We start from the raw sequence: 72,089 nt of genomic DNA on the forward strand, positions 1-72,089 counted from the left end.
TAACCCTCTACTACTAATTAATTTTGAAAAATGAAAACTTTAGTTGCAGCAGAAATTAAAGAAGCTTTCAAGCCACATACATTTGTGTGTAATAAAGCTGATTCTTTAAACAATATTTTCGGAAATTAATAAATACACAATGTGCTGTCAGTATTAGCATAATTAATTAAAATATGAAAATATTATTAATCTAACTGAAGTGCTAAGAACGATTAGGGCCTAAAGCAAAGAGTCATCGGGTTTGAGATTTTAGCATGTATGGTTTCTCCTAACATCTGCTCGGCTTACAGTGAACCAGCTTAATCTTTTCCTGTAGCCCCATACAGTATATATGAACATTCACTGAAAGCTGTCTCACCGATTTCTCGGATTTTCATTTCCATATGGGCCCAAAGCACAAAGTGAATTTTGTTGCCAGAATGAGATTTTCACTCTGCAGTGCAGTGTGCGCTGATATGAAACTTCCTGGCAGATTAAAACTGTGTACCAGACCGAGACTCGAACTCGGGACCTTTGCCTTTAGCGGGCAAGTGCTCTACCATCTGAGCTACTGAAGCACGTTTGTGTGTTTGAATTTTGTTGCTTTGCATTGTTCAATTGTTATGAAGAGTACACAACTAATTTAGTGTCTGCATCATGCATGTGGTAGTAATACTATATAATCAGAGGTGTATTGGCAGTTTTATCTGAGACCCAACCCACAGCATGTGCTTAATGAAAATGACGATAATGAGGACCATGAAGTGTTGCAATAAGTCTTAATTGTGTGTTTGTGTGTGATGTATTTAGTATTTGTCATTTATGTTCTGATTTAATTTTACATTAATTACAAACTTTACAGTTGTGAAAAGACACTATTGTCACTAGCCTGCACGTGGAACATTTTGTGAACTAAAAATAATAATACATATAATCTTAAATATTAATTAGTATTTCATAACATAATGAGGGAAAATAATTTTTAGTTGGAAGTATAGGATATTGAGACTTTATTAGAAAACAGTTCAGACCTATGAGACTTTTAGTATGTCTACAAATTTTATTTTCACAAGCAACTATTTTTCTCAAAACTTTATTTCTGTACTTCGGGCCCTTATGGTTCTTAATGCATCAGTTACTTATTTTACTTATATTTGTCTCGTGTTTTAAATAGTTATTTTGTGTTTGCATTCTTTTTCTGTTTTTTCGTTTACCATTTCACATACATCTATTGTGTTACCTGAAAATAATAAGCAACTCATTATTATGATACAAAATCAATACACTAATTTTAATCTGTAAATAAATGCTTAAGACATAAAAGTTTTTTACATCATGTGTATAAAATGAACGAAATTTCTTCACATTATACGTACAAAGGAGAACACAATATAAAACAAAATTGTGCAGGATTTCAAACTGTTACAGATGATCCTCTAAGTAGGCTGATTCATATCAGGCATTTTCAGTAGATTAGCAAGTCTTGGCGAAGAGAATTTATTATGTGCTAGTGATTGTATCTCGATTATATCACTTCTCAACTGGAGATTGACGTCATTATCATTTAGCAGAACTAAATGTGGAAATATTCTCAAAAAGTTCTTCCAGTGTCAAAAGCCATATACATCCCTGTCAAGCCCTTAGGGTTCATGAGATGAACAAGTTCCTTGTCCTCAAGTGTGATGTTCTAAACATTACTTTCTCGTTGACTACCCTAAGAATCTAATAATAATACGGATTTTTGTCCCACAGTAGGGAAGAAATTATCTCTCAAAAAATTTTTGGTCTGGTTAGACATTTCTTTAACAGATTTCGGTGCTATCACAAGGACGTTTGTTAAAACTATGAAAAGGCAGGTGGTCAGTGTGAAAGAAGACAGTTTGAGCATTGTACCCAAGGACAATCAACTTCTTCATCTGGTGAACCCAAAGGGCTTGACAGCACAGGTATAGCCATGGGAGGTATGTCGCTTTCAATGTTAGAAGCTTGTCAGGAGATTGGCAGATCTAGTTCTGTTGGATGATTATTATATCAATCTCCATTTGAGAAACAATATAACTTATCCACAGTCACTAGTACATAATCAATTCTTTTGATCAAGGTTTACCAATGTTCTGAAGTATGCCTCATACATATCAGAATATTTAGAGTATCACCCACAACATTCTCAAATCCTTCTGAATTTTGTTTGATGTTGTGTTCTCCACTGATGATGTTATGTGAAGAAATTTCGTTTATATTGTGTGTACAGATTATCATTGTTTTAATGATTTTGTATCATAATAATGAGTTATTCTGTATTTTAAATTAAAAATACACTTACATGAAACAGTAAAGAAAGACAAAAAGCACAAATTAACAATATAAGTATAAGACGAATGTAAGTAAAATAAATAATTATGGTAAGCATGAAAGTTTAGAAATATTATTAGTTACGTTGAAAATACTCTGACAGCGCACTATGTATAGCTTATTTTCCAAAAATGGTATTTCAGAAACCAGCTCCATTACACACTTGAAAGATTATTTAATGTTTCAAAATGAATTAACGGTGGTGGTGTATTTCGAAAAATTCCAATTCATTGCAGAAGATGATTATATAGATTTCAAGAATGTTATGTATATATAAACTTCTGAAAGAAAAACATTTTTATATATCATTGCTCCAAATATATTTCCTCTAAACCCAAGACGCCAAATTAACTTTTGGGGTGTGTTTTACCCTGTCAAAGTGAAACTGCGCACAAAGACAAAATATGTATTTCATTAGTCTGCACCCTTCACACACCTGCCAAGTTTCATTAAGATCGTTTATTTACACTAGGGAATGTTCTATTGTCAGTACCATATGAATACTTATTATCGAATTAACAATAATATAGGATATCAAACTAAAATTGTAATTGAATTTAGAAATTTTTAATAGGTAGGCCTGAGCAACCTGTCTTGGATGGAGAGTAGTCATCAGCCCTAGTAGTAACTTGGGTATGCCCTCGAGATGTGTGTTCGATCCCTTATTGTTTATGTATATTAATAATTAGGTGGAGTATATCAATATTATTTTCAGAGCTTTTTGTTCAAATGAAGCAGTTATCTAAAGTAAAAAAAACACTGTTCTTTGCCTTCTTTCACAAATTTTATTATTTTTACCACACAACCTAGGTTTTGGTTTATAAGCCCATTTTCAAGTACATTACAGATTCCACAGATGGTAATGGAAAGATAAACATGATGGTAAGGGAAAGATAATCATCTCAACTTCTTAATCTATCGATCGTTGGCTTAATGCAAAATTACTTTACTGATCATTTTCGTCAAATTACATGTGGAATTAAACAATTCAGCAATTACACTAACATGTCGAAACATACCTAGGAATAAAGCTATACATCAGTCAAGAACCTTTTATCTACTGATAGATTGAGGTCCAAAGTTTTATTTCTATCCTGGAGTTGTTGGCTGATGTATAACATTATTCGTAGGTATGTTTAGTCATGTTAGTGTAATTGCTGAACTATGTAACTCCATGGGTAATTTGTGAAAAATGGGCACTGAAGTAATTTTACATTAAACCAAGAATCGATACATTAAGAAGCTGAGATGACAATCTTTGCCATATCATCATGTTTGTCTTTGCATTACCATCTTTGGAATCAGTATTGTACTTGGAAATGGGCTGATAACTGGAAACCTAGGTTGTGCAGTAACAATAATAAAAATTGTGAAACAAGGCAAAAAGCAGTGTCTATTTAGTTAATTTACAATATTTCACCGAGAACCCACAGCTGATTCAATTAAAATAGATGCAGTTCTCTATAATGATGGAAAAAATTGCACAAATTTTGTCTCAGGTTCTAGATAACTTTCCAATAAGATGCTTAGATTAGCAATCTGTTTTACATGTTTCTAAATGTAAAGTAATACATTTCACAAAATGTAGAAACGTGACATCATGTGACAGTAATATGAATGAATCGTAACTGAAGTCAATCAGCCTATGCATATACTTGAGTGTGACAACTTCTGAGGATATGGAATGCAATGATTATACAGAATTGGTAGTAAGTAAAAGAAGGGGCAGCCTTCTTTGGTTCATTGGTGGGATACTTCGAAAATGCATTCAATCTGCAAGGAGACTGACTGCAAAATTTTTATGTGACCCATTGTAGAATATTACTCAAGTGCGAGGGATCCATACCAAACAGATCTAACAGATCTTGCATGTATACAAAGGAAGGCAGTACAGATAGTAAAAAGTGTGTTAGACCCGAAGCAGAGGATCAAGGACGTGCTGAACAATCTTGACAGAAGTACTCTTGAAGATAGTCTCCCATTACCTCCAATAGCTAAATTTTGAGCTTCAGTATTCAATATTAAGTGTGGAATCTTCGAATATTCTGCAGACCACCATGTGTCACTCATGTATAGATTGCAGAGACAAGTAGTCTAATCACAGCAAGTACAGAGGCATTTAAGCAATCATCCATTCTATGTTCCACATGGAAATGGAATGAGATGAAACCCTAATACATGGTACAGTGAGAGGTATGCCTCTGTCATACATTTCACAGTGATGTCTAGAATATGTATTTATTTTTCATCCAAAAGCTCTTTCCACCTCGTGGGATATAGTACACACACATACTTACATGAAGTTCGGAGACAGTAATACTTCAGCAAATAAATGATTTTTTCTTATCCGTTGTCTTGTTTCAAGTCTCTTTTGTTTTACACATTCTAAAAATTCTGTTACTGAACAGAAGTAGTGATCTAATAAGAATACCCTCACGTTTTTCCAAAAGAAAAATGTGAACAGTGAAACAATTTTTATCTTAATGGAAGACTATTGTAATACCCTCACGTTTTTACAAAAAAAATGTGAACAGTGAAACAATTTTTATCTTATATGGAAGACTATTGTAAATCTATACAGTTTTAGAAGTTTGTGTCCTTACTGAGTGAACATGAAGCTTCTCATTTTGCCTTGTATCATGATAGTAATTTTTTATTCGTGTTTTTTAAATTCCTTGCAACTAATTTTCAAGTTTCTAGCTGATATGAACAGGAAAGTGGGAAGATTCACAACTTTTATAAAAGGCAATTGAACGGATCTGTTTTGTCCAGGAAGTTCCATTTCTCTTACAGATCTTTTCAGAGTTAAGAAAATGACTCAACCAAGGTGTGTATTACCAGTACCCCAAAATAAAATTCTATACAAGCTGGGTAATTGGATAAAGTAGTCGATTCAGACAGTATGAACACTTGTTTTAGCTGAAAGTAGATGTACACTGTCATCTTATTTTCCTTCAGCTTTTGTCCCGTGTGGCTGCGGGGTCCGCTATACGCGTCCATTTCGTTGTATCATGGGCTGTGTCAGGATGGATGTTCACGCATTTGAGGTCTTTATGAATCGTATCAACGCAACGTGGCGTAGGTTGTCCTATGTGTCTTCTGCTGACTTCAAGCGTGTAACCCATCTTGGCAATAGAGTCATTAGTGGACCGTAAAACATGACCAAATCATCGAAGACGACTCTCACGCATTTTGTCTTGGATCGGTGCAACACCAAACTGTTTCCTAATGCTGTCATTGGAAACGTGATCTAACTTAGTGAGGCCTGCTGTCCACCTTAGCATCTTCGTTTCCAGTACACTTAAACGGTGTTCTGTCTCAACTGCAGTCGGCCAGCAGTCACAACCATATAACTCACAACCCTCGTATAGTAGATGTAGACTATAACATATTTTATTTAGTGTCTCATTTTTTGTTTATATGTGTATTCCATTTGAAGTCATTTGAAGTTACATGCCTGAAAGCTTTGTGTTCAAAGAAGATGTAATCTTGTTGGAGTCTGTTGTTACAATGATGTTGCATAGAATATCTTATAATCAGCCACACAGGATTTTTTGGTGTTATCATCACTGTAATAACCACAAACCATCTATTTAGTTAGGCTATGGTTTTATTTACAGCTGATAGTGACTGAGTTGGGTGTTTCCTATAATAAGGATGCTTGTGTCATCTGCAAAAAAGTTATTTGTGTCTTAACTGCTAGGTCTAGATCATTTGTATACAGTTAAAAGAGGCTTGGCGCAAGAATGGATATTTCAGGAAGTCCTTTTTTCGCATTTGAACGTCTGAGAATCGTGACTTAGTATTCTCCTTCAGATCACGTTTTATTTGCTTTTTCTGTGTCCTGTGTGTCAAGTATGATATGAAACTTTTCAGTAAAGTGCCTCAAATACCATACTTGGAGCTTCTCCAACAGTATGTTGTGGTCCACAGAGTAGAAGGCTTTACTTAAGTGTAAATAAGCGACAGTGGAATTTTGTTGTTTGTCTTCTGTTTCTAGAACAATTTGTGATAGATCATAGATGGCTTCTGTTATCAATTTATTTTTCATGGTTCCATGCTGAGTATCAATAAGATTTTTGTCTAAACATTTCTTTAACCTACTACCCATTACTTCCAACTTTTTCTATGATTTCTATGAAATAAGGCGACTGATCTATAGTTTTCTGCAATTTATTTGACTTCTTTCTTTTGAACAGGAATCACTTTAGCCATTTTTATTCAGACTGAACGTCCAACTGTTAGAAAAGATGAATTGACATCCGCTTCAGGCAAGAAAATGTTTGTAACACATTGATTTGTGATGTAATCTGGAATATGATCGATTCCAAGTGACATTTTATTAAAAGTTGATGTAAAACAGATGATTCCATGACGATTTGTTTCGAAAATGTAGATTGATGAGGAACAAAAGTGTACTTTGTTTTTCTATTTGTTTCTTCTTCCTCTTTTGTCAATGACTATTAAATTGATTGTGATATTTGTATAGGCTGGGGACCAGAAACACTATTTTTTATGATTCAGCTTGATATTTTCTATTTTAGGGAATGCTTCATTTGCTTCCGTTTTTAATACTTTCGACACTATACGGCTTTTATTTCATGACTCTGAATGTAAATTTATAAATTCCATGTGATCCTTGAAGGCTATGGTGAATGGTCTGAATCTGCAAGTTTTGATCACCTGTAGAAGGCGGCTCATTTCAATGAAATCGATATCAAAGAAGTTAATTTGCAAAGATGTGGCTGATACTAATTTGTGGATTAGCTGGGGGTGTAAAAATATCTCGATCAGGGGTTTTGGTATACGGCATGTGTATGTTGTTCTAGTGGCGTGCAGAAAGAAATAACGAGTAGCACAAAACTTTTTTTGTGTTGAATACAGTGAATTGAAGTGTGGTATAGTTAAGCTTTGACAACTGTCTCGCTATGGCTTCAAAAGGTGGACCAATTGCTCTTGGCACGGATGGAGCTGATTTTGTGCATCGACAGCGTGTAGCAGCACAGTATCAGATTAGGTTTGTGTTATTTTTTTTTTTAAGTAGATTATTTGAACTTTGCTTGTCATTACTTTAGGTGTCACCTGTTTCTTAAACCAAAACATGCTGTACGTAGTTTAAAAACACAAATGAAGTTACTTACAACTAAGTTCCATATAGAACCTGTTATGCTTGTAACAATCGGAGTTTTTACCAGCTGTAAATTATGACGCAAGGAAACATGTGATTGGAGTAGATGGGAGTTTCAGCGAAACTTTTTAGATTTCAGGTTCATGTATTTGCATGTGAAAGTTTTGGAATAAATAACTTTCAGGTTTAAGCGCTTTCTTATCGCGCAAATTTTCTAGAAATTATGATTTTGTGATTCAGTGTCATTCTACGTTATTAAAAACTAACATACCAGTCTGCATTAATCAAGACTATAAAGAAGAATGATTGATTCTATCAATATTTGGAAATGCATTGAACATCGTCATTGTAATGGAACAGTGCGGATATTGTTTAACCAATTTAGTAACGAGTAGTCGGACCAAACTTGCAGTGTAAAGTTTACATCATGTGTGTTTCGTGTTTACCGTGAGATCTTCCAACAGAAGCCTTGTCATAGTCATCACGCATATTTTCGTAGTTACTCTCCAGTACTCCCTCCTAAAATATTGCTGCTTTAACATCTTTCCTGGGAGACAGTAATAGGCATAGTCTGGTTGTGCCTCAGATTTCTTTTCTCCCCAATTCTATTCAGCACCTCTTCGTTAGTTACATTATCGGGCCACCAAATCTTCAGCATTCTTTTGTGGCACCCTATTTCAAAAGCTTCTATTCTCTTCTTGTCTAAACGTGTATTGTCTGTCTTTCATTTCCATACATGGCTATATTCCGTACAAATACAATCAGAAAAGACGTCACAACAAATAAACCTATGTCCGATGTTTAGAAATTTCTCTTCTTCAGAAATGTTTTTCTTGCCCTTACCAGTCTACATTTTGTATTATACTCTTTACTTCGGCCATCATCACTTATTTTACAGCCCAAATGATAAAACTCATCAACTACTTTCTAAGTGTCTCATTTCCTAATCTAATTCCATCAGCATCTATTTTGAATACATTCCATTATCTGTGTTTTGCTTTTGTTGTTATTCATCTTACATCATCCTTTCAAGAATGTCCATTCGGTTTAGTTAATCTTTCTGTGTCTGACAGAATTACAATGTCAACGGCAAACCTGAAGGTACTCCACATTTTTCTTTTGTTTCATTTACTGTTTGCTTAATGTACAGATTGAATGTCTGATTCCCTTCTTAACCACTGCTTCCCTTTCATGCCCCTCAACGATTAGTATTGCCACTGTTTTCTGTACAAGTTGCAAATAGTCTTTCGCTCCCTGCTACCTTCAGAATTTACAAGAAAATATTCCATTTGACATTGTCAAAATGTTTCCGAGTCTACAAATACTATTAACATAGGTTTGCCTTTCCTTAACCTTCCTCGCAAGGTAAGGTGGAGCATCAGCGTTGCCTTGTTCCTACATTCCTCTGGAATCCAAACTGATCTCCGTCAAGGTCAGCTCCTACCAGTTTTTGTATTTTTCTGAAAAATAGTAGTGTTAGCATCTTGCGGCTGTGATGTATTAAACTGACAGTTCAGTAATGTTCATACCTGGCAACAACTGCTATATTTGCAATTGGAGTTATTACATTCTTCTTCAAGTTTGAGGGTATTTCGCCTATCTCATAGATCTTCCACACAGGATGGAAGAGTTTTGCTGTGGCTGGCTCCACCAAGGCAATCAATAGTTCTGATGGAATTTCATTTACTTCCGGGGCATTGTTTCGACTTAGGTGTTTCAGTCCTCTGCCAAATTCTTCTCACAGTGTCATACCCCCATTGTATGTTCATCTACGTCTTCTTCCATTTCTATAACCTTCCGTGTATGAACTTTCGATATACTCCTTGCACCTTTTCCTTATTTGTGTAGGGGTGGTTTTCCGTCTGAGCTGTTGAGATTCATACAGCTGCTTTTCTTTTCCATAAAGTCTCTTGATTTTCCTGTAGGCAGTATCGATATTTCTCCTTGTGAAATATGCTCCTAAATCCTTAGGTTTGCCCTCTACCAATTCCAGGTTAGCCATTTGCACTTCCTGCTTCATCTTTGTATATTTCCTTTCATCAGTTAAATTCAATATTTACTTGTGTTATCGCAGGATTTATACTAGGCCTTGCCTTTTTACCTATTTGGTCCTCTGCTGCCTCCACTATTTCATCTCTCAAGGTTACCTGTTCATCTTCTACTGTTTTCTTATCCCCTGTTGTAGCCTGTTGTTGCCTAATGCTCACGTCTAACACTCTCGACAGCCTCTGTTCTTACCAACTTTCCAGGCCCATCTCTGTAATTTCATACCTATTTTCAGTTTCTTTCATTTTAATTAGTATTGTATATTAAATCAATTAATGGGTTATCTGTCCAGTAGACAGTGTTTGAAAAGTGATAGTGTTTACAGTGATACTTGTATACACAGGTGTAATGATTTATCGTATGTTAAAAATTTAAATGCTTAAAATTGCAGTAGTCATTTGTAGAAAACAGAATTGTGTAAGAATACACTACTTTGTGTTGGCAAGAAGAGGGCATTATTATAGATTACACTGACTTGAAATAAAAGAGAATCTTGTTTGATAGCTGGAAGTAGAAATCCTCTATCAGACTTTGATTTACCAAGCAAGTTGGTACAATAGTTGACTCACATTGCGATGACACTGGTTCAAATCCCCCTCTGGTCATCAGATTTAGCTTGTTCTAGATTTCTCTAAAATCGCTTAAGGCAAATGTCAGGATGATTCCTCTCAATGGGCTTGGTCAGTTCCTTCCCCAACTTCCCCTTATCCAAGCTTGTGCTCTATCTCTACCTACCTTATTGTCAAAAGGATTTTACATTAATCTTCCGTCCTTCCTATGTTTGATTTCACTTATAAACTTCTTTTGAGTACTAGAATGTTCCTTTTCTTTGCACTGGTATTTTAAAGCCTATTATTTGTAACAAATTATGTAGTATTTAATCTCTGATAACCTTACTGTGGGAAATGAAAATAGTTCTAAACAAATATTTAATACTGTAAGATTTCTCTAAAGTTGAATGAGCTGTAATGATACAGTATGCATGACTTGTAGCAAAAATTAAACTTGAAGTCATTACCATTATAATAGCCATTTGGGGATTACAGAAGTGGCCGATTCCACCCGTCTGCATTGACCCATGACGTTATCAATATGGCAGAAATTACCATTCTCAACGTCTTGAATTTGGCGCCCGTGACATCCCTACATAAACACGACAACAAACATGAAAATACATATAAATACAACAGTAACATTTCCCTCCAAAATTATAATCAAACTAATGCGACAAACACCTTTTTTTTTTTTTTTTTTTTTTTTTGTGCCAAACTAAATATGAACATATAAAACCACACACCACAACCCAAAACCTCACAAGACAATGACAAAAAGTGGATGAAAGACAACACAAGATTCCCACATTCCGCTACACCCAGAAAATCCACAGGAATTGGTCACTTCCCTTCACCTACATAACTCAACTGCAAGTGTCGATACCCAAAATAAAAATATACAACTACAAAAACTGGAGTCAAGCCGCAACTGTCGATACCACAAAACCAACAACAAAAATTGAAATTGAACACTTCCCTTGACCTATATAGGTCAACTACAACTGACGATACCAAAGCAAATACATCTACGACGACAGAAATTGGAATTAAAAATTTCCCTTTACCTATATAGACCAACAGCTGACGATACCAAAACACATACATCTGCAATGACAAAAATTGGCATTGGACACTTCCTTCAACCTACATAGATCAACCACAGCTGACGATACCAAAAAACAAACACCTAAACGTGCAATAAATAAAACCAAACTCACGACACATCAAAAACCCTACAAAACATCACAACTTACAAACAATAGACCCAAAAAAATGACTACTTACCGTGAAAGAATTCCGGCGCTACACACTAGGTTAGCGACCCCAATGACACACACACACACACAAAACCAAAAGAACTCCGAAACCACTCACAACCCCCTCCCCCTCCAAACTACCCCCACCCCTCCCGAAAAACAAAAATCTCCCTACAGATCTTTTGCAACATAATCATAACACCCCCCCCCCCCCCCAATACTGAACCCCTTCTACTAACATCTTATTAACTGGCCTCAGAAAAATGTGAAAAATACAATACTCCACACAGATGCTCTTTCGTTAGCAATACTCAGGTTAGAAGAGTGCCTCTTTCCCCTACCTATGACTGATTTAACCCCTCCCTCCTCCAAAAACACCTCTATTTTATTGGTACATGCTCCAGTTTCAGAATTTTTTAACTCTAAACTCTGATTTACAACTAAATGATCATAATCCCCCTTCCCCAACCCTCTATATATTCCTCAATTACTCCCACCGATTCCCGCTTAGTAACACCCTCCAAAACCCCGAAAAAGCAATCCCCCCCCCCCCACACTCACCAACCAGAGACTTACCTCTCCCATACTTTCTCTTCCCAAACTGAGATTCATGTATCTCGACCACCATTCCAGGTCCATCCAGCTTACCCCTATACTTCACATATTCCAAACACACTTCCCTACAAAAAGAATACCAATCAAAAACTTGTTTTTTGTCCACCTTCTAAGATTTCGGATCTGCTGGGATCGGTGAAGGATGATTTGTTACTGCGGAAGGTGGGAATTTATAAAAATACAGGGTCATTGTGTTATGACCTATATAGGACAGACAATGCTTACAGTGAAAGAGTGTTGTACAGAACATCGGCGTTGCACTCAACTACTTCAACCCAGTAAGTCTGCAGTTGCAGGACAATGTATTTCCTACAGACATTCAATGGAGTTTGACAAAACTTCGATTTTGGCCACAGCAGCAACGTTTTGGGACTCCATTATCAAAGAATCTGTGGAAATACGCATTGCGGAAAATATAATGAACCGTGACAGTGGTTACCAGCTGAATAACGCTTGGAATCCCGTCATCTAAATTTGCTTGAGATGAAGACGCCAGAAGACTTCAATAGTTGCGGCCAGCAACAGTATCGACAGCAGCTGAGTCTTGCAGTTCCACCAGCGAGGGTGCTGCCGCTGGGTGGTGTGGTCCTTCTGTCTCCGCGACGTCAACGCATGCGCACTATGTAAGACGGAGCAGAAAGCGTCTTCGTCAGTCCTCGTTCGGTTCACCTGAAGATGGCTGGCAGTTGTCCAGCGCAAATATCGTGGTATGAAGTTTACGATGACCGGATGCAATCCCGAAACCACCTAAAGTCATTTTATAGTCATACCCATATCTAACTAAAGAACCCACACAATAAATTGAACACCTTACCACAAGACAAACAGCAAACCAATGACACCTATCACCTATCGACAATGCAATCACATAAACAAAAAACAATTAGCCTAATTAATAACTCACTGAAATCAACTTCAATTCTTCAGTACAGGCACACTGAAAAACTGCACACTGCCACCACCAAAGCTCAAATGAACCTAATACGCCACATAACATTCGGACCACACACCACCACCACCATCACCATCATAACAAGACGACATCTACAAACACAACCAACTCATAAACTACACTCCACACCATAATGACGTCGCACAGCACGACACCCTTACACCATAATGACGTCACACACCATGACACTCTTATGTCGTGGGTCAAAGCAGACGGGTGGGATCGGATGCCTCTCTTGACCCACCATTTGGAGTGGCAGTATGCAAACAACCTACACTTTGAAAATTGATATGATTTGGATTAATATTTTGTTGTGTTTATCTACATATTTTATAATTAAATTACATGAAACAGTTTACAATTATGACTGCCCACGAAAGGCAAATGTCCCAAGTTCGAGTCTCGGTCCAGCGCACATTTTTAATCTGCCAGGAAGTTTCATGACTGTACTTAATGTGAGAGTAGCTTGGTTGGTAAATGCCACATTAAAAACCAAAAGCTGTAGTGTTCAGTTCTCTGTCGGTGCTATGGTGTGTTCTATAATATACTACTTCAGTCGCCTTTGGGCAGTTCCACATCAGTTGAACGCAGCACTCAACACAGATCACTCATAAATTTAATTTATGTGTGTTCAATGATCTAGATGACAGATAAAAAACTACCGGAGAGCAGAGGTAGACGACAATTGTGAAAAAAGTTACAGGTCTGCAAAGTTCAGAAATTGTATGAAATTTATGTGCATCTTTCTCAACTTAAATGGTTAAAATTCTGGTACCTAATACAGATACATTAATGAAACTGATGTCATTGAATAGCTAATGAGTAGAACTTTACATTGACGTGCAACATGGTGGATTTCTAAGAATTTTCACATTAAGGGTCAGTGATTGTGATGTATGAATGCAGAATCTCGTGGCAATAACATTGAATAAAATGTTCTTGGGTTTCCAACCGTGTCAATCGGTTAAAACTACATGAGCTTTCAGCCAAGCACTCCTTGGCCATTGCCAATCCAGCGACGAAGAGCAGGAACAGAAACTTGCTTTGCTGCCATTCTGTGGCTCTGTGTTGGGCAAGATAAGCTGCCTGTTGAAAAGACACGAGATCAAATCGATCTTCAGGCCTCCATCGAAAATCCGTCAATTACTGAGACCAGTTAAAGACGCTGTAGGTCTCAGAACACCTGGTGTTTATGAAATACCTTGTGAGTGTGGCGAGAAGTACATCGGACAAACATTTCGCACTGTGGAACAACGCAGGAAAGAACATGTGAGGTATTATTGCCTACGCTATCCAGAGAAATCTGCGTTAGCTGAACATGCTATAGAAAACGGTCACCACATAAAATTTGGCAATGCCTCTGTCGTGGCTCGCACAAATGGCTTCTGGGACAGTTTAATACAGGAAGCCATTAAAGTAAAAATTACCACAAACACCCTGAATCGAGACGGTGTCTTACAGCTCAGCGCTGCATAGGATCCAGTGATCGCGCGGTTGAAGAGGGCACATCGAACGCCGACTCAAAACATGCCCATATATGGCAATGTCACGGGCACCAGTGACGTCACAGCCATCAGCTAGCGTATATAAGGGCACACCAACAGCCCACTGGCAGTCATAACACTTGACAATGGCCAAGGAGTGCTTGGCTGAAAGCTCGTGTAGTTTTAACCAATTGACGCGGTTGGAAACCCGAGAACATTTTATTCAGTGATTGTGATGCTTGACCTTGAATATGTCAAAACACCTCATCTTCATTTTTTTTGAAAAGGTTTGTTGTATTGGTCCAATATGTTACTACAAGCATGGTAAATATCAAGATAGCACATGCATCATGCCCAAAAATTTATTTCATCTCGACCCCTACACTAACAAAGTGGAGTGCGCAGCTGTGCATCCATTTTTTTTTATTTTAAGAACAACGTTCACTAGTATTTTGTCCAATTGGTTAACATTTCTTGCTGTAAACAGCCATTCAGAGAGACTTTTATTTCAGCCAGTCATCATTACCTTGCTTCATGAGTAGTTAAGTCAAAATGCAGTTACATCTGCTGTGAAGTAGTATTTAGTAATAGTTTGTAAAAATAATTGGTTTTAAGTACAATTGTATTGTATCAATCCATTTAAAGCAACTGGTCATGCAAGAATACAGAAGAATTTGAGGAATGTTCAGGAGAAGATGGTAAACAATTGCCACGCTATATTGCTGGGTGGAAAATTTGCAGCAAATGTAGAAAGCAAATATCACAAAACTCATAAACCCCTGAGGATGTTGGCTCAGCTGTGCTAAGGTGTTCCAGAGAAGATATAAGTGAAGATTAAATAGAATTGGCTCTGGCACTGGATTCTTTAAATAATGTACTTTTGTATTTATGTGACACTCTTGTGAAGAAAGAAGCTACAGTGCGAGATATGGTACATAATGCAAAAATTGTTGTCTCACTGTTGGAACATACTTATATGGCATAACTGGAAAAAGAAGAGCATGAAGAAAATGGAGACAGAGAAATCATAGCCCATCTGAAAGATAAGTTTCACAATTCAGGGTCTATGTGTGACAAAATATAAATTTTTACTGTACTTTGAAAGAGCTGAAGTATCTGGAAAATTATGAAAAAATGTTCCACTTCAGATTGCATGGTACAAAAGCAAAATAGTTAGTAGCAGGAGATGCGATATTCGTGTCATCAAATCCAAAGCGGCGTAAGACATTGTGTGAGGAAATTGACCTGTATATGATTTTTACTGTGAGCTATGTGATGCCAGAAAGAAAAGATTATGTGTCTGTGGAAGAAAGTGGAATTGGAGTGCATAACCAGCAGCAGCTATTGTTGCACCAGATGTAAATATTGAATTCTCAAAACTTTGTGAATTGTGACCAGAGCACTACATTACAATCATATGTGCAGTCCTGCACTTAACAGCATGTTGCTTAGGTGCAATCCCCTATTATCCCAGTGCAACAAAACTGACTTATCTGTATGAACTGTTTGGTACAAATTGGATTGACAAACTTACTTATAAGTGTTGGTTAACTACAGGCAGGGTAGTGCTATAAACTATCACAAATCCAAGAATTACACTCACCTTGAAGTGACAGAGTTTCACTGGAAAAATTCACAGGTTACAGTTCACCCATTCATAGCTTACTACAGAGTTGCAAATACTAGTACCATGTGTCATATGTGGAAATAGCTGACTGCCTTCTGTACAATACAGTGTGTGTGTGTATTCTTTCTCCCACAATTTCACCAATTTCATAAAATGTCACTTTCCAGCTCCAAAGCACGTTTATTACTTTCTGAATGGATGTGTTGCCCAATACAAAAAAAGTCATCAATATTCTCTACCATGAGGAAAATTTTGATGTTACAGCAGAATGGCAATTTTCCTCCCTCCTACAGCGCATGGTGAACAACCTTGTGATGTGATGCAGGGACTGTCGACAGATTATCGACACTTGCCAACCTCAAGCAGCCTCATGGAAACCATGTTTTGACATCACAGCAGTTGTTTCAATGGCGCAAAGAAAATATTCTTTCATGTTTTGTTCACTATACACCAGTTTTCCATCATGATGAAGACTTTGCCAAGCTGAAGCAATGTTTCAGGAATACAAGGATGGTTCTAGAAACCCATAATTTTTATTGTGTAATATCTACTGTATTAACAAAAGTATAGCGAAAACAAAGGCATACTCTGCTTCTTCAGTGAGCATTAAAATAGCCAGTTCTTGCTATGGTAAATGAAATGCTGTTAACAGACATACATGGATTTCTTGCCTGTATGCATGACATCATTGATGGATTGAATATGCCTTACAAATGAAGAAATGATGTACAGGCTAGCTTAACATCTCCATAATTTGTCTTCCTTGCCAAACAAGACAGTTGTGTTATCAGAGCATGTGACATTCTCACAAGAATGTGACATCAACTGCAAGGACATCCACTAATTCTGCGTTAGATATGATGAACATAAAAAATTTAATTGGAGACTTGCGAGACGAGATGCAACCTCTTTATATTGCCTTTTCATTGAAGTTACACCATAAATTGTTCACGTTACCACTGCAATTATATAAACTATATTTATGTACAATATTACATATGAGTTGCAGTTTTTAATAATAACTGTTTCATATTTTTGCACTACCTACTGCATGTTAATAGTGTACTGATGCTGACAGGATAAAATTTTGGGCATGATGCCTTTGGTGTACCATCTTAATATTTGCCGTGTTTATACTAACACACATTTCTTTTTTCCTAAAAATTGAAGGTCGGGTGTTTTAAGATATTCAAAGTCAGTGACCTTCAATGTGAAATCCACCATGTTGAAAAATCAATGAAGAGCTCTACTCATTAGCTTTTCAATGAAATAATTTCATTGCTGTATCTGGATTAGAACCAGAATTATAATAATGTATGTTGAGACAAATGCATGTAAATTTCACACAAGTTCCAAACTTAGGTGCCCTGTGACTATACCATCTCTAATGGGCCTGTGCTTAGTAGAGCACTGTGGTGGTCAAACCAATCTGTTGGTTGATGACAGTTTTTATTTTTTGTACACAGTATGTCTGAAATAGGCTGACTTTACCTACTGTAATACATATTGAACTCATTCATTTTATTTAACTGTACAATGTGTACTTTCAAGTAAAAAACTATTTGCAAGACAAAGATTCAGACCAGGAACCAGGTGTTTTGCTCTCCGTGCTCTATGAATTAACACCATTTAAGCATATCTCAAATACTAAACGAAAGTTTTAACTTGTCATATGCTCCTTCCCTTTGTTCTTAAACTCTTCAGAAGTTATCTCCTAGTATTACGATATCAAAACCTCCAAGGTAAAGCACATACAGGGGAGTTTGGCCGAACCAGAATTTGAAAGGAATAAGCAGTTGTCTGTGGGAAGTTAGAACTTTCAGTTAGTCCATATGTTATGCTTTAATGGCTTGATTGGTTGTACACTTTCCAAGAAACTCAGGGTGGATCTCTGAATCTTGGCCCAGCACACTGTTTTAAATCATATCTCTGTTAACTTAAACTTGGGCATGAGTTGTCATTTCCTGTGTTTAATGTGTAGTGTTTATGTAACTTCCCCAATTTTGCTTAATATTTAGCTCTTAATCAAACATTCTTAGTTTAATGCTCATCTCTTAATATTAAATTTGTGTGTGTAAACTAAATCTTAATGTTGACTTGTCACCCTTACTCCTCCTCCTGCCCCCACCCCACTCCTACACCCCTACTCTTCTTTATTCAATTTTATTTATATTTTGTAGCTTTTAGTTCAAATCAGTGTATTGGATTTATAAGCCATTGTAAAAATATCTTTATTCAAGACCAGCCATATAATATCTAAGTGTGGGAATGTTGTTATTTCTGGTGAAGTAATTTCAGGTCTAGAAGAATTAGGCTTGCCGCTAAATGCTTGACTTACTCTACTTTTAAACAATGTGTTTTCATAATGAGGCTCCTGTAAGGAGTTCCCCCACACACATATAAAACATAGTAGGATAGGATTAGGTGAGGATAAGTCGGGAACTGAGATCAGTCGGTATTTGGACTGTGAAGCAGACATTAATTTATATCATGATCTAGTAATGACTCAATAGGATAGTCTCTTTTGAAGAATAATCAGCTAAAAAAAAAGTGGTGAAAGTAGTTCTCTAGAGTAAGGGAAAAAAACCTGCTAAAGGAAAAAAATAATACATTGATAGGAGATGCATATATGACAGATGTAGAAGTTTGAAACCATCGGAGAATACACTAATTTTACGAAATTAGATGTTTGTTGTTGTGTGCATACTTAGCATGTTAATTGGCTACATATACATGATTTGTTGTTATGTGCAACTACATGCTGGCCATTTACAAGTAATTAAATGGCAAAAGGATTTAAATTTAATAACATTTTATACATTTGTTGTGACATAATTACATTTAATAACCAAAATAAATGTAAAATGTCAAATCAAAACCCCTTCAGCCATCAAAATTTCTAGTTTTATTTATGCTACGTATTTCAGCATTACATTTCGCTGAAGATGGTGTAATGTAATGCTGAAACTGGTAGCACAAATAAAATAAAACTGGAAATTTAGATGGCTGGACGGGATTTGATTTGACATTTTATATAGAACGGTTGAGACCCCACAACCGTCTTCTATACAGATAGACTTACAGAGAATAGGAAATGGGTTTCTTTTCTGAATTACTCATGCTGCTCCTTCTGTCTAGACACAAATCCTTCTGTGGAATAAGATGGACAGGTTATGTGAAGGAGGATTTACTTTTGCATACTTTTCAGAGTTGTTGTTTGGTTAGGTACCCTTTTTCCTTTTCCTTTTTTCCCCACAAGTTTTATTTTGAGCCCAAAGTTGTATAGTTGTGGCTAGTATCACAATTATTGTCCCACCCCATAGTCTTATGTTAGTGGCTGTTTATCTTCCTTTGAAATTGGGATTATTCTGGTTTTTATAGAAGGCTCTAACTTATAAACTAGTAGGCCCTGTCATTCAATAGTTAAGTAATTTTAAATCTGCAAAACACCTAAAGCATGCCCCATTGTGAGGTTCTTTCTTTTTTCTTCTGGTAGTGCACTTATTCAAACATGAATTCACCCTGTAGTTTCATATGGCATACTAACTGTTTTACAATGTTCCATTACTAACATACATGGACTGCCAGACTTAAGTGTTATTTAATGCTAGAAAAAATCCTTGCACTGACCAGGAATCAGACCTAAAATCTTTTAGTTGTGGTAGGAAATACCATTTTCAAGTTGTCCTACATAACAGGAAGAATACCACAAGAAATTGTGGAAATTCAAAATTATTTCTACATGAATTGTAACAATAATGTGCAGGAAGTTGCATATAGGTACTCACATAAAAATACATTATAATAGAAACATCTTGGTAGGTTAGGTTAACACTTAAAACATCATTTCCAAATTAACTGTTGTCTTTGTCGATAAAATTTACATGAAAACCTGAAAGGAACCACAATTTATAGACTGACTTTTGTATGCACATCACCACATATGTACATAAACATGCATTAAATCCCTCAGCTAGTACTGTACAATCCATAATGATGATAAAATGGGGACTGAAATGCTCATCTAAAACTGTACACAATAGACATGTATAATTATATAAAATCATTGAATACCTTAATGTACTACTATCATATGTTTTCTACATCACATATCAACTAGTATCTGTCACAGTTGTACGACATATATCAATGGATCTGACATTTGCAAATAGGCTTCTGTGTTAAATATGATAATAACAGCATTACAAACATGCAGAGGATGTTGCCTGTCAACTGTAATATGACTGCTGTCAGAGAGCCTTCCAATGTTTTAAGTAACTTGTATATTGAGAGAGAGTGTGTGGTTTTTATCAGATATTAAGGTAAACCTGAATTGTCACACATTCATTCTCTCATTAAATGTAACTTACCGGAAAACGCCATGCATTGGGAAACGTCTTTGAAATCTGCATCTCTGTAATATAACTATCGATTAAGGTTAGACCCATTGCCATTGTTATGTGGTGGAGAACATATGATAACAGTACAGAAACTATTTTATATACTGTATCATGTCTACTGTGCACAGACCAGGTTTTAGAATGTTGTCTCATTTTCATTCTATTAACATTATAAATTGTACTGTGCTGGCTGAGAAATTTAATGTACATTTGTTTTTGATAAATTTGTGGTGCAGTGCATATACATACTGACTTGTGAAGGGTGATTTAATTCACATTTTGATGTTAATTTTCTTGACAAGGAAAACTGTTAACTTGGATATGATATTATACATGTTAGCTTATAGTCTGTATAAACAATTTGGTGCTTCATGCTTGCAGATAACATAATAATATGTATAACAAACAGAAAAATTAAGTGTGGGTTGCATGTTCCATGGGTCATAATTACAAGCTCTTGCTATGCTATGGAATCGGTCAGTGTTAGAATTATAGTACACCTTCTCAGTGGAAAATGTGGCAACATGCTCACAATTTACTTGGTTTCTTAAGTTTATTTTTCATGCATACAGTATTTTATATTTAACTATGCTGTGCAGCACTGGTGAGTCATCTGTCATGTTTGTGTCACTTGGGTTGCCTGCTGTCCAATAGGATGTTTCCTGGTAACTGCAGCGGCACATGTAGTAGAAGCTGTAGATACTTGTGGCTGTTTAGAGTCCCAGCAATAAAACTGTGACCAATGACATGAAAAGCTCACACCATATATTGACAGACCAATGTCATTGATTATCAATTTCTCTCACCTTGGGTGGGCTTTCAGGTGGCCTATAGTACACATTTTGAAGATTGATTTGCCTGTGGTTTGCAAGTGAAAATCTCTATACAAAATCTTACATAGCAATACCATGTCCCTTTGCTGCTTTTGTAGAAGCCAGTCAGAGAACTGTAACTGATTTTGAAAGACTTGCCATGAAGCTGATAATGATGTGCAATGTGATAAAGATAAAATCCACTGGTCTAAGGTATTTGTGGGATACTCCCTGGGCAGATCCCATTCGCACACACAAGCTATCTCATAGTGACATGGATTGTCTGTTACTGCTGTTGAAAAGTTAGTTACATTTTCTCTCAGCAGTTGCTGTTTTCTTTTGCAACATTTCCAGTTTTTTGAAATTCTTTTTATAATATTTGCTAAGACAGATTGTGGGTGCTTGGTGCGATCATAATACCTTTCAGCATCATGCCCCAGTGCTGCGCCAACAATTTGACAGAATCTGCTATAAACGTAAACCATTTCCAGTTTTACAACTGCTTTATACAAAGTGGAAGTTTGAGGAGTTTCACGAGTAAGTAGTCTGATCACCACTAAAGTGACACATGAACCGTTGGCCTTCGATTGGTCAGGTAAACACTCAAACTTCACCTGAGTTAAATGTTTGCTTGCCATTGGTACTGTAGAAGGACATATGTTTGCGGGACCTTTTGTCATGAAGGAAGGGCAGTGGTTTGTGGTACTGTTGTCTCGTTACTGTTTAATCAACTTCCATACTTGTTTGGCTGTTGAAGTCTTCTTCGAAGGTTGTTTGCAGTGCCACAGAAAAAGTGTGTAGTAGACTACCATTGAAAAGCAAAAAATCAAAGTCTGTATCACAGTTTGGCTGTATAAATGTTAAAATTTACTTATGTATGTCAGAAAATTCCCTGTATTGTCCACTATAACTTATTGAAATCTGGATCTTGATATATTTTCACTTTGTGGAAGGCATTAATATCAACAACATATCCGCCCAAAAATCTCATATTCCATAGGGTCTCAATACTTTGATCATTAAAATGTATGTGTTTGTATAGCATTGTAATGACCATGCTGCATAGCATCACTGATCAAAATGTATCATTCTTCACTATTGTGCCTAAAAGGTATACTTTATACTGGATACGTGTAGTCTAAAATTTATGAAAGAAGTCTAAAATCTTCAATGTCAAGTCAGTATGTCTCAACAGTTACAACCCATCCCAAAAAAGACTATGCTGGAGAATTTCCTATAGCATAATGCTAGTAAGAAGTTTATCACATGTGAACACATTATAAATATTACCTCAAAACTGTTTGAAGAATAGCACAAATAGTATTTACAGGACTCTACAATTTTACAAAGATCATAGAGAAATGGCAAAAAGATGGATTTTGGTGTATCAATAATGTATGAATATATCACAGTCAGTTTCCTTTCATTGTACCTGTCTGCAACTCAATGGGTCATTTGTATGGTGAGTAGCAATCTATCCTTTTCCTAATATTGTTGATAATCCAACCTGGAGTTTCCATTTGTTGATTTAAAAGTCAGATTTGTATTCTGTGTCACATATAGCCTTCAAGATATTAGCAAAACTACCTACAATGAATAAAGAACGCCTGTGCACAAGAGAGGGATATCATTCTCCATTTGCAGGTTTTTGTCAGTTGCTTGTACAGTTACCCATTTGCTATATTATGGCAGGAAGAAAAAAAATAGTGCGCTGTATGTCATTGTGTGAATATCTCCTGTGAAGCAAAGTAGTCCTTCAAGGTAATGCATCACTCACTCTTTGGTACACAATTTTCCTGAATTAAGAAAATGCCTGTTGTAAATCTGAGTATCTCAAAATGGATGAATGGTAGTATTACAGTGATTACCTTGTGCTTCTAAGTGTAACAGCTAAGTGGCATTTGTAGGTGCATGTTGTGGGTCAGCTAGACTAATAATCAATAGCTTATAAAGTAATGTTCAGCAAGGTATCTGTGTGTAAGTAAAGCTGTCATCAAACCGAAGTTCGAGTTGAACGCCACAGTTTCTTGTAATAGTCCTATGGGGAGAGATTTTCACTTGTCTTCCTCCAACTATTAGCCTGTTTTATCTAGCCAGTTACAGGATGGCCTACAGTTTAATGCGTTCTCAGAACCACAGTACAGCTTGACATTTTTCACATCAAACAACTATTGCCAGAGGAGAAAGAAGCAATAAGTGGCAAAAAAATCTGAGGACCAACCTGGGATTGAACCCAGGTCATTAGATATGGAACCTGGCACTTACCCACTGAATTATTGCTGATACTTGTTTTATGGGCTTAAGGCCATGCCCCATGGCATAATTATCTGCCTGATGTTTTGTTTTCCAATACTGGAGACGTCATCAGAGGCTTTAACAACTCAGAAAGCATTTCCAGTCGTGAACAAGCTCAACGAGCTGAACTGTTAATATGTATCCATTCAATGGTCAGTTACTGATGTCATCAGACTACTGCCTAAGATCATGAAGTTGTGCAAATGTTAAGTTTTGGAGCTTGTAGTGGAGAAGAGTTAGCACTATCTGTTTCATTTAGCACTAAGGCCCATGACATAGATAATTTCAGTCCTTCTTTTCTTTTAGAGTTTTTTTGTGCTTTTGAATTTCTATGGCTTCTCTGCACTTCTTAGCATAGGAATGATTGGGTCTTGCTAAAACCACAATATCAGATAAATGAATTTGGTGGTTCAATGAATGTTAGGCAGATGTCTGATGACATCACAAATGAACCATTTCTTGTATAAATATAAACAGTTCGACCTGCTGAACTTGTTTGAGACTTTTAACTGCTTTCTGAGTTGTTAAAAACCTCTATTGATGTCTCCAGCATTGGAAGATGAAATGTTAAGCTGAGAACTTTGCCTTAGACTGAGGCCTTATGCCCATAAACCAAATATCAGGCATGAAAGCCTGCATTTTATGACGACTTATCCACTGAGCCTCAAAGCTACACTCCTGGTTGTGCCTGCAACAAATACAGTTTAAAAAGCTAATATATCTTTGGTAAGGGACTACAGTCTCAACAAGAACAACTGACTTGGTATCAATTGGAGTAGAGGTCTGTTTGTCATCACCACATTTCACTGTTCACCAGTACCACTTACAATTGCAAGCAGTTGTTTCACTGAATATGATTGTGTGTCCATTGTTCTTGCCTATACATGCCATTCTAAATTGAAAGTGCTAAATTTAAATATTCAAAATTTAAGAATATTCTACATTACTCCTTAGACAGGTATCAGCCGAGCAAAATTGTGGGCGATGGGAAAGATGTGTGGTGCTTCGTCAGCTGCTTTAGAAAGCTGCTTCAGAAGCAAAGATAGCTTCACTACCAATATAAACATAGTCAAAGACTTGTAGACAAACGAAACTCTGGCTGACCCTAAAGGAATGTAAGGCTTGCTATGTGTGAAGCAGTCTACAGATTCAAAAGTAATATTTTTTCATCTCCCAATTTCACAGAAAATTCTAAGAGTTTTTGATGAACATTGCATTAGTTAAGCAGATGAAGTTAACTACTCAGTTACATAGTGGTACCAAAACAAAAGATGATACAGAGAAGGCCAAAGTGCTAACTTCTGTTTTTCAAAATTGTTGTGCCTAGGAACATTTTATTGTGATTCCTCCTTTCATTTCACACGAGCATGAGAATGTCAGATATTGAGATAAAGTGGTTGAGGTAGAGTGTCACCTAAATTAATCAACAGAGAAAAAGTGACTGGATCCGATGGAGTAGCTGTACGAGTCTGTCTTAAGTTGCTGGAGGAATGAGACATTACAGGTGACTGCACAAAGGCACAGGGCATGCCCATTTCTGAGAAGAGTATGTGAACGGAACTGTAGACCTGTATTGTATATGTGAATCTGTTGTACAATTTTTTAACATGTTCCTGAAACATGAAATAAAAATTGGCATGGATTACACAAAGAACGATCGTGTGAAAGCCATCATGCCTGTTTGTCTACAAAACCCAGAAGGCAATAGACACCAGAACCCAAGTTCATGCCATGTTCCTTGATTTCCGAAAGGTATTTGATACAGTTTGCTCTGTTGCTCAGTGAACAGAGTAAAAGCTTACAAAATATCAGGCCAGTTTTGTGATTGAATTGAAGAGTTCCTAACAAATAAAACACAGCATGTCATTGTCAACAGATGATCAAGATTATTTTCTTAACAGAGATGTAACACTAGGTTGGAGCATGTTCAAAGGGACAGTTACAGGACCGTTACTTTTCACAATGTTTATAAATTGCCTAGTGGGTAACATCTGAAACTCTGTAAGGCTGTTCATGGATGATGCTGTTGTATACAGAGAAGACACATCCATAGAACATTGCAGTAAAATACGGGAAGAGCTGCAGGGGATCCACTCTTGGTGCTGGGATTGCTGACTGATTCTCAACATAAATAGATAGAATGTTTTGTACCTATATAGGTGAAAAGACTTGTTATTTTTTGATTACACAAATTGCCAAATAATCACTAGAAACAGTCACATCAATTAAAGACCTGTAATATGCATACAGATAAATTCAAAGTGAAATAATGATGTAAGATTAATTGCAGAAAAGGCATATGAAAAACTGAGCTACACTGTAAGAATCTGTAGGAAATGTGTTTAACCCCAAAGGAAGATTCAGTGACTATATTTCGTCTTCTACATATATCTCACAAAAATAAAATTAAAGAAATTCAAGTTCACAAGGAAACAGACTAAGTTTTCACCCACTATTCCTGACTGGATACGGAAAAGGGGTGAATTGCAGTGGTACAAGTAGTATCCCGTGCCAGAATCCATAAGTGTGGTTGTGAAGTATATATAAATTGTATATGTTCAATTGTTTCTTCCACTTGTTGAGATTTTGAGCTACATAACATGTGAAGCTTTGCGAGCCCCTGCCTCTGTGAGCAGCTTTGTCCTCACATAAACATTCATCTTATGTGCCATTTAATGAGTGACATTCATCATGAGTCATTGATCTGATCTCCACATCTTTTGTTGTGGACATGATTCATTTTGATGTAGTGCATAGTGTTGTATTTGTTTGAATGCTGTGGTGTAAATGTGGAAGTGGTGAATTATGTTAATAGTGTTTTCCACAGAACTATCGATACCAAAGTCTTAGGACCAGCTTCAAAAGCAGCCTGTTCATAGTGGACAAAGAAATGCCATTCTGCAGGCACGTACAGGCAACTTACAGGGTAAAATCAACAGAGAATGTCATATACTTTCCTGTCAGGAGAACAAAAATCTAGAAAGTTATGAAATAAATATGTAGGTCCAATTAAGAGTTCCACTTTGGATAATCATTCGACGACTACCACATTATTTTTGAGAAAGTTTAAGGCAAAGGCAGATTACCTCAAGGTACTTCTCTACTAAGGAACTGGATAATCGTATGGCATTGCCAGCTGGGAGGCCCCATCTGAGGAAGTTCGGCCGCCGAGTGCAAATCCTATTTCAGTCAATACTACATTGGGCAACTCGCGTGCTGGTGATGAGGATGAAATGATGATGATGACCCCCAGTCCACAAGTGGAGAAAATCTCCAACCCAGCTGGGAATTTTACTAAAGAATTGAGTGTTCTTTGCTTCTTGTGGTAATGTTGCCCAAAAAACCCTTCTTCACATTTGAACACAAGGCCACATTGCATGTGTGGCAATTCCACAATAAAATACCTTTGGTATAGCATTTGTGACATTGACATTTACTCATTGGATCCCCCTAAGCTATTTACAGCTTCAGTCAACTCTAAAGTGAATGAAGGAATACCTGGAAAGGCAAGCTTTTATTTTTTATCAGTAATTTTGGTGGGGAAATTGTAACTTTTTTGACAGTATTTTAATTTATTGTGGTTGTACCTGATGGGCATTATTCTTGATTTTGAAACTTCTGTGAAGTTCCTGGTCTTACTTTATAACAGAACACTTCATTTCCAGATGTGAAGGAACTTCAGGCAAGGAGAGTCATTGTAGTGTCTCAATAGAAATAATTGTGGTTCAAAGATGATTTTGTTATATTAGAGTATATTATCAGCTGACACAGTCCAATCATCTGGAGGTAATACATGCACACACCATGAGGAATAAGGCTGGCAACAAAGCAGGCTTGCTTCACAGCTTCTTCAGATTTGGATCCTCATTTAGCTCACAGTTTTTACCGCTAATGTATAATTACAACAGTTTTATTGCTGCATCTAAACCTAGTCATAGTTCTGTTTGCTTTCCATCCTTTTCTAGTTTCCTTCTATAAATTTCAGTCAAACTGACTTCCTTTCTTCAGGAGGGGCAATTTTCTGGAAAACCTGGAATTCTCAGGAAATTGAGATTTTATGTGGAAATCTCGGGGCATTTCTTAAAAATCTCTTGGAATTCTATGTTTTTAACATAGATTGTAATTTAATTTCATTGATCTTCATAAATCACAAATTTTAAAATACTTAATTCTTCAAAGTTTGTTAATTATATGAATATTATTTCATGTAAATTATCAATATTTAAAAACCCCAAGTTAAACTACTAGATATTGGCTAGTATCTCTCAACCGTGAGAAGAAAGAGGCATTATTGTAATGTGAGATAACCTACCCCTGTCTGTTAATTTATTAGATGCTTCTTATGACATCATCAATCTGGAATTACCCAAATAATTCTTTTATTTTATTTTTTGTCCCGTGTTTGAGCTGCTACCCTGTTCTAGTACAATAACAGAGAATCACTAAAGATGATGAAACTTCATTGAAAAAATAATTTCTTTAGCTGTTTGAATTAACTGATTGCTCCATTATTTATGTAGTGGGTAGTGGGTAAAAGGGCTGAGTTTGTGCAGGACATCCCCTCATTCACAGTGGTAAAGAAAAAAAAAGTCTCTTGTTAGCAGGATATATAGGAAGTAAGAACAACGATGCACAGTGCATAAAACGCTTTTTCCCTGCATAATATTACCTGCTAATTGAGGCGAAAGATCTATGGTAAAATAACTGAATTAGATGCAAAATGGCAAATAAAGCAGCTGCCTGTCCCTGGCAAAGTTCGTACCATTTTTTCAGATCCAGTGAAATCCCTCTTAATGAGGTGTGGCATGAGGAAAAGAACCTTCAATATGAGGTGGGCTTCTGTTGTACGTAAATCGTTCCATATGTGTGTATCGCGATATACCAGTCACAGTGAACCACATTTTAATTGACTGCTTTTCATTTAGTAACAAGGAGCTGTCATTACATCCAAATTATTTTTTTTCCATATCTTATGTGGTAAGACGTGCCTCTTGGATCTTCGTGGCAGAGTAAAACTGTGTGCTGGCCCAGGACTCGAACCTGGGACCTTTGCCATTCATGTGCCAGTGCTCTACCAACAGAATCGAGTCCCAGTGTCCACTTAGTCTTATTGTAATCTGCCAAGGAGTTTCATAACAGCACACACTGTGCTACAGAGTGAAAATTCATTCTGCAAACAATTTGCCGTGGTGTGGTTAACCTATGTCTCCTTTCTTCCGGGAGTGCTAATCCTGCAAGTTATGCAGGAGATGGTAGCAGATGAGGTACTGGCAGATCCTGAGTTGTGCTCAAGTAGCTCAATTGGCAGAGCACTTGCTTGTGAAAGGCAAAGGTCCCAGGTTTGAGTCCCAGTCTGGCACACAATTTGTAATCTGCCAGAAAGTTTCTAAACGGTGCGCATTCCGCTTCATAATGAAAATTTCTTCTGGAAGCCTGATGGAGGTTTTAAAATCCTGTGTGGTGGTCTAAGTTACTACTTTACGATAGATAAGAGGGAGGGAGGTAACACATTAATCTGTTGTATTATTTTAGTGTTTTGTTGAATTTTTCAATATTTTCAATAACTTTCTGGTTTTTTCAACTACATTCGTCACACAGTGAAATGACAAAGTTGCAGCTGTGCTCTATGGAACTTCAATACCTCTCTTAATTCCGGACATGAGTTACTTTTCTAATTTCCTTATACCTTTCTCTTTCTTCTTCTCTCTTTATCTTCTAATGGAAAAGTCCAGAAACATGAAATTTTCTTAAAGTCAGTGGATCTGTTGTCTATTTTATTTACAGTTTTTTCAGTGAGTATAGGTTTTTAATCTCGTAATAATCAATTGATCATGCATTTCCTTACTATTTCCTAGTTCGGAATTAATTATGGGGTAATGTATTTCTACATATTAATAATGTGACTTAGAATACCTAATAATAATTTACTGCTTAAATCAGTAACTTCTTCTACATGAAACTTCATAACTACATTCTTTATAAACTGGTGCAACAAAGTAAAGTACTACTGTATACTTGTAAACTTAATTATACTCATTATTTTAACTATATCGTACATCAATTTGTGTCCTGGGAGGTTTAAGGAAATAATGTTAGAAATAGTACTCTATTTGTAATGCAGTGCCTTATTTTTTTTCAGTGCTCTAAATAAATCACGGCTTAAATACTGCATATTTTTTCACTACTTATTATTCTTTGCGATGCTTGCAAAACTGTCTGCAGATATTCTGGATCGCTTGGATATATTCATTTTAGAAATAGAAGAACTTCAGATCCCAGAGGTATACAATTTTATATTTTGTTTGTGACTTTAAGCAAATATTCTTTGTTTTCGTGTTTCAAAATGTCATCTGTATGAACAGAGTACTCAGCAGACATGCTCCATTTGTTTCTCCACTTCTAGAAGTCTTAAATTTGCTTGGGATAGTGTGGAGTGATATTGTATGTATGATGGTGTAACCATTCCATTGCATTGATTTTTCATGTGTTGAAAGTGCAGTAAAATCTATTCCTGCTGTCTCGAGGAAGGATGTAATAGAGACCAGCTTGTACATGCATGTATACATAATAGGTTTTGTGTAGAATCTGAGCTCCTATTGTACTGTATTCCTAGATCAAATTATTGGTTTGGAAACCATCATTGTTGCATTCTGTGTGTTTCTTTTAGTTTTAAGAAATCATCATACTTATTCAGATGTTGGCTTGTATTTCTGAAAACTTTTGCAATTGAGTTCAGTTTTATTTTCAAATTTCATATCATCAATTTGTCATATACTGTTTTGCTATCAGAAATTGCATGCAAACCATCTCTTTGCCTTGAGGTGTGTGTATTGTGTAGTAACAGTAATAAAGGAATGTTATGTGGGCTGCAGATAAGATTTGCATTATTCTACCATGTTCTGGAGAGAACTGAAAAGCATCTATCATAAAATAATAATAATAATAATAATAAGGCATGTCTAATTGAGCAAATTTTATAACTCCCCCATGGATACTTTCACCTGTTGTACTTGCCTTCAATTTTCTTGTCTTTTATGTGTGAATATTGCATGTCTGTTCATGTATGTGTGTACTGCTGTCTTTAATTCTGAATTGTAATGAAAAATATCAGTTAGTGCTTCATGTGTGTTTCTTTCTTACTTATTAATTCCGAGTAAGATTTTCAGTTTGTATATATAAAAAAAGGTGGTGTTTATTTTAATATATTCTTCATAGTGACTTGTGGAGACAGTATAACAAATCATAATTTCTATATAGAATTTGTTTTAAAAGAAACTCATTGTACAAAATTATTTCCGTTTTATAGATTGTCAATAGTGGTTTCATGCTACTCATGTAGAATGTGTAGACACTGAGGAGACAGTTTCTTGAGAATGGTGTCCATGCATCATATACTGACAGTGTCTGTAACAAACACTGTCAAGAGCCGCACAAGCTCACATCAATTTTATTTCTTGTACTCATGTTGACATTTATGACATTTCAGCATCTAAACCACATTGATAGTAGCTTTAACCTGGAATTACATTTGTGAGATTTACAATAAATGTTTGCAATCGGTGGTGTATATGTTGTCGACTTATTGTTAACAATTCAGTCTACATACCTACATCAAATACAATTGTGTAAAATTACTTTAATTTTCATAAATATCATTCATCATTTTCTCATTCTTTTGGAAGCGACTGTGCAATACTTCCAGCTGTAACTAAAAGGATTGAATCACTATTTGTTGTTTTTGTTTCACTTGTGATGAAAGGTCACACACACCCTACTTCATTGTTTTTGTGCTGTTACCATGCTTTGTTGTTTCAGAATAGCATCGAGAGGGGGGGGGGGGGGTGTCAAACTCTGTCAACATCTGGTGGATAGATCATGATGAAGTGTCACACAGGATAGGTCTAAATACAGGCTATTGATGAACGATACAGGGTGTTTCTAAATGAATAGCGGGCTTTTAATGCTTTATAATATTTATCATATTAAAGTTGCAGTTATAAATTATGTGTCAAATGAAACAGCAACTCAAACAGTTTCACCAAGAACCTTATAAATGTTTAATGTGAGCACCATTTGTCACACAGCACACATCAAGTCTATAGCAGAGTTCTTCCAAGACATTGATAAGTGTGTTTCCAGTGATTGTAGCAACAGCTGCTTCAATCTGGTTTCTTAATTCAGGGAGGTCCGCTGGTAGCAGAGGCATGTACACACGATCCTTGATGAAGCACCAAAGGAAAAAATCGCATGGCGTTAGATTGGGTGAACGTGGAGGCTGTGCAAAGCAAGCCCTGTCATTGGGCCCCTTGCGGCCTATCCAGCACTTTGGTGCATTGCTAAATAGACTTGATGTGTGCCGTGTGACAAATGGTGCTCACATTGAACATTTATAAGGTTCTTGGTAAAACTGTTTGAGTTTCTCTTTCATTTGACATATCATTTATAACTGCAAGTTAAATGTAATAAGTATTATAAAGTGTTAAAACCCCGATATTCAGTTATAAACACCCTGTATAATGGTCATGAACTGTATGCTGTCTCACTTCTGCTGATGATCAATTTCCTCTGAAGAAAATTGCTCTTGCCAGTGACCAAACAAGATGACATAATGGTTAAGACAATGAACCCATATTCAGGAGCACTTGGGTCTGAATCCCAAACTGGCCATCCAGATTTAGATTTTATATGGGTTTTCTAATTCACTTAAAGCAAATCTTACATTGGTTTCCTTGAAAAGGACACAACCCATTTCCATCCCCATCTTTCCACTATCTAATTGTCAGGTCCATCTCTAATGAGATAACAATATGTTGACCATCAGGGGCGAAACAGGCTACCTCAGAGTCATGTTCCACTGCACTAGCACACATTAGTTAACCCCGTAGCAACAATAAATGTACCATTTATATTAAACAAATATTCTTTGAAATATTGAGTAACATTTTCATTTCTGTTTTCACTTCCCATGTAATAAAAGTTTCGTGCTATGACATGTAACACCTTCTCAGAAAAATTACCAAGCAAGGTGGTGCAGTGGTTAGCACACTGGACTCACGTTCAGGAAGATAACGATTCAAACCCACGTCCGGCCACCCCGATTTCGATTTTCCACGATTATCTAAATCATTTCAGGAAATTCCGGGATGATTCCTTTGGAAGGGCACGGCCAACTTCCTTCCCTAATCCACTGGGATTGATAACCTTGCTGTTTGGCCCCTCCCACAAATCAACCACCCAACCAGTCAGAAAAATTATTCTAACATTTGTAGTTGTACTTATGTAACTAATTACAGTAAACTTTCTTTTATGAATCATAATCAGTGAATAAGCTAGAAATTAAATACTTAAGCATATAGCATGTGGCATAGTTTGAGGTTGTGTAACTGGAGCATCCTCTTGAGTGTTAAAATGCATCAATTGTAATTTATCTCAGTAAACACGTAAGACACCTTACATTCTCATGTGTTATATAATTTATTTAACTGTATTGGTAGTAAAGCTTTCTAAATAAGATCATTGATATCAGCTATGCAATAGCCATCTTCAGAATCTACAATAAAAGTAAAAGAAAAAAGTATTGTTGTCGACTACATTAAAAGGCTAACAAACGAAAAAAATTATATTGTAAACATGATGTACCTCTCACTGTGCTCTGCCGAAACAAGTCATAAATATCTAAAATAGCACAATTCAGAGTTTCCATGCATGATTCATCCAGTAGAAAATATGCAAATGCTATCTTCAAGGTCATTGACACATGCATAACATGCAGATAATTGTACAAAGTAATTAAAATAAGATTCATTTAGAGGCACAGTTCTTAAAAATATTCTCGATTCTATACAAGTAAGCAAACAAACTTCTATATTTAATCATGAAAAAATCTATGAGCTTTCTGACAGTTACAGCTGATCAGAATTTAGCAAACTATTCAAAAAATAAAATTTAATTACCAAAATCATGCTAAAATTGAATACTCACAGAGATCAAGTGGGAGCTGTAATTATCATAATGCAATGAAACTTTGTAGATATTCTAATGAGTTAATGTGGACCCAATTTATGCTGGTGCAAATCGTGCTGTACAGCATCTTGTTGATCTCTTCAGTGCTCATCTGAACCAGCTGCACAACAACCAGATTTTACAATATCCAGTTTTATGGCACTATACGATAAGTTCGTTGATTCGAAAAAGCATATGGAGCCTGTAGATGGCAAAATGAATTGCTGAAACTGGTTGCTTTCAGAATAAAATAAAATAAAATAAAATATCTTAAAGTGTATGGCTGTTGGTAAAGTTTATTGAATTGAAAAATTGTGTAAGTGGTTGTTAATAATAAAATAAACTTTATGTCTTTCTCACTTGTTTGCTCTTTTCTGCCCATGTTCTGTTCCTAATCCTATACATATTGTGGTGTCACCCCCAGACACCACACTTGCTAGGTGGTAGCCTGTAAATCGGCCGCGGTCCGTTAGTATACGTCAGATCCGCGTGTCGCCGCTACCAATGATTGCAGACCGAACACCGCCGCGTGGCAGGTCTAGTCTAGAGACTCACTGTGTACGTATGCTCTCATTTGCAGAGACGACAGTTTAGCATAGCCTTCAGCTAAGTCATTTGCTACGATCTAGCAAGGCGCCATATTCAGTTACAATGAATGTATTCTGAACAGATATTGTGAATCATGTACAGTCAAGAGCGATGTTCATCATTAATGGATTAAAGTTAAGTATCAAACTAATTACGTCCACTTTCAAAATTCTAATCCCTTGTCATGTTCCAAACCTCACGTCAGTATAGTCCTTCCCTCCTCACGCCTGCGTGAGCTAAAACATGTGCATTTCGGCCTCCACTAGTAACACAGTGTTGGCTCTTCTGCCAACACAACACATAAAGAAACATTTCTGTACGTCTTTCTTGTGTTCACAATGCCATGTTTGCACATGCCTAAATTTGAACTAATTTTCTCCAGTATAAATCAGTTCCACATTAACACATTAGTATATCTAACAAGTTTCGTTGCCATACAATAATTACAGCCTACACTTGACCTCTGTGAGTAGCTGCACTTTAATTATAACCACCCGGTATTTCTGAAGGAAGAATGTGGAACAAGCTTTGAGCGCACATATATTAGTGTGTTTCACATATTCAAATTTATTTTGTGGTTAGAACAATAAGTAAGAAAAGTGAAAATGGAAAGCAAATCAGGTGTGAAATGGCAGAAAAGAGTAAATTACATCAACATTTCAAAAATAAATGAGAGATAACATAATGTACGTTGGGAAGACAGTGAAGTTTAGCAGCTATTGCTAGATATTGCAGGCTACTTGTAGTTTGATGTTAGTTTATCTTGCCTACAGTTCTTGTTGCGCCATTCAATGTAGCAGACGCTCCTGCAGGGAGCAGCACACAGCCCTATGTGCCATGCTACCCTAGGATGCTGTCTCTTAATGACAAAAATTTAAATATCGTGATAATATATCTACTTTTAGGAGTGGGGTGCAAAATTTTCACATTGTGTGCTATGTCCATTATTTTAATTTTTGAAGTTTTATTGCAGGTGTAGGTGTTCTCTTTAAATCTTGTTTTGAAAGTATGTCTCGTGCCCAGTTTAAGTAGAAAGCAATTGCAATCATCATAGTGGTTTAAAATGCCTGTGCATTTATAAGTTGGGCCAAATGCCCAGGATAAATGCCTGGACAAATACTCAAAATTTGTAAATGCCCAGGCATTTATGCATTTTAAACATTAATTGATAAGTGGTGCTTATAAAAAAAATCCTAGCTGATATTTTGTATTGGAAAATATGTTTTGCAACACTGCTTCTGTAGCAGTTGGGTAACTGAGCTGAAAAAGCTGCTTAGAGTTAGGGGAGATAAATTGGACTGTGATCATAACTTTTTACATATTTAATGATGTCAGTTCTTGGGGTAGTACATAGTAAATAAATAAAACAAGATTCAACGTTAAAAGTAATTTTTGAAATAAAGTGTAGTTTATATAAGGTGAGTAGCCTATAGGTAGTATTTTTACTTATAATATACTACTGCAAAAATATTGGAGTAAAAATTTATCCATAATGATTTTAATTAGGGATATGTCATGTTCTGATTCTCTAGGAATTGATTAGTATTGGAATCAACGATTCCAACATCTTGGGCAATGATTCTTTGTTATTAAATCTTTTTTATATTAGTGTTCTCATTTTATCATCACGAAAGTAGATAGAAGAAAGCAGCAGAATAGAAAGCTACAGTGTGTCTCAAGTGTCACTACATTTGACAGTGAAGCATTTTTTCACTGAAAACAGTTTAACATTTAAGAATACATTTATCATCAAGAAATACATTCCAGCTGTTTAATACATTCAATAATAATTTTGTTAGCAATAGTCATTCTGCAATAATAGTTTGAGATTTGACATGGATCATAAAGTGCGTTACATTAGAAAGCGATGACCTAAGGATTTTTTTTTCCCAGTTTATCACTACACAGCTGTTCTACATGGTGTGTGTGTGTGTGTGTGTCAGCAACACACGCAGACACACACACACACACACACACACACACACACACACACACACACACACACACACACACGCCCTTGGCACAAGAAGTTGGAATGCTAGTAAAAAATGAAAATAACCCTTGGCACAAGAAGTTGGAATGCTAGTAAAAAATGAAAATAATAAACATGCTTCTCTTTTCTTTCCTTTTGTTCTTAGTAATAAATGCTTCTTCCTGTAGGAATACAAATTTCAAAGTCACCAGAACATGTTCAATTTTAGCATGATTTCTGTAATTAAATTTTAGTTTTTGAACACTTTACTAAATTCAGATCAGCTACAAAACTGTCAGAAAACTAATAGATTTTTATGTGGTTAAATATAAAAGTTTGTTTGCATACTTGTGTACAACCAAGAATATTTTTAAGAACTGTACCTCTAAATGAACCTACTTGTAATTACTTTGTACAGTTATCTATGTGTTATGCATGCATAAGCAACCCCCAGGATAACATTTGTACCTTATACAGGGTGACTCTCGAAGATTTGAAAATATTTTGATATGTTATTCTACAAGTAAAACTAAAGGAAAAAGTTAATATAAACATAGGTCCGCATATGTTTAGTTATGGAGTTACGGCTAATAAAAGATTTTGCCTGAAATTTAGCAACTTCGCTGATATGAAGCCATCACGAAACACTACAAGGTTAAAGAAAAGCACTTTTTTTTTTAATGTAATAAAACATGTCTCAGACGTGTATCTGCAGTAGTTTTCCAGAACATCCAGAGATGCAAAGAAGTAATTTTGTATTTTTTTTATATTATTAACTCCTTGTCCCAGTTTGATTTTTTAAATTCCAGACAATTGCACAAAGTTTTCAACAGAAGTTCTAGAGAATTTAATTCTGGAAAAATAATGGTAATAACATTAACTGAAACTCTATTACTGTATCAGATAACCTGCTTTTATTAATACCATAGCACATGTGAATTCATGTTAAAGCAGAAAAAACAAAGCTCAGTGGTAAGGAAGTAGTACAATGTACATACAATTCCACAATACAAACACAATAAATGTTAATAAATGTCTCCGCCGAGTTCCATACGTTTAGCTGCACATGTATGAACAGGTTTTGCTGCTCATTTCAGTTTCACAGGGTTGTTCTTTATTTCGTCTATTGCATTCATGATGCCTAACGGGTATTGACTTTTTCCTCCTAAACTATGTCTTTCATTCATCCCCATACACAAAAATCCATTTGTATAAAATCACACAATCTGGATGGCCACAGACATGTAGCACCATGACCAATCCATTTCTGGGGAAAATGTTCATTTAAATGTGAAGCAACGGCATTGGTGAAATGTGAAGGCATGCTGTCATGTTGAAAATACATTTGCAATTGCGTAGCAAGTGGAACATCTTCAAGCAAGTGAGCTATTTCTTCTTGAATGAATTTTAAGTACTTCTCGCCTGCACTGTTGCTTGTGGGTTTGCTTCAGACCATACATGCTAATTATATAAATTGTTTATACCATCTTGAGTAAACTCTGCCTCATCAGTAAATAAAATGTATTTGTGCAACTGCTGGTAAGTATTTAACCAGTTGCACAACTCCAAGCAAAGGGCAGGATCTTCCGGATGTAAATGATGCATTTTTTTTGTATGGTAAGGATATAGATTATTGTACTTCAGTGTACACCACACCTTAGATTCTGAAATGCCTAATCGTTGAGAGAGATACATCCTGTACGGGTACATCCTGTACGGGTACTCGGGCTACGTTGAACGACATCCATAATATTCTCATTGTCGTCTTCACGTATCAAGCACTCGTACTGATTATGAACGCAAGGTAGGGAACCTGTCTCCCATAACATTCAAAATACTCCACTAATGCATACGGAATCCTCAGAGTTGGATATCGTACATGATATTCTTTAACTGCAGCCATAGCATTACCATCACATTTGCCATAAATAAACACCACATTAACATATTCCTCTGTCATAAATTTAAAAGGCATCCCTATTTCATGAATAATCTACAGACTACAACAGTTACTATGTGGTTTCACTTAAATAAACTGTTGTTATGTTCTTTTGCTGAACATTACAGAAAACTAACTCGTTTCAAGGTTAGGAAATGATTGAAACAACTCACTAACAATTGCTAACAATGGCATAAACGTTTCTACATTCTTAATGAAAAGGAAACAAATTTACTTGTGCAATAATCTTTGCAATTTGGGACATTCTGGAACACTACAGCAGATACATGTCTGGGACATGTTTTATTAGATTCACCAGATCAATAACAACAAAATAAATGGAACTCATGCTTTACTTTAACCTCGTTCAGTTTTGCAATGGCTTCATATTAGCGAAGTTGCTCAATTTCAGGCAAAATCTTTCATTAGCCATAACTACTTAACTAAACACTTGCGAACCTATGTTTATATGAACTTTTTTTCTTTAGTTGTACTTGTATAATAACATATTAAAATATTTGCATATCTTTGAGAATTGCCCTGTATATGCATGTTGAGGCATTCATGGCAGCTTTCACGCGTGTTATTTTGTGTGTTGATGAATTGCTGCAGATCCTTCTTATTTCTCTATACAGCCTTTATAGAAGGGGCTGGGAAACCATTGTGTGCCCCTGACATGTAGACTGCAATGCAAATCAGGATGGTAAGGCCAGCTGATACTTTTCCCACACAATCTGCCAGTTGTGCAGGTCAGCCTATATGCCAGGGACTGGGAAAAACACATTTTGGCCCATATTTATCTGGTCCTATTGGAGCTAATATGTTATAAACCACACAGTGCTGATACTTGTGGCCTGCTGCTGGTGTGCCAAATTTGGTTGAAATCAATTCAGGGGTTGGGGAGGAGATGTGGAACATGCTCTTTTTTATAATTTGTTGATTTCTGTTTCATTTTTAACCTTTTAATGTAGTAGAGAGTAATGCTTTCGTCTTTTACCTCTGTTGTAGATTCTGAAGAAAAGAGACTGGAAATCTTGTTAAAAAATCTTTGCGATCAAGACAATTAAATAAAAAATTATGTAAAACATATTATTGCTCTCCAGGAGGTCATTTTATGCCAGATTTTACTCAATCTCGTGTCTGTTTCTTAATTTTGTGAACTACAAATTTAAGCACTGTGTGTGTGAAACAGGATTATTTCCATAACAGATTTTCCTGTTTACTACAGCTATTTTTTTATTCCTTGTTCAATTTTACTGTGTCCAAATTAATTTTTCATTGTTTCTGTTTTTTTTTTTATGTTGTCAGTAGTGATTTTTTGCGTGTTCATTTGTCTGACTAAGCTTACTCATTGCATATGGTATACCCAAACATATAAAGTCATTTCACCTATGTATATTCATTAAATTACATTAGTTTGTATTGTACACAAGCAGTCAGACTAGAAATACGACAAAATTCTGCTAACTTATCTTGCATTTTGCAGTAGTTTTTCACCATTGACACCTCTTTGTAAATAAGACCATTGTTTACAGTGTCAGGAGTTCGTAAAAATATAATTTTATGAAATTTGCATTGAGTATGTTCATTTACTACTTTGCCTTCCTCCAGAAAAAAATATTTTCCAACTCTGTATACCGATAATTTTCTCATTTGCTGCTTCTTATCGAACCATGAACTATTTTTAGAAATTATTTTCAGTCATGTTATCACGATTGTGCTTTTTACTATTTTTTGAGGAAGTAGAATAGAGATAATAGCAGAGGATCTTAATGGCGGAATGTATTTTGAAACAGTTATCAAAATACTAAGGTGTTTAAAGACATCTCTGCAGCCAGATTTAATTTTTTTGCTTTGTGATTTCTGTAATAGCATAAGGCAAGTGCTGTGACATTTCCTTTGAAAGGGCATGGCACACTTCCTGCCCCATTCTTTCCTATTCTGAACTTGTGCTCCATCTCTAATGACCTTGTAATTACATTAATAAGTAACTTTCACAGAACCCAATAGCTTGCCTGACATCAGCCCCAGATATTTTGTTGTCTACTATTCTTGCAGCATTTGTTGTGCATGTTTGCACTTGTCTTCTACTTATATCTTGACTCACCTGTTACCACACATAGTAGATACACAAGAACCTCATTTATTCAGCCCTCATTAATCAGGAGATAGATATAGTTGGTGCAGTACAGTATATGTACAGTTACTCTGTTGGCACCACAGGCAGCACACAGATCACCTATGATATGCTCCCAGCTATTGTTACTGCAGTCAGTGTAACTAGTGTGACTGTGTTCCTTATAGAGTTAAGAAGCTATACTGGTACTGTTGTAATGTTCCTATGTTTCGAATGTGCCTGAGTGAAATGGGTTTGAAGCGAAAGTAAGTTGTTTCGCGATGGACAAAAAGTTGAGAGTACTAAACAGAACTGTCAAAGGAAAACTGCTCGAAAACATAGCTGCAGAATATGATGTAGACACATCAGTTGTGTCAAACTGGAAGAAGAACTGAAAGGAAATTGAAGACGTCCGCTTCAAAATGATAATGTAATACAGTTTGCAGAACTGCAGTACCATAAAGAAAGCAAGAAATGAAACGATGGATGAAACATTATTCGTTTGGTTTAGTAAATACCAAAGATGAGGTTTTTGTGCTTGCACCTTCTGGAAATCAAGTTACTGAACTAGTGATTTGAAGTTGCAGAAAACAGTATGTCTTGCTATTTGTGTTCCACCATCAAAGTTTGTGAAGTTGTCAACACCTCTGAATTTCATGAAATGTTAGCATAAGTTCATGATTGTTTGGATGTAACGTAGATGCCTGGTTGCAGAATGACAGTGATGCTGGATATGGCATGTTGAGTAATGACAAAATTTGTTGTGTCACCTGCTGTACCACAGATAATGATAGTGATGGTGAACTGCTTCGAGCGGGGGCAACTTAGATTTTAAAATGTCTGCCAGAAAAAACTCCAGACCAACTGAAGTCAGTGAAACTCCTCCATGATTGTGCTGCTGCTCAGACTCCACACAAGTTCCAAACTATTTCAGTAAATTAACATATATAGACTACAGTAACTATGTAGTATAAGTACAAAAAAGTGTTTCCTGTTAGTGCCAAAATAAAAGGTTTGCATATTGTAGTAAATATTAGAGTTTTTGCATTTAGTAGAATATTTCCAAATTTTCAGTAATTTGGATTATATCTGGTCTCATCTGGTCCAGATAAACAAGGTTCTTGTGTAGTCTGCATACACAGTACAACCTCTTGCTTCTCTCGAGCCCCTGGTTTTTCCAGTGGAAGCTCGAGCCAATGTCCTAAAAGATGAGCCTGCAAACAGAGCCTTGTGCTCACCCTGCAGTTAGATCTTTCAAAAACTGTTTTCTAGGGCAGGTCAGTTTGGCTTTTCTGCCACAACAATAACCTCTTGGACAATTATAGAGGACTGTTGGACATCAGATGTTCCACAATTGTGAGAGTAATATCAAAAACTGACATTTAGTCTACACAGCAGCAGTGGCAGAAATTCGTATCTCTTATTGTAATTTTGATACTAAATTTCATTCTAGCCATGTACAGCCTTGATACGGAGTCTCCAGCGAGATCTGAACTATTATGTAAATTTATATGTAGCAAAACTTCTCAGGAGCTGAGAAAATAAATTTACAAAGTGTCTCACCTTACATATGAATTACTCAGAATATTTCATGAAGTTGACAAGACTATATCAACTGAATTTAGTGGGCTAATTCTGGGCAACACCTGTAAACTGGCAGACAATAACAGAGTTGCCAAACATTTTTCATCACATTCATAGTGGGGGCTTGGGTAATTTGACTATCTTACAGTATTAAACAATAGCCAACTTTTCCAGCCTTAAAAGATGAGTCAAGCTGAAAAAAAGAAAAGTAATGAAAGGATACTCCATAGAGCTTTAATTCCACTTTTGTAACTAATGTAAGGTGCTGAAGATTACCTAGAAATAGTGTCCATGTGAGGTGATGGCAACCTAAGTGATAAATTAAGAGCTGGTGATTCCCCAAGCATTTCAGTGGTGGAATGACAAATTACAGACCATATTGTTTCCTGCGACTTCAGAATCATTAGTTCAGTAACTTGATCCCAAGTAGATGCAAGCATAAAAACCACATCTTGAATATTTACTGAACGAAACGAATAATGTTTCATATAGTGTTACATTTAACATAGTTTCTTCGTAGCACTGCATGTAAAAAGTGCTTCAAAATGTTTAAGAACTGATGGTCTAATATAAAAGATAATTAATTTATGATATTTTGGGAAACAGTGCAAGAAAATGGTTTAGAAGAAAACTTCTGTGGTGGGAAAGATACACTAGATGGGAATTTCATATGGTACAATTAAGTATACATGCAACAAAACATTCTTATCTAAAAAAGTAAAACACAGCAATGAATCCAGGATGGTTATACGATAGCAAATTGGACAATATCTTCATATATCATTTATTTTCTTTTGTGTGGAGGGGGCGGGGCAGGGGAGATATCAACAAGCACTATAATTCGAAAGATAAAGAAAGAAACAACACAAGAGATGTGGTAGTGCTAGAAAGAGAATCATTTAGGAGGAAAGTTTTAAGAATTGAAAATTTTCAAGGGAGAAAGGAAAAGGAAACAGGTACTAAATGGTCTAAAGAAAGGAAAAAGTAACAGGATGCTGGAAGAAATTGAAGGAGCAATGAAAGATAAACAATTTAAATTAGGATGTGGTCCCTAGAAGGCCTTAATGCAGGAAGAACAGAAAAGCTCAAGTGCCCTAATTGAGTAATGTCGTACAGTAATTAGCATATTGGAGTCGGGAGTGGGGCACAAGTCCACAAATGGCCAATCAGATCCATACTTAATTATTAATTTTTGGAGGCTATGAATCATGTCAAGGTGATACCCCCCTTTGTATAGAACTGAAATGATTTTCCAATGTTTCTCCAAAACTTTGAGGCAAGTACCAGGATGATTCCTTTGTAATAACCATCTGCAGCTTCATGACCTGTTTGTCTCTTCACTCAAATTCTTCTGTCCTCCTGGTGGACAACATTTGATTCCTTCATTGCAAATCATCATGGTTAATCCATAGATGAGTTTCATGCAGCTCTCCTTCCTAGTCTACCCTGTGCAAGCCTCTTCACCTCTGCGCAATTGCCGTAAGATACATCGTTTGCATCTACTGACTGTAGTCCAGCTTTGGTCTCTCACAATTTCCCACCCTCCAACCACACTTCCACCCACCCACACTTCCCTCCCCCCACCACTCTCCCCCTCCCCCCGGCCACCACTCTCCCCTCCCCCCGGCCACCACTCTCCCCTCCCCCCGGCCACCACTCTCCCCTCCCCCCGGCCACCACTCTCCCCTCCCCCCGGCCACCACTCTCCCCTCCCCCCGGCCACCACTCTCCCCTCCCCCCGGCCACCACTCTCCCCTCCCCCCGGCCACCACTCTCCCCTCCCCCCGGCCACCACTCTCCCCTCCCCCCGGCCACCACTCTCCCCTCCCCCCGGCCACCACTCTCCCCTCCCCCCGGCCACCACTCTCCCCTCCCCCCGGCCACCCCTCTCCCCTCCCCCCGGCCACCCCTCTCCCCTCCCCCCCACGGCCACCCCTCTCCCCTCCCCCCGGCCACCGCTCACCCCTCCCCCCGGCCGCCACTCTCCCCTCCCCCCCGGCCGCCACTCTCCCCTCCCCCCCGGCCGCCACTCTCCCCTCCCCCCCGGCCGCCACTCTCCCCTCCCCCCCGGCCGCCACTCTCCCCTCCCCCCGGCCGCCACTCTCCCCTCCCCCCGGCCGCCACTCGCCCCTCCCCCCCGGCCGCCACTCGCCCCTCCCCCCCGGCCGCCACTCGCCCCTCCCCCCCGGCCGCCACTCGCCCCTCCCTCCCCCCCACCCGCCACTCTCCCCTCCCTCCCCCCCACCCGCCACTCTCCCCTCCCTCCCCCCCACCCGCCACACTCCCCTCCCTCCCCCCCACCCGCCACTCTCCCCTCCCTCCCCCCCACCCGCCACTCTCCCCTCCCTCCCCCCCACCCGCCACTCTCTCTTCCCCCTGCCCACCTACCACACTCCTCCCCTGCAATTGATAATTCTTTGATGTCACAAGATTGTTCCAGTTATGTTCTGCCATAAATTTCTTTCATTCCTAATTCGATTTAGTATTTCGACAGCCTACTACTTAAATTTATATTTGCTGTTAGCAAATCCAACTCTTTCAGACACACTTTTCTTACTATTGTCAAGCTGCACATTATATCCTCTCTTCTTCACCCATTGACAGTTACTGTGCTACTCCAATAGTGAACTCAACTTCCAATTTTAGCATCTCATGTCCTGATATAATTCCCTCAGCATCACCTGTTTTGATTTCTCTGGGAATCTCTGTTTCAGTATTATGTGATCTATGTGAAACTTTCAGGTTCGGCAGGAATTTTGTATGTTTACAACTTTCTTTCATGATTCTTAAAGCAGGTGTTAACAATGATTAGATGTATTGTACTCGGTGGCTTCCCTTTTCATTCCTTACTGCATTCCATGTTCTTCATACATTATTTCAATCTCTTAGTTACCTAGTTAATTAGGGTAAATTAGTTAACTAGTATGTTGGGTGTTGGCTTTAGTCTCTCTCTTGACAACAATAATGCCTGTTTTGTTATTTATACTTTAATCCTATTTGATTTTTTATTGATGTGTTGTTCTTGTTGCTATCAGATTTAACTGATTCCCACTTTACCTAATTTAAGACAACCCAATTTCTCTTTTTAAATTCTCTAACCTACCTACCTACATGATTAAGTGATCCATTATTCCACACTTCGCCTGTTGTTCTTGATAAATACATTCTCCCAGTTAATCCTCAACTGGATATTTGAATAAAGACTTTCTTGTGTTTTTTCACCCACTGAAGCCCAGTTATTGAATAAGGAATGAGTGCATTTCTATGAGATCAAAACTGTTGTCAAAAACAGTATAAGTTATCAAAGGAAATACTGGTCTTTTTTTCTGTAAGAAAACTTGATTTTGTACTAGAGAGTGAATTAATGTATCTGTTCTGCCACCAGCCCTGACCCGAGTTTGTAAGTAACTCCTTTTTATGCATATAATTTTTAATAGAATGAATAAGGCATAAAATCAAATCCTTTAAACCACATCTTTACTTCTTGTTCCCATAATGTGCATGACATAACAGTATGTTCAAAACTGCCATTTATATATAACAACACACTGTAGTATATAAGTTTGGAGTTGGGAGAGTCATCATCTGGTTGAAAGCTATTGCTATAGCTGTCGTCATTTGTGTCGGGTTCAATTTTGTGCCTGGGTATCTTCATTTCTGTACTTGGAACACTGTTAGCAAAAGTGTGAGGGGGGCTGGTGGAATTAGAGAGACTGAATTGGTTTTTATATTTTCTCCCAAATATGCTTATGTACACAAGAAGGTCAGTGCTGTTTTTCAAACATTTGATTTAGTCTGAAAGTAGCTACAATTCAAGTGGAAAATAGTGTCTCTTCACACTTCTATATGTAGTGTAACAGCTTTCTTTATATAAAGTTTCCCACTGCTTGATTTATTTTCCACTGCTTTTATTTTGTAACCTGGTGGTTTATTTTTGAAATTTTCTTGTCTCTTTCATCCTCTGGTGGTGCATTTCCATATTTGTTCATTTCTGCAGCCATATTTCTTCCATCTACTAAGTGAAACTCCTGCTTAAAAAAAGTTTGTGTACTGTGACAGCCTTTCATTAAACAGGAAGAAGAAATTGCCGATTGTAGATGTTCTGAAATGGTCCTTTCTGTAGTATCATGCCTTATAAATTGATGTCGGTCCACTTGAATAAGAAATCTCCAAATCAGAAGTCAAAAGTTCTTAGAGTACAAAAAAAAGCCCTCTTGAAAACAGCCATTATCTTTTCAAAATGGAGGATTAATAAAATTCACATGTAAATATAAACAGTTTACCCTTTTTCCACTGATGCATATAGTCAGCAGATTCTTCTTTGGTTTTTGGTCATATATAGGGAAACATTCCACGTGGGAAAAATATATCTAAAAACAAAGTTGATGTGACTTACCAAACAAAAGTGCTGGCAGGTCTATATATACACAAACATACACACAAAATTCAAGCTTTCGCAACCAATGGTTGCTTCTTCAGGAAAGAGGGAAGGAGAGGGAAAGACGAAAGGTCTGCTTGTGTCTGTGTATGTGCGGATGGATATGTGTGTGTGTGTGTGCGAGTGTATACCTGTCCTTTTTTCCCCTTAAGGTCAGTCTTTCCGCTCCCGGGATTGGGATGACTCCTTACCCTCTCCCTTAAAACCCACATTATATATATATATATATATATATATATATATATATATATATATATATATATATAAATTTCAGTACCTGTTACATATTTCCCAGTGGTTCCATTATTTTAAATATTTCAATCTTTTACATCATTGCTCATGTACTCTGATGCAAATATTTTGATTAGAGCTCCATGTCTTGGGCACTATTTTTCTGTCCCAGATCTGTTTGGATCTTCCCAGGTCTATTATGTAAACATTTTTTCCTTATCCTTATTTCTCCTGTATGTACAGGTTTATTTATCTTGTACTTACAGATTTACTGTACAAGCCATTGTACAACGTGTTGCAGAAGTTAGTTGGTATAATTTAGCATCCTGTTTCCTGTATTGTAAAGTGGAAAAATAGTTATGCATATCCCATTTGGCCCAGATACCTATCATTGTATCTTTGTTTGCTGTGTATGATGAGGCAAGGAGTAATATTGCAGATTATTACCACAACTTGTGTTCATGAAACTCTTGAGTGGTTTCTCTGATACACGCCACATGATACACTTCTTGTATTTTTCATATCGATTGACCATATATGTTTAAGGCCCACTGCTTATTAAACACAACTTTTCACAATGTGTCTATTTGTCCTAAGTATATTTTCGGTATTTTCTCACATTACCAATTACTAAGAGTCATACCCATTCTAAGAGTACCAAAGAAAAGGCCATATGGGAGTTTTAATAAGAATTCCTATTATGAAAAACTACAGTTGCTCAGAATGCTTTCTATGAATTGAAAACTACTCTTTGCATTTTCTATTTGTTGTTTAATGAATATGTATCAGGTGTCATTGCTCTGAATGAGTGTCCTGAAAGTATCTTGCACATACATGACTGATATGAGTAATGTAACACTAACAGACTCAGAACTATAGCATGGTTTATGTTCACTGATAGCATTGACTACATCATCATTTGTAAATAATCTTCAAATGCTGCTGACGTTGTTTGCAGAATTTATTTACTGGTGTACCTGGGATTGACCCATAATACTTTCTGGATAATGTACATCATTTTTGCATGATCTCTCAGACATATTTTTATCTGTTGGTGCCCATGCGACTAGTCCTCCAGTTTGTATTGTCGTTCTGAATTCTCGAGTGTAGTGTTCCAACAATTGCATCAAACTTCTTGTCCAAAAGTGCCTTGTTCTTCACCTTTTTCTAATCATCACAACCTGCCTTCTCTTTGTGTTTGGTTATTCTGTTTTCACCAAGTTCTTCAGGTTCAGCAAAGCGATGCAATGGTTAAACCATTGTACTTCTATTAGTGAGAAACAAGCTTTGCATTTTTCCAATCCAGAATTAGCTTTTGCACTCTTCCTTCTTTTCATAACATTCATTTTCCAGAATGTGTGTTATTCTATGGACATTTCAGGTATATCCAAAGGAGATATACTGTCCTCTTCTGCTTCATTATGCTGGACAGTTTCTTCGTATTTGCTATCACTCTACATTAAACAATTCATTCGCTAATGCATCTAGTTAGACGTTGAGCACATGAGGCCTATATATTGTGTGTGTTCCATATTTCAAATTTCTTTCAGGAAGACTTTGTTAAATTTTAAGAACCATTATATTGCATTGTAAGTCCATTTGGTTCATATTCTAAATTAGTTTGTAGTGTAGTATTTGTTTACACCCCACACTGAATGCCATTTATGATGTGTGTAATTTTATATTACTAAAAAATGGTTTATGTTAATTATATTCATTAACTATAAAATTGCACTTTATTGCAGCATTTGTTATAAGTATCAAGCTAAAGGATTACACGCACAGCTGCAGTAATATAATTGCTATCTACAATAACTGCATTTTGTAGTAATTGAATGTTCCATGTTGGGCTGCTGCTAATTTTATTGCAGTTACACTTTATGAAACCTATTCTGAAACAGTCAGAATCTTTCCATCAGACTCCAGTATTAAAAAGAAAACATTATTCTCATTATATTAATAACTATAATTGGTCACTTACCAAGATGTTAATTATTACTTTGAGACAAACTGAACAATGAGAGGCAGACTTTTACTCGAGGGCTTGGGTGTGTGCTAATTGCCAAGCAATGCACTGACAATGAGCCAGTGACTCTCACCATTTGTCATTACACTCAGAAGTTGTCTCGAGGAATATCAAATCACAAGCTGAAATGCCTTACATCACACCTTGCAATGAAGTACTCCACACAAGGAGTACAGCTGTTCCATAGAAACCTGTAAAATTTGCTGTGTGAATGTCCTTACATCTGATTCCCAACCAAATAATTTGTTAGCAACTTTTTTCCTTGCATAAAACTCTCCTTTTCTGATGCTTTAAAAAAAAAGCAATCCTTTGTAAAAGCATTAATGTGTGATCTTAAGACATGTTTAGCTTCTTCAATATCTGCAAGTTCTGTTTCCTGTTGTTTCATAAGTATTGTCTTCAGACTAGTCTATTGTGCAATTTCACTGACAAACAAGGTCACAGCAAACCTTCTGTCTGGTCCTTGGAACCTGCATGTATAATGGCCATCCACAGTGCATAGCATTGTCCTCTAGTGAGATCTTCCTGTACCTGGGTCTCCGCCAAAATACAGAACCGCTCAAATTGACTATACATTGACAAATATTTTTTTAATATCTGTCCATGGGTTTTTGTCACTGCAGTCTCTCTGTATAGATTTTATTGCGGATTATTTTGTTACATACATTCTTCACTTGACTCTTTATTCCTTTTTGTGCAGAACTCTGATTCATTGAACCATTTTGTAATCTTCGTATTGTGGCAGCTGAGTTATTATACATCCTTAAGATGAGTAGTTTCTGCTTTCACAAACCTGATAAGCTTTTGATGCTCTCTCTCTCTCTGTGTGTGTGTGTGTGTGTGTGTGTGTGTGTGTGTGTGTGTGTGTGTGATATCATTGCTTGCTTTCCTCATCTCAGATTTCTTGTATTCACTTTTTAATAGTGGTAATTTTTACTGTCATCTTTCTGGAATCATTACTGAGTGTCACTCTTGTGTGTTGTTATAATTAGTTGATATTCATTCTGTAGTTTGACTGTTTCCTCAAGTGTCAATTTTTGGTTACCAGGCCCTTTACATAATCAACACCATATTATTTCTGCACCATGCGTGGAATAATTGTGTTCATTAAGTAAGATCTAATGTGCATTCATATTCTGAAACTCTAAAGTTATTCAAGTGCTTCTGCAGATATGCTTTGACAGATTTACAACAAAATATTCTGTATGTTCTTGCAGTACACACACACACACACACACACACACACACACACACACACACACACACACTCCTGGAAATTGAAATAAGAACACTGTGAATTCATTGTCCCAGGAAGGGGAAACTTTATTGACACATTCCTGGGGTCAGATACATCACATGATCACACTGACAGAACCACAGGCACATAGACAAAGGCAACAGAGCATGCACAATGTCGGCACTAGTACAGTGTATATCCACCTTTCGCAGCAATGCAGGCTGCTATTCTCCCATGGAGACGATCGTAGAGATGCTGGATGTAGTCCTGTGGAACGGCTTGCCATGCCATTTCCACCTGGCGCCTCAGTTGGACCAGCGTTCGTGCTGGACGTGCAGACCGCGTGAGACGACGCTTCGTCCAGTCCCAAACATGCTCAATGGGGGACAGATCCGGAGATCTTGCTGGCCAGGGTAGTTGACTTACACCTTCTAGAGCACGTTGGGTGGCACGGGATACATGCGGACGTGCATTGTCCTGTTGGAACAGCAAGTTCCCTTGCTGGTCTAGGAATGGTAGAACGATGGGTTCGATGACGGTTTGGATGTACCGTGCACTATTCAGTGTCCCCTCGACGATCACCAGAGGTGTACGGCCAGTGTAGGAGATCACTCCCCACACCATGATGCCGGGTGTTGGCCCTGTGTGCCTCGGTCGTATGCAGTCCTGATTGTGGCGCTTACCTGCACGGCGCCAAACACGCTTATGACCATCATTGGTACCAAGGCAGAAGCGACTCTCATCGCTGAAGACGACACGTCTCCATTCGTCCCTCCATTCACGCCTGTCGCGACACCACTGGAGGCGGGCTGCACGATGTTGGAGCGTGAGTGGAAGACGGCCTAACGGTGTGCGGGACCGTAGCCCAGCTTCATGGAGACGGTTGCGAATGGTCCTCGCCGATACCCCAGGAGCAACAGTGTCCCTAATTTGCTGGGAAGTGGCGGTGCGGTCCCATACGGCACTGCGTAGGATCCTACGGTCTTGGCATGCATCCGTGCGTCGCTGCGGTCCGGTTCCAGGTCGACGGGCACGTGCACCTTCCGCCGACCACTGGCGACAACATCGATGTACTGTGGAGACCTCACGCCCCACGTGTTGAGCAATTCGGCGGTACGTCCACCCGGCCTCCCGCATGCCCACTATACGCCCTCGCTCAAAGTCCGTCAACTGCACAAACGGTTCACGTCCATGCTGTCGCGGCATGCTACCAGTGTTAAAGACTGCGATGGAGCTCTGTATGCCACGGCAAACTGGCTGACACTGACGGCGGCGGTGCACAAATGCTGCGCAGCTAGCGCCATTCGACGGCCAACACCGCGGTTCTTGGTGTGTCCGCTGTGCCGTGCGTGTGATCATTACTTGTACAGCCCTCTCGCAGTGTCCGGAGCAAGTATGGTGGGTCTGACACACCGGTGTCAATGTGTTCTTTTTTCCATTTCCAGGAGTGTGTATATATATAATATCATCTTTGGAGGTGATGAGCAATGCATTTTTAGTGCACTGTGTTGTCCCAGAGCTTCTTTAAAAGTACTGGATTTCTAGTTCTAAAGCCACTTTTGGATGAAAATTGTTGCTGATGAATAGTAGACAACAGTTTGATAATGGTTAGTCAGAAGGATGGGAAGTAATGCCGTTTCCCTTGGTGCAACTGTGGTTTTGCACTGACCTTAATCCAATCCATATGCAAGCCTTTGCTGAACAGTGCTGAAAAAGAGTCCCCAATCTTTTTTCTGCCAATTCCATGCACCTCCTGTGGTTGCATGCAGAGAATTTGGTTTTACACAGAAAATTGTAAGACTAGCACCCGAAGAACACTGTAGTGCTAAACAGTATGTGTGCTTGTTTCAGTCACAGCAAAGTCTTTGTGCAAAATTGTTAGTCATCTGAAAAAACTTCCTGTATATTATGTATTACAATTTTGTGGGTGTTTAAACTGTCTGCAAAAGTGTGATCAATTGTTTTTACATTTTATATAGCCATTTAATCAGGCTGTTGTGAGCCAGAATGTGGCCTGAGGCAGATCATATCATGCCCACTTGTGTGACTGCAGGAAGTACTCCATATTTTCACTAACTGTTTTGAAGCCACTATAGGGGAACTTGAAACGCTAATTTTGACAAAATAATCTCTGTTATAATATACAGTACATCATTGGAGTGTAACAATAGTGTATATGCACTCTAAAGCAACTCTTGACAATTTGACAGATGGGAGTAGCTTGCTTTGAATGAAACTGAAAAATGCTAATTGGTATTTAATCCATTCTGATCACTACCAACTTTAGATAATATTGTGTTTAAAAGGACTATCATGTCAATAAATAAGGTGAAGTTGGCATTGCGCAACAGGGTAGCTTTTCTCTCACTTTCCTGTGTTGAGCAGTACAATGACAATTTCAAAACATAGGTGGAGACTGACTTGCAAATTTGTTTATTTTATTTTCACAAAACTCTTATAAATGTGTGATGTTCAGGGCTCTTGGAGCAGTTTGGGGCTTGAGGGTAAGCACCAGGTTTCTGGGATGTAATAAGTTTTTTGTGTCACGTACGAAATTTAGTTCCTGTGGCATGACACATCTCAAAAGTGACTAATTTATTTATGTAAAAAATGCAAGTCTTGCCACCCACCTCAACATATCTGTATCTTCCATAAATATCCATGAAAATTTGTCACAGCATTTGGATGTAAACGGGATTCTAGGCAAACACTACTTACAGCTGTTCATATGAACATACTATTTTTGTAATTATTCTTACTTAAAAAAGAGAAGGAAGCAATAGTCTTCACGTAATATTTTGGTAACCAATTTAGTTGTCTTCATCAAGTGCTACATGCAGTGATTTTAAAGTGAGCTTGTTGATTAGACTCCGACTAGAAATCACAAGAAGTACTTCGATTATATTTCATACTTGAAGATGTGTACATGTGTTATTGGATTAGCATAAAGGTTATTTATTCTGCTTAAAATGTGCAGCTACAAACACAGTGAAATCTGTTTATTAAAGTGTAAGACCTTCAGATATCATTGCTTGGGTGTTATTGGTAGTGTGTTAATTTCGTCTGGATGATACGCTTTTCAGTAATTATCTTGCATTTCATCAGCTATCTGTCATGCAGTACATTCAAAGCTATTCATGCTGTAATACAACTGTCCAGAGGTGAAAGCAGTTGGTTTTGCTAAATAACCCATTGCAACCAGTATGTTATTTATTGTCTAGGAATCAAGTACATCTGCAACTCATAGGACCAAATGTATCATGTATTAGCATTCTAAGTTGATCTCCTCATTAAGACTATGTAAGGATGACCTTTTTCAATAAAAAGAGGATATCCTTATAAAATATCATTTATTCTTTATATATATTTCAATGTTTACACTAGTGTTTAACAATGTTTCAGCCGCTCTGGTGGGAGTATATCTGGTGCATTAGTCTGCTCCTGTCATTTCTCGGATTGGCAGCTGTACGCAAGAACCGGATAAAAACCATGAAACAATATATGATGGGAATAATTCTATTTGGATTTGGCCCACTTATGTATGCAGCAGTGTTCTATTTCACTGAGGTGTTGGAATACCTCAGTGATGGTGAAACTGAGGAAATTCAGATGTGGCAAGTAAGTATGAAGAGTGTATACATACATGTCTCCCCCTAACTCTTTCACCCTCTGTCCTCCACAACTCCCTGCCACTCCCTCTCCCCTTATCCCTCCCTCTCCTCCCCCCTCCCTCTCACACCCTCGCCCCACACCTTCCCCGCCCCTGTGCATCACCCACCCACCCACCCGGTTTCCCCTGCAAATCCCTCTTATAACTTCTTTTCTTCCCTCTCACCCTCCTTGGCTCACTCTCACTCGCATCACCCCTCAACTACCTCTCGCCTCCGTCTTGCTCCCTCCCCCTCCCCACCTCTGCTCCATCTCGCCCCCCCCCCCCTCCCCAAGGTCCATCCCAGCCCCCCACTCTTTTGACATCCCTTCACTCCATCTTACCGCACCCCACTCTGCGCTGTCTCATCCCAACACTGCTCCTTTGACCCACTTCTGCACCCTTCACCTTGTCTTATCCCACTCCCCACTTCCGCACCCTTCACCTTCATGCACCTAATCATACATCGCCCCTGCCCCATTGCGTCTCACCCCGCTCCTGCCCCATGCAGCTATTTTAAATAGTGGCAAGGAAACTGATAACAACATAATTAATTTTAGTATGAGCGGTCTTCTGCTCAAACTTATTTGCAGAAGAAGATAGTTATAGTAAGCTGATAGTTCGTGCACAGCATCAAGTACAAGATTATAAGTACTGGATTGGCAGATTAAAGTTTTTACAAGTATAATGATTTCATCTGTGTATGTTCCTTTATGAGTGTTGTTCTCAAGGAGGTTAGTCTTTCTGCTTCTTGTGACTGTAAGGTTAATGTGTAGCTTCTTGTATTTTATGTCTTACCACTATAAACCTTATTTGCTGCCTAAATATAGCAAGTTTTTTCATCAGTTTAATATTGAAATTTTCTTTCCAGGGATACCCCTATGCACTACTGTGGTATGGATTCATCTTACTAGCTGTCCAAGTCCATTTCTTTTCATTGTACTTTGCATGGAATCTTGTAACTGCTTGGAAAGCCAGAGGAGCAAAAAAAGTTGACTGAAAGTGCATTTTTTAATAATTTCATGTATTCAGTTTAGTTAATGATGCCCCTCTGACAATTCATTGGTTTTTTTCTTTTTTAAAAAATATTTTGTTCACTATACCAATATTTTAATTCACAAGTTGCAGATGGATGCATACAATAATGTAACATGCAGAACAGGCTTGTATTTAATGTCAGTGTGTTAATACTGCATAAACAAACTGATTATTTCATGAACCTATTTATTTTCTCAACAAACAATTGATTTTCAAAATATTGTTTCAATCATTCATTACATTTGCTTTAATTATTCTGAAATTGTATCGCTGTCACCATTGAAGAAGAAAAAGAAGAAGAAGAAGATGATGATGATGATGATGATGATGATGACTGGGGGAAAATGGGTTCAGCATTTATTAGCTACCTCAGGTTCCTTAAAGCTGAATACCTTGGGAGTATTTGCTTTATTTTGAAGTGGAAGAAAATTATAAACATTTATTACAACTTTGGCAATCTTTCATGCTCCCTTTCACTTTAACCATCTTGTCATAATGAGTTCCTACTTTGTTTACTATTTAATGAAGCTGAATATTTGACCCAGCCTCTAACAAAAGTTTCAAAAGCTTACATGTTGTATGAGAGTGATCATGTTCTGGAACAAAACAAATATGTTTATGTTGCAGCCTTTCCTGTCCATCCTAGTTAGCCATGTGCATAACCACAACACAAATTCTTAGTGATACACCTGCAATACCTTGGTGATATGTGCTGCAAACTGGTAGCAAAATGTGTAGTGTTGTGTGGACAACATAATTAATGCCTGTAACCCTATTGCTATGTTTTTTTGCCCCCAGATGGTTGTCCTAAATTTGTGGAGTCTAATGTGACTGAATAATTGTCTTATGTATTGCTGACATATTTATATAATTTTGCTAGCGTAAACAATCATTGTCACCTTTTTTTATTGATATTTAATAATGAAACTGTTGTATGTGAAGAAGATGCAGTTCTACATTACACTTTTATATTCATGTTTTTCAGAAATAGTACATGACATCTCTTTGTGTTCCTAAAATATTTCATAGGACTTCCAAAAACTGATGGTATTGGAATGGAGCTTTGCTGGTAAAGCAAAATATGTTGCAGAGCCTAATTCCATTTAATTAATGGAGATTTTAGGGATATACTGATTACTTAAGTCTCATGCAGCAGGTTCTGAAATACAGATTTTGCTAATAAACTATGCATCCTGGCCAGCTTCCTTTGTATGCAGGCATATATGGACTGTGAGAACATGCTCACTGGGTAGTATGACATTTTATGTTGTTTAGTCCCATTCTTACATCCTTATTTATTTCATTTTTCTTCATTGCCATAACATTTATCTGTGTATAATAATTTTTCTGATATTAGTTTTTCTGTGGCCTAAATCATTCATTGCTCATATTGCTGAGGCATAATTTTATTGTATTTGTACATTCGTTCTGTACATACTTTGTCAGAACTGTTACTCCAATCACAGCAAACTAGTTTTGGGTAGTTCACTACTCCCATCCTCAACCCTGTTGCCTCACTGTGCTTACTTTTTTGTTTGTTTTACCATTAACCCATTAGCTTTAAAAAAATGCTGGACTTTTTTCAGTTATATTTAACTAATGACACTTAAGAAAGACAGAAATGAAGCGTGAAATATGTGTAAAAACAGTACACAAATTGCAGCCTGTCTATGTGGCCAGTGGGGAAATTCATAACTGACTACTGAGTCTCAGTCTTTTGAAGGCATATGTTTCTTAATGCTGGACACTAAGAGTGGCCAAGATTCTAAAAACAATTTACTTTACATTCATTATGCCACCAGTGTGTCATTTATGCTGATGAAATGTCTGTAATATTAACAACCTTTGAGAAGGAATGTTAAGTTCATACTCGTGGACAGTATAGCATTAATCGATTGCAAAATCCTCAGAAATTGTCCACAGTCATATGCCTGTGTCTACTTTATTCATGCTTAACATACTCATGTAGTCCTATGAATTTAAACTCCACTCTTATTTCTTCACTCCTTTTTATCAGCGTAAATCTAGATTCCATCTTTATTTGTTTACGCTGCATGACTAATTAGCATTTGTTACAGAGTTCCTTAAATGTTAAAATCCAGTGCAACAAATAAATAAAGTTGTGTAGCTGGTAACACAAGCCCCATCTTTAGGGTAACTATTGAAAGTTGTCCATATATTTACTGGGTTCTAATGAAGTAGCAAAAATGATAATATTTTTTATTTTAATATGTACTTTAAAAGTTAATGTTTTGAGGCACTAGTTAAGTGTGTGTGTGTGTGTGTGTGTGTGTGTGTGTGTGTGTGTGTGTGTGTGTGTGTGTGTGTGAAATTTGTTCCTTGTTGCAACAATAATTTTATAATGTGGTATTGAAAACATACATCATAGATGTCTTTGCATCTATTCCTCCATTCTGAAAGTTTTGTTGTAATAATTTTGACTGATAGTATTTCAAAACTGTTCCATTAAAGCTTGTTTGGAGGGTCTCTGTAATGTTGCATACTTTATTATGCATTTTTAATTTTCTGTGTAATGTCACAGAACTGTATATTCAATTATTATTGCAAGTTGGACAACATGGAGTATTATAGGACGAATGTATTTGAATTGCACAGATCATTGTTGTGAAAATTAGTGACACTATATTTCTAAATTTATGACAATTATTTTCAAAGTGAAACATGGATGTCATAATTTTCCTGATGGATCGAGGACAACTGAATGGGCTATATTTGCCTACAAGTAAAATAATTGAATGCTGTCAGAAAACATTTGTAAATTTGTTTGAAAGGACTCTCTGCAGGGTAGTTTCTAAAAGAGAGAGGAAGGCAGTTGCAAAAATGAAATCAGGGCCTAGTTACAAAGCTTCTTAATCAATGAAACACTCAAATAAGTTTTTTGTGTATATAGACTGAAGTGAGTAGTGAAAATATGTACCAAGGCTGGGAATCTAACTCGAGTCACCTGTTTAATAGGCAGGTGCATTAGCCAGTAAGCCATCTTGATACAACGGTTCACACAACTGCATGGATTACCCCAGCATGCCTCCCTCCCCGATCCAGATTCTCGTTGCCACCCCAGTCTACTTTAAATTCCCTCTTACACACAAACATAATTACCTAGGATCATGTTGTGGAGTAGCAGCTCATCATCAAATGTAAATGGGGCCTCCAGTCTGACACCCAGTGGCAGTTTCTTATACAAATTCTGCTTCAGTCTATATACATAAAATCAAATCCGTATGAGACCATTAAAGTCGCTGAAATTGTGTCATTTCACTCAGATAAGTTTCTACTTGTCTTATAACTGACAGCATTATGTCCATAAATTCAAGACTGTGTGTACTCCCACCCATCTCCCTCTCTCTCACTTTCCATAAACCTTCCACATTGTGTTTAGTTTCAGTTAGCCAGACCACTGTTCCCCTTTACCTGTAACTGCTACAACACAAATTTTCATAAGTTTAAGTGTGTGCATGTGCATGCATACACAAGTTCATGTTCACACATTTCCTATTGAAATGCTGAAGAAAGGAACTTCATTATGGAGAATAATATACTGACCACTGAACCTGCCCTCTACCTGTTCCCTCCCTTGCCACAAACCTTGTGAATTACTGTTTCACTGTTCTTAGTGTAAGTAGTAACGTGTGAGCCTTTCATAGTTGCTGTCAACTACAACACTGCAAAACAAACAGCAACTCTGTGTCAGAAATGTTATATTTCAACATAATGTATATTCCACTGTATTGAATGTTTGTGACAAATACTGTAATGTAACCTGTATGAATTTAGAGTCATTTCTACCACACACAGTCAGGTAATCGTTAGAGAAGAAAATAGCATTGTGCATAAAGTGTTCATTTTATGCTGTAGTGGATGCATACAAAGTTATGAAAATGAATTGTGTAATATAACTACTTAAACTGACTATTAATGTCATATATGAGCTTCGCATGGAAAAATATTTTGTGATTCTGTAATATAAATAATATAGTAAGGTACAGTGGCACTCACCGATTGCTTCAGAGCACAAGGTCCAACATGTCTACATTGTGGCATAAGGCTGCCTTATTTTTACAAACCTAGTATATATCCCACCACCTCATACCTTCACCTACCCACTTCTAGTTGTGCAAATTAGGTTCACACAAACAAGAAAAGATTAGATAAATATCACAAAAGTCATCACATTTGTCTCCTATGGTTTTAGATCGGAAATAAATATTTTTGTAATGTGTGCATTAAAGCGTAATGTCAAAGTCAAGGTATATAAAATTTTCTAACAGTCATCGTAACACCACATTGTAGCAGTTACAGAAGAGATTTATGAGAATGAATTATGGAGTGTTTCTGAAATTAATTTGTTTACTGAAGTGCTTATGAGATTGCATTATGTAATGCATATGTTACAACATTTACAGCAAAGAGAGATTTAGAAATGACATGTTTAAAGGCTCCTCCAAAAGAGCGCTGGTTTGTCCTAATAGGACTGTAACATGAAAAATTTGTGAATTTATTAATATAACATTTGCATGTATTTTTTATCTGTACCAATCACAAGTATTATGTCTTCTGCACCAGCTCTTGTTGACAAATGGGTTGAAAAAATATGTATCTGGCCTAATGATGGAAGTTCTTTTTTTCTTTAGCAAGATTTTGTCCCACTACATTTGTTTTTGGGAAACAGAAAATACACACACTGTGCTTATAACTTGGTGTCCCTTGTATTTTTATGGACCACATATATCACTGCCATGTTAGGCACTTATTAAATATGTATGTATATATATATGTATTTTTTTAGATTTTTTATATTCAGTTTGTTTGTTTTATTGTTGTGTTCTAAACAACACATTTTTAAGAAAGATTGAAGTGCACATATTCCATGGCATTTTACAAACCTACTGCATGTACTTACTAAAGAGTTTTCGGATGAGGAGAGCTTTCTATTGTGATGTGATGACTTAATCCATTGGCCATCCTGGACCAAGAGTCAATGAATGTCGAGCAACAGAACACAGCAACCGTATATATCTAGGCAATTCTGTCATAGCTTATAAGGTGGAAAATCTCATTGACCTAGTTTTTATTATTTTTTAAATGCTACAACTATCATATTGTAACCAAGGTCTCAAAATTATAGCCCCCCTCCCCCCCCCCCTTCTCTCTCTCTCTCTCTCTCTCTCTCTCTCTCTCTCTCTCTCTCTCTCTCTCTCTCTCTCTCTCCCCCCCCCCTCCCTCCCTCCCTCCTTCCCTCCCTCCCTCCCTCCCTCCCTCCCTCCTTCCCTCCCCCCTCTCTCCCCCTCCCCCCTCTCTCCCCCTCGCCCCTCTCTCCCTCTCCCCTTTGTGTGTGTGTGTGTGTGTGTGTGTGTGTGTGTGTGTGTGAGCTATAGTGTGGTTTTTCTTAATTTCCTAGTGTACATGTTAAGCTTTCTAAAATTTGCGTTTATACTGATGTTTAAGTAACTGCATAAGTGGAGGTGTAAACAGAAAACTAATTCCGAGTATCAATTTGTAGTACCTGATTAAACACATTGCATTGTATAGATGACAACAGCTTCTTTTGCCCAATCACAGCACAGTGAGTTTGATTAAAAGTATTGTTTTTTGTGTTTTTTGGTATTTTCACAAAACCTTTTTTCACATTTAGTAGCAATTGAAACTTCCTGGCAGATTAAAACTGTGTGCCCGACCGAGACTCGAACTCGGGACCTTTGCCTTTCGTGGGCAAGTGCTCTAACATCTGAGCTACCGAAGCACAACTCACGCCCGGTCCTCACAGCTTTACTTCTGCCAGTATCTCTTAGTAGTAATTGTGTTATCAGGAATAAATCACAAAACTCTGTGTGACAAACTGTCCACTTTTTTTTAGCTGTGTCCGTATATGATGGCTCACAGTACCAGTATAAAAGTTTTTTGTGTGTTATTCCACATTTTTACATCTTCTGAAGCTTTATTGTTAAGGAACTCGTTCTCTCGAAATTCTCTCTATCTTGAGTGGCTTTTGCTTAGGTATTCCCCTCCCCACACTGCTTACACTCATTACTATTTGATGTTTAGAGCATTGTATCACCTTATTGACATACAACTAGATAAGAAGACAGAAAATTTTGTTGTTTATTTTTAGCTGTGTACAGATTACATGCTGCTCTGTGTGCTTATTGTCAAATCTGTACTGTAATTACTGGATGACCTAATAATGATTAATTATTGATGTTACTCACTGTTAAAATACTGAAGTTTTTCTGTTGTTGATGATGATGTTGTTTGCTTTGTGTAAACATTAAACAGGAATGTTGAATAAATATAAGTACACTGTAAATCTGTATTTTCCACACTTGATGCTTACTATGTTTATAATTTACACAAAGTGTATGCCATATGTTTCACTGTCATGTATGTTACATATTCTATATAAATTATCAGTGGAGATTTTATAGACCAGTCATTCATACAAATAAATTCCTTATACAGTCTTATCTGTAACATCTCCCATGTGATCGTCTTCCAAATAATAGGAATAAATCCTCTTTATTGCACAAGACTAGTCCTTTGACTGCTGTGGACAAATTAACTTGTCATGCTCTGCAGCTCCCTATGTGCTGAGGACATATTTTAATGGCTGAGGACATATTTTAATGGCTGAGGACATAGTTTTCGATATGCGGGGATGGGAATTGGCATGGCATGCATGACCATCCACTGGATATAAAAACCACTAACTCGAGAATGAAATGAGACATCATTCTGCCCCCTCAGTTTTCAGTTGATATCTGGTCTTAAATACACAGGAATACATGTGCTAAAATCGATCATATGCAAAGTTTATGCAGTGTGTTTTATCTCTGCAAATGCTTTAAAATTTCATGCAGTGTTTTACTTAACTTGATGCAGCACAGTTACTATGACAAATAACAAAAATAAATTCAGTTAAGTATTTCATAGTGACTGGAACACCGTACCTTGGCACAGGTAACAGCATTAGGCAAGCAGTAAAGAGCACTGCAGTGGTGCGAGTTGGTCTCTCGCTACCCTTTTAAACAATCAGTCTATCTATCTGGATAGCTTTCAGATTTTCTGCCACTTAACTTTTCGATGGTAGATAATGATTTGCCAACAAAAGCAGCATTCACAAAAATTTGGCTAAGTACCTACCCCGCAAAGGCCATGCAACTCCAGTACATGGGCAGTAACTGAAAGTTTTGGGATTCTTGCATGACTCATTTGAAAAAAAAAGGTCTTAACATTTTCTTTAATTTTGTTTATTGTCTTTAAGACACAGAAAGTGGTTATAAAATCCGTATTTAATATCCCAACATCAATTATGCAGTGTTACTGGCTGTCCCTGTTACAAGTTCATGCCCGAAAGCAGTCAGAAAATATTTTTAATGTAATAAACAGTCACAGGCCCAAGACTACTTGTGAGTTAACACATTCAGTCATTTAGCGTGCTTCATGTAAAGAAGTGTTAGCCATAATGTCTCGTAATCTACAAGAAACATGCCACACGGAGTTTATGTACGACATGAAATGTTCACATGTGAATATCTCCTAAAATAAACCATTCACAAAGCTCAAACTTTCATGAAATACTCAGTACTGTAGTCCCTTTTTGTTAGCAACATGAGAACTGATCAAATGCGCATAGGTGTTTACAGAAGATGGCTCCTGAGCAACTCTCTCCTCTCATGAAGCTGAGCCACAAAGCCCTACTCAAACATTTGGGAAATGCCAGATTCTTATTGGCTAGCACATAAGCAGCCAATCAGATCATCTCAAGCACTTCTATACTCTAATGTCATTGAATCAGATTACCACAAGTAATTTAGACTAGAAATCTCATAATTCCAAAACTAAATAAAATTTAATGAAAACAAAATATGAGTCCTTTCCACAAAATTAATTACTAATAACTTTCATACTGAGCACTTCTTCTGGCTACCTCTCACAATATCAACCTCACTCGGACATATGTAAGTAAGTACATTTTCTAACAAACTTCTCACAAAAAGCACTAGGGTTGTCATCTTTAAAAATACCTGATCTACAGTAGCACAAGAGGGGGAACCATTTCCTATCTTTCAGAAAAAGTTTTTCATTGTGGTGAGTGTCTATAAAAATTATATAATTTCAGCACCTACTTTTCAATGAAACAGCATGGGGACCTCTTTTGACATTTACTCTTGCACCAATTCCATACCTGGGTACTTTATAAACGTCAACATCCTCTAATCTGTGAAGTACAAGTGACTCTGATATCCAGTTTACTGGTTTACGTAATGGGTGTCCCTGCAAAATACAGTATTTCAAAGCCAAACAGTCATTAGTTTGCTTCCTCGTAAGAAGAATGTTATATATATTTCTTCCAAAAACATACACTATTTGTTTCTTGTCATTATCGGTACATTTACAAAGACAATTTTCTGGATTTCATTGACTTTACATATCCAGTTGCAACATTACTCCACTGAGGTACTATTCATTATAAATTCCTCTTCAGAAAAAATATTTCAGTATAAAGTGAACTAACAATTACTAATCAAAAGTAAATGGTACACTAACTATACCTATCTTTACCCAACTCATTAGAAGGCACATCACACTCAATTTTGCTCAAGCAAGTTACTGCTGAAAACATCTCTCTTTACTGTGCAAATTCTTTGCCTCTGATCGTAAATATTTCCAAATTAACTCTCAAATACCAGAAAACACATCTGTCAACTTTAGAAAATCTTTAGTACATTTCATCTCACTAACATTTTACATTATCTGATTCTTTAAAACTTTCATATATTTTCCTCTCTCATTCCTCATGCACTATTTGGTATGTTATTACAGTATTTAGTACTGAAATTTGTTCAAAAATAGTTTGTCAATAACTTGTATCTCTTACAAAACACTATACACACACATAGTGAAGAAAGAACAGATGATAGCAAAAGTTCTGAACGAAGAAGAGGGAGATTGTCAATATGAAAACAAAAAGGAAATAATATTGCTAACAACACGGGATACCTGGTGTTCATCAAATACCTGACATCGCAAAGAATATGCGTCCCCGGTGGCCAGTTAGTTACTACTGTCCCCATCATCTTTCTGTATATACTTCTTTAGGTCAATAATATTGCGTAGTCCTAACAGTTTGTATGTCGTACACACTAGCCTATAGGCATTCGCATGAGGCTTGTCCACTATTCTAAAAGGACCCACATATTCATCTGTGAATTTCTTGGTTTCTGCAGACACCTTTTTTCACGTTTCCTTAGTTTTAATGATTAGCAAGTCTACCGTCTGAAAACTTGTGGGAGAGTCCCTAGCATCATGTCTTCTTCTCATCCTCCCCCCCCCCCCCCCCCCCCTCCTCAGGAGGCTCCTTCCGAATATTTACCTTTGCTATTTTCTTTTTCTGCTCCATAGGCACTTCTGTTAGTTCAGGGAATCCCACTAGCTCGAATAATAAATTATTAGATCTAATACCACACGTCAATTTTACAGGCGCAAATCCAGTGGCTTCATGTGATTAATCACCTCTTCACAATATCAAATATAGTTAGCCCGAGCTAACTTTCTTACGACAATATGTCCTGCGAAATCAATTCAGTTCTTTAATTATTCCTTCACTCATATTACCATGTGGGAAATACGCAGAAATCTTTATATGTTCAATATTTCTATTTCTCAGACACTCTTCAAACTTTTTAGATACAATTGTGGCCCATTATCTGACATTATTGCCTTTGGTACACTAATGCTCACAAAATACCCTTTTCCAGTTTACTATCCTTTATTCTGTAATTTGCCTTTTTAATGGGGTACAATCTAACATACTTAGTGAATCCATCGACTAGTACAAATACGTACTCACAACCCCCCATTGAAGCAGGCAACAAGCAAGGCAAGACGACCTTCCCTAAATCTAGTCTATTCTGAGGTTCTGCTAGATACATCTGTCCCTGCACTATTCTGTTGTTAGCTCTCACCTTTTGACATTTATCACAGGATTCTAAACACTTTTAAATTCTTCTCCACATATTGTTTAAAATTTTCTGATCCCATAATGACCATATTGTTGATGTATATGGTCTGTTACTAAATCGAATTGTTGCTTTGGAAAGCAAAGTTTGCTAGTCCTACCTACCGTTTTTTCTTTGTCTAAACAGCACACCTAGATGCAATCTGTAATATTCTACTAATTTTGGAAAATTTGGATGACTTACCTGCTTTTAACTACGAGGGTGAGTCAAATGAAAACCTTAAATATTTTTTTAAATATTATTTATTGTGCAGAAGTGGTACAAAGCTGTATCGCTTTTCAACATAATCTCCCCCACGCTCAATGCAAGTCCTCCAGCACTTACAAAGTGCATAAGTTCCTTTAGAAAAAAATTCTTTTGGTAGTCCGCACAACCACTCGTGCACCGTGTGGTGTACCTCTTCATCAGAACAGAACTTCATTCCTCCAATTGCGTCTTTGAGTAGTCCGAACATATGGAAATCACTTGGGGGCAAGGTCCGGTGAGTCTGGTGGATGAGGAAGACACTCAACATGCAGGTCTGTGATTGTTGTAACTGTTGTACCGACAGTGAGGAGCCTTGCACTGTCATGTTGCAAAGGGACACCTGCTGACAGCAATCCATGTCGCTTTGATTTGATTGCAGGCCGCAGATGATTTTTTAGGAGATCTGTTTATGATGCACTGATGACAGTGGTCCCTCTGGGCATGTAATGCTCCAAAATGATGCCTTTTTCGTCACAAAAGAGAGTCAACATAACGTTTCCTGCTGATGGTTCTGTTCGAAACTTCTTTGGTTTTCGTGATGAGGAATGGCGCCATTCCTTGCTTGCTCTATTCGTTTCCAGTTGGTGGAAGTGAACCCAGGTTTTGTCCCCAGTAATGATTCTTGCAAGGAAGTCATCACCTTCTCGTTCAAAGTGCCGAAGAATTTCTTCACAGACATCAACACGTCGTTATCTCATTTCAGGAGTCAGCTGCCGTGGCACCCATCTTGCAGACACTTTGTGAAACTGGAGCACATCATGCACAATGTGGTATGCTGACCCATGACTACTGCAGTGTCACTTGGCGGTTTTCCTTCACTATGCCTTCAACTGCTGCAATGTTCTGTGGAGTGACGAACTCGTAGTGCCAGACCTGGACGAGGAGCTTCTTCCACTGAAGTCACACCATTTGCGAACTTCCTACTCCATTCGTAGACTTGCTGCTGTGACAAACATGCATCACCATGCTGAACCTTCATTCGTCGATGAATTTCAATAGGTTTCACACCTTCACCACGCAAAAATGGAATAACAGAATTCTGTTCTTCCCTGGTGCAAGTCGCAAGTGGGGCAGCCATCTTTATACTGATACTGTGATGATGATTCTGCAACACTACTTATTATTACATGACCAGTGCTGTTAGTAATTATCTGTGAGTCTTGTGTCATGCTCTTGTAGGTTACCACCTACTGCTTTACTACATTCTGACAAGTTAGTTTCTAAATCAGTTATTCTTGCACACACTGCCGCCCCCCCGCCAAGCAGTCTGCATTTGTCTCATTCCTCCTTAATTTTATCAGCCAGAATTTTGTGATCCTCATTACACTGTTTTCAGCATGATCTACTCGGGCCTGTACTTTATTCAAGCCAGCACTTAACTGTTCACCTAGCTGTTTACTACCTTGAGCAACTCGCTGGGTAGTTAGCTCACCTTTTACTGTTACAATATCATTCTTGTTTTGCAGGGCAAATTTGTCCTTTCAAACTTTGATTAAGCTGTGATATCTCATTTTTTGCAGAATCACTTAAGCCTGAAATTCTGTGATCCATTTCTCTGTGAATGTCCTCTTTAAAAGAATGAGATTTTCACTCTGCAGCGGAGTGTGCGCTGATATGAAACTTCCTGGCAGATTAAAACTGTGTGCCCGACCGAGACTCGAACTCGGGACCTTTGCCTTTCGCGGGCAAGTGCTCTACCATCTGAGCTACCGAAGCACGACTTACGCCCGGTACTCACAGCTTTACTTCTGCCAGTATCTCGTCTCCTACCTTCCAAACTTTACAGAAGCTCTTCTGTGAACCTTGCAGAACTAGCACTCCTGAAAGAAAGGATATAGCGGAGACATGGCTTAGCCACAGCCTTGGGGGATGTTTCCAGAATGAGATTTTCACTCTGCAGCGGAGTGTGCGCTGATATGAAACTTCCTGGCAGATTAAAACTGTGTGCCCGACCGAGACTCGAACTCGGGACCTTTGCCTTTCGCGGGCAAGTGCTCTACCATCTGAGCTACCGAAGCACGACTTACGCCCGGTACTCACAGCTTTACTTCTGCCAGTATCTCGTCTCCTACCTTCCAAACTTTACAGAAGCTCTTCTGTGAACCTTGCAGAACTAGCACTCCTGAAAGAAAGGATATAGCGGAGACATGGCTTAGCCACAGCCTTGGGGGATGTTTCCAGAATGAGATTTTCACTCTGCAGCGGAGTGTGCGCTGATATGAAACTTCCTGGCAGATTAAAACTGTGTGCCCGACCGAGACTCGAACTCGGGACCTTTGCCTTTCGCGGGCAAGTGCTCTACCATCTGAGCTACCGAAGCACGACTTACGCCCGGTACTCACAGCTTTACTTCTGCCAGTATCTCGTCTCCTACCTTCCAAACTTTACAGAAGCTCTTCTGTGAACCTTGCAGAACTAGCACTCCTGAAAGAAAGGATATAGCGGAGACATGGCTTAGCCACAGCCTTGGGGGATGTTTCCAGAATGAGATTTTCACTCTGCAGCGGAGTGTGCGCTGATATGAAACTTCCTGGCAGATTAAAACTCTACCATGGTAGAGCACTTGCCCGCGAAAGGCAAAGGTCCCTAGTTCGAGTCTCAGTCGGGCACACAGTTTTAATCTGCCAGGAAGTTTCGTCCTCTTTAAAATTTTTCAATTTATATTCAGACTGTTCTGGCTGTTTTACAAACCCCAGATCAATTTCAAAAACTAATCCACTTATTTTACTATCCACATCAGACACAAGTTCAATTATTTTTGTATTCATATTAGATCAGTACCCAGTGCACTTACACACATCAAAAAAGTATTGCATCACCTTGATTCCGAGAGTTCTGGAACCTGTACAGAAAATTGGAAGAGAGATCAACATAAACATCATTTCCACCCATTTTATTGCTCATGGAAACCACACATTACATGTTGTACCACCATACAGTGATACTTTCAGAGGTGGTGGTCCAGACTGCTCTACACACCAGTACCTCTAATACCCAGTAGCAAGGCCTCTTGCATTGATCCGTGTCTGTGTTTGTAGTGGCATACTGTACACAAGCTCATCAAGGCACTGTTGGGCCAGATTGACATAGATCATTCATAAACAGCCCTTTTCAGTGCATCCCAGACGTGTTCAATAGGGTTCATGTCTGGAGAACATGCTGGCCACCCTAGTCGAGCAAAGTCATTCACAAGATGGGGGTGTGAATTGTCATCCATGAATATGAATGCCTTACCGATATGCTGCCGATATGGTTGCACTATCGGTCGGAGGATGGCATTCACATATCATACAGCTGTTACGGCACCTTCTATGACCACCAGTTGTGTATGTCAGCCCCACATAATGCAACCCCAAAACATCAGGGAACCTCCATCTTACTGCACTTCCTGGACAGTGTGTCTAAGACGTTCAACCTGACTGGGTTGCCTCCAAACACGTCTCCGACGATTGTCTGGTTGAAGGCATATGCGACACTCATCGACGAAGAGAATGTGATGCCAATCCTGAGTGGTCTATTTGGGGTGTTGTTGGGCCCATCTGTACACGCTGCATGGTGTCGTGGTTGCAAAGATGGACCTCGTCATGGATGTCGGGAGTGAAGCTGCACATCATGCAGCCTACTGCGCACAGTTTGAGTTGTAACACGACGCCCTGTGGGTTCACAAAAAGCATTATTCAGCATGGTCGCATTGCTGTCAGGGTTCCTCCGAGCCATAATCCGTAGGTAGTGGTCATCCATTGCAGTAGTAGCCCTTGGGTGACCTGAGCAAGGCATGTCATGGACAGTTCCTGCCTCTCTGTATCTCCTTCATGTCCGAACAACATCGCTTTGGTTCACTCCGAGATGCCTGGACACTTACCTTTGTGAGAGCCCTTCCTAACACAAAGTAACAATGTGGGCGCCATCAAACTGCCGTATTGATCGTCTAGGCATGGTTGAACTGCAGAAAGCAGTAGCCCTTTACCTCCTTCCTGGTGGAATGACTGTAACTGATTGGCTGTCGGACCCCCTCCATCTAATAGGCTCTGCTCATGCGTGGTTGTTTACATCTTTGGGAGGGTTTAGTGACATCTCTGAACAGTCAAAGGGACTGTGTCTGTGATACAATATCCACAGTCAACGTCTATCTTCATGAGTTCTGAGAACTGGGGTGATGCAAAACTTTTTTTGATGCATGTATTTTAATATCCATTTATTTCAGATCTTACTTCATTCATAATACTACTGCTAAAACCAACCACCCATTTCATAATGTTTTGGAACATGGTTGCAATGCTAACTTTCTGCTCACCAGCCTCCCAATGCTGGCTCTATTGTTGCTTCAGTAACAGTAAATGGTACTAATTTTAACATTAGGGCCAGGTGTCTGTTCCCTACTTCTTTCTTGAATAAGAATACATATATTTTTTCTCATCAACTTCATAATCTGACTCCCTTCTTATTTTCTTCATAAGACCTGGTGCCAACTTAACATTAGCTTTCACCATTGCTCATTGATTCACCCATAAGTATCTGAGACTGAATTTGGATAACCACTATCATTAATTTGAGACACATCAAAACTAATATTTCCTCTCATACTATCATCTGCAAGTGTGGAATCATGAAAATCTACACCCTCCTTTGTTTCACTTATTACAGGCTTATCACTTTTCTCCGTGTTGACAATTTTCTTTACACACACACAAAACAGAGTTTGTCCATCAAATGCTGCCAGCTCTGGTCCAGTTACTGGAACTCCACAGCACTGTCCATGGCTGCAACTGCTTCTACTGCCAGTCTGCTGTGGCTTGCTGCTCCAAGCTGTTTCTGTTCACCTCGCAGATGATGGATTCACACCTCCCATCAGCATGATGAAGAAGGTACTGGGATTCATCAGACCATGCAACACTCTGCCACTGTGTTAACATCCAGTGCTGATGGTCACCTCCCCATTTCAGTCATGGTGTTACATTGGCATCTGCATGGGTCGTTGGATACGTGAGCCCACCGTTAGGATTGTTTAGTGCAGTGTGTGTTTTAGACACTTGCACTCTGTCCTGTTAACCAACGAGATAGCTGATTACGATTTCAGTAGGCAAGAAAGCATTAAAATTAGAGTGTGGATCAAAGGAAACATGTTACTTGATTGCATGAATCATGTTTCTTGCTACAACATGTGGGTGGTTGTGGCCAGTCATCAAAGCAAACAGCTGCTTGAAATGTGCACTCTGCTATGCACAGAGGACAGTAGTGGCAGTATTATGCTAAGAGAGACAATAACCTGGGCATACATGGGACCAGTGGTAGTAATCAAAGTCACAGTGATAGCTATGGAGTGTGTGAACATTATGACAGACCACCTGCATTTCTTCACATTTGATGTTTGATCAACACTTAAGTTTTACGGAGATGCTTCTGAACTCAAAGTGGAGTCTCTACTGGGAAGATAATGCTCTTTTTTGTGAGGCACTATTGCAGAAAATTAGAGAAACAGCATTTGAGGCCCAATGCAGGATGATTCTACTGCTGCCGAACTACATTTTGCGTAAGGACCACAAAAATAACATGATAGAAATTAGGGCTGGTGCAGAGGCTTTTAGACAGTCAGTTTTCCTTCACTATATTTGCGAGTGTAACAGGGAAGGACATGACTAGTAGTGGTCTGTTACCCTCCATCATGCACTGTTAGGTGCCTTGCAGAATACCTATGTAGATGTAGATGTCTTCCCCAAAACTGACAGTGTCTTTTAACAGGATAGCTGTCCATGTCACAAGGCCAGATTGTTGCTACAATGGTTTGAAGGGCATGATACTGAACTCTCACTGATGCCGTGGGCACCAAATATGCTTGACCTCAACTCAATAGTACACATCTAGGATTCTCCATGCTCACAAACCACTAGCCCATAATTTGTAGGAAATGCGTGACCTATGCATGAATATCCAGTGCCAACATATCTCCAGAAAATTGCCAATGATTGTTGAATCAATGCCTTGCAGAGTCGCTGCCATATTGTGTTACAAAGGTAAACCAACATGCTATTACGCAATTGGTCAAATGTTTTGGATAGTCAAAGTATGATTTATGACAATTGTCCTATACCCATAAATAAATCATGGTTGCAGATAAATGGAAGAAACCATTTAATAATAGTAAACTTTGTAAACCAGTAATAAAACATCCTCTTGCCATTAATAATGCAATGCCAGAAAAAGTACTCTTAAGATTTATTGTTGCAACAGTGCATATGGAGTACATGAAATGATTATATTTACATATCAATAACACATGCCGTTCTGAGGTACTAGGTATTTACACATGATGAAACACCCGCATTAATAGGTGATGTAGTATCCACAGGTGGCAATGCAGATGTTGTCTGCCATCCAGATGATCATACAAATGGTGAATACAGTCGTGGGATACATTTATGCCATACCTCTTGACCTGTTCACACAGTTCTGTAAGAGTTGTTCGTTGAAGAATTGCACGTGTCACTTATTGTCCCATCATATCCCACATGTGTCTGATTGGAGATAAGTCCGGAGATCAGGCTGGCCAGGGAAGTTGCACATCTAGCAGAGCATGTGGAGTTTCACTGGTAGTGTGTGGGCAAACATTATACTGTTGGAACAACTCATCACCTTCCTGTTGCAAAGAATGGCAAAAGAACAGATCAAACACATTCTGGATGTACCAAGCAGTGGTTAGTGTCCCCTCCACAAACACCAAAGTTGACTGAGAGTTGTAGCTTCTTGCACCCCATAAGGCCTGTGGTGGGGCCAGAGTGTCATGGATGAATGCACTCTACAAGACAGCACTCACCAGATCTACACTGTATGCAGACATGACCATCACTTGCATACAGGCAGAATCTGCTTTCATCATTGACCATCTTCCGAGTGACCCTCTGACAGCATCAGTTGTGCACATCGATGGATGATATGATGTAAGAGGAAGATGGACTAGGGGTGTGCATGCCTGTAATCCCGGTGCTAATAAATGGTTTGCAACAGTTCGAATTGATGTGTCTGGGCTCACAAGTCCTCTTATCTGTGTTGTGGTAGCTGTACCACCTGACACAGCTGCCTTACCAGTACGATGATCGTCGCAGGTGTCTGTGCAGCACGATCATCCTGAACTTCACCTACTAGTGTGAGAATGTTCACGTTACCACCAATACCCACCTCATTGCATAACTCATACAGCATGTCCAACTTGTGTGACAATTCTCTGAAAGGACCTTCCCACCACTCGGAAGGATACACTTGCACCCTTTCAAACTTGCTCAGTTGTCTGCAGGAAGCACAAGTGTTTCTCCATGGCATGATTGTCTGCCTGCTTCACACGTTTGCACCACACTGAACCTTCTGGCTGTGAGCGTTCCCTATTAAAGGAGATTGATAGGGAAGTCATCACTCAGGCACTTGGATTGATAGGGAAGTCACCTCTCAGGCACTTGTTCCTCTGATCGCATAGTCGTAAAATTTTACCTCTCCC

General features: G+C 37.9%; 1 protein-coding gene across 1 annotated transcript; it reads left to right on the forward strand.

Moving 5' to 3' along the window:
- The first annotated feature begins 7,059 nt into the window (after positions 1-7,059).
- On the forward strand, positions 7,060-54,501 carry LOC126298535 (protein jagunal). The gene is made up of 4 exons (XM_049989896.1): positions 7,060-7,348; positions 29,640-29,781; positions 53,036-53,251; positions 54,154-54,501. The coding sequence occupies exons 1-4, from the start codon at positions 7,260-7,262 to the stop codon at positions 54,280-54,282; spliced, it is 576 nt and encodes a 191-aa protein (XP_049845853.1). The 5' UTR covers positions 7,060-7,259; the 3' UTR covers positions 54,283-54,501.
- Positions 54,502-72,089: the final 17,588 nt, after the last annotated feature.

This window comes from Schistocerca gregaria, chromosome X, assembly GCF_023897955.1.
Source record: "Schistocerca gregaria isolate iqSchGreg1 chromosome X, iqSchGreg1.2, whole genome shotgun sequence".
In the NCBI taxonomy this organism is placed as follows: Eukaryota; Metazoa; Arthropoda; class Insecta; order Orthoptera; family Acrididae; genus Schistocerca; species Schistocerca gregaria.

What these genes read in the sequence shown, in the direction of transcription:
- LOC126298535 (XM_049989896.1), top strand. Translation starts at nt 7,260, where the DNA reads ATGGCTTCAAAAGGTGGACCAATTGCTCTTGGCACGGATGGAGCTGAT. An exon ending in GCAGCACAGTATCAGATTAG is followed by an intron (nt 7,349 to 29,639) that starts GTTTGTGTTATT and finishes ATTTTTTTTCAG; the next exon opens with TGCTCTAAATAAATCACGGC. An exon ending in AGGAAATTCAGATGTGGCAA is followed by an intron (nt 53,252 to 54,153) that starts GTAAGTATGAAG and finishes TTTTCTTTCCAG; the next exon opens with GGATACCCCTATGCACTACT.